The sequence below is a fragment of the Rhopalosiphum maidis genome, chromosome 3, assembly GCF_003676215.2.
Source record: "Rhopalosiphum maidis isolate BTI-1 chromosome 3, ASM367621v3, whole genome shotgun sequence".
NCBI classification, from domain to species: domain Eukaryota; kingdom Metazoa; phylum Arthropoda; class Insecta; order Hemiptera; family Aphididae; genus Rhopalosiphum; species Rhopalosiphum maidis.
This window is the reverse complement of record NC_040879.1, coordinates 21448943-21517018: the sequence shown is the minus strand read 5'-3', so window position 1 is coordinate 21517018 and position 68076 is coordinate 21448943. Positions and strand designations below refer to the sequence as shown.

The 68076-nt window shown below is 28.4% G+C and overlaps 1 long non-coding RNA gene across 1 annotated transcript; it reads right to left on the bottom strand.

Annotated features, from left to right (window-relative positions):
* Nucleotides 1–8288: 8288 nt before the first annotated feature.
* On the bottom strand, nucleotides 8289–50408 carry LOC113557278. Its single transcript, XR_003405582.1, has 3 exons — nucleotides 50227–50408; nucleotides 34666–34793; nucleotides 8289–8420 (listed from the first exon to the last, which is right to left on the bottom strand). It is a non-coding gene; the product is annotated as an uncharacterized LOC113557278 (long non-coding RNA).
* Between the last annotated feature and the right edge of the window lie 17668 nt (nucleotides 50409–68076).

Below are 68076 nucleotides of genomic sequence, written 5' to 3'. Positions count from 1 at the left end.
AATATTTCAATAATCTTACTCAAATAACTTACAAGGTTAGTTATTTATTACAATTTCGTTGCATTGAAGCTGGCGACGGTATTATCGAGGAGGCATGTGTACACTGTACGTAGATATCCTAATATAATATTGTGCTTTCTGCGTTTACACTGGCGGCTAGCCTCGCGTATTGCTATATAGATTATTCCTGGCGTGTCGTTTACATTTGTTACATTCATATAATACCGGACACGAATAGTTTTGGTTTATTTAACATTAACTGTACATACACACTGTGTAATGGATATTAATATATTATTGAATAACATTTTCTACAGATGTTTCGATAGTCGGCATGTGAACGTTATTGCAACGGTTAGCCTAACTTGGACAAGTGGAGCAAAGTTTATAATAATCATCATAACGATGAACAATATGATGGTAACTATTGTGATGTAAAAATGAATGAGATCGTTCCGCCAAACGGATTTGTTCAATATGATTGTGGTCAAGTAAACATGAATGACACTGAATGTGTGAACTATTGGCTCTATATATACATTCGATTATAGCTTATAATTAAGATAATTTTTATACTTGACATTGAAGTGATTTGGGTTCTATTTACCTATTGCTCTAATCGAGTAAAAAGTTAAAACATATTGAAAGCCACACCCAGTATTTTGAAAATACGTTGCCTGTAATAAACTGTGCAAAAAGTTATCGAAAGGATTATTTTGATTTTAATTACTTACTACTTTTTCTCCTAGCAATTTTAGAAAATCAAGTATATGATTAATCGTTATTTATCATATATATATATATATATATATAGTAGGTACCTAAAAGAGTTCTATTTATTTCGATTAATTGCAGAGTAATTTCAAAATCTATTAAATATAAAATGTAAGTATTACCTACGTATAGAATTTTTTTATTTGTAATTTAAATTTTGGATCATTTAGGTACAGAAAATTTATTTTAAATTTTATAATATTCATTTTTCACGTATTTCTTGTGAAGACGTCAAATCAACTTATCCACTGTTTCTTTTTCCAGTATTAATAACAGTACCTACTGTGTAGTATTATTTTTCAGATTTGTATTTTAATAGGTTAAAATAATAAAAATATATATTCCCAAAAACTTTTGTGAATTTCCCGCTTCTCCTACAACACACACGTGCGCATTTACTCCAATACTTCCCCGTGTCATAATAAGTCATAGCTTTTTGATTACAATAAATAATTTTAGATAAAGATATTTTACATGTAATTAAAATGTTAGTCAGTTGACACCGTTTATAATTCTTCTTAAAATTAGTATATTATATTATATGTAAACAGGCGCGTATACAGAGGGAGTCAACTCCCCCTCCTCCCCGAAATTTTTTTTGTGTTCACGCCTGTATGTAAGTCACTATTATTTTAGTCGTTTATCGTCGTCGTGGTCGAGGTATAATTATTTATCTGCTTATGCCTGTGGGTTAATTTTATATTTCCGTAGCAAATAATGTAATTGGTATTAACCGTGAAAATGACTTTGGATAATGCTTATAGATCCTATTATGAAACTTGAATTTAATTTAATTATATATTATTAGACGAAGAATTTCTTAATACATATTTTTATAGAAATTTGATTTTTTAGGAGTTAATATCACCGATATTCTGGTAATATTTTGTAAAGGATATATTTTTTACCAGAGTAATGTAATTGTATTATACATGATTTTTACCAAATATGTATCCAAATAGGTATACCCAACTATTTATTCGAAGACGGTTAAACCGGTAGTTGAAATAATAGTGTTGATTCAAGACGCAATCATAATATATATCAACACATAATAAATCAAACATAATATAATACCTATATAAATTAAAATAAAATCGATTGGTAACCATTAAACTTATAGAGCATAATCATTATATACGTACTCATTGGTTAGGTGTAACTTTATGGGTTGCGTCTTTGGCTGTGCGCGGTTTGCTAAATATATACTGTATTTATGTGAACGACAATCATCCGACAATTAACCTTTAAAAACTGTCCGGAAAAGTGTTGAAATCGTGGCCTCGTATCGACACTCGTCGCCAGAGGCCACGCGAAACACGATATTTTACATGAAATGCAAAACGATAATAGAACGCGTTGTATAATTAAGTTGTTACAGTTGTTTATATCGCCTCGGTAGTATAATTATTGCAGCAGTCGTCGGGTCGATCAGTCAATTGAGTTTTATATTCACCGTTATTTCCCCGGTGTCATTTTTACTTTTTTCACAAAATGTGTTTAATTAATAGCGTATTTGTATAACATTATTTTACAAACGAAATAATATTTAATCTATCATACTGAGAATAATAAATTGCATCTGTCAACGCAAATCGTTTTAAAATGTAAACGTATAGTCAAAATTAAAAAATTGTTTATATCTATAATTGTGGTAATGTGGTGTATCCATAAAATGTGAAATAATACTTATATTATAAGATATTAAATCTACGCGGGTCTTTATGAGCGTTTTACAATAATATTCGATAAGCTTAAAGCTCCAGGGCCGTATTTAAAATGGAAAGGTGGTATACCGGGTGACAACCTCCCAAGTTTCCGACCAGAAATCGCTATTAACAATGTGTGAAAATTGTATATATATTTTTATTTTTTAATTTAATATTGTCGTAAAAACTCGTATATTATTGAGTAACGTGCAATGGCGTAGGTGCATATACCATAATCCGTGCTGCAACTACCCGGGGTACTAGGGGTGCACAAAACCCCCGGGCCCTAAATTAATTCATAACAATAGGCCTATGGCTGAACTATTTGGAACTTTTTTTTCCAAATATTATTATGGTCACAATTTATTATATATCCGATCAGAATGAAAATTTTTTAGACTATATAGGAGCATTATTATTCAATAATGCTAACAATAATAATTATGTGTATTTAGAAATTAAATTATTTTTTTATTATCTAAAAATAGAAGGATTTTGTATAAAATTAATGTATGTCAAATAGTTTCAACACGTATCATATAAGTATACTATATATATAAGGTAATTTTTTAAGCATACTCACCCCATTTTTATGCTTAAATTATGTACACATTCAAATTCTGATTTTTTATTTATTTAAGTAAAATAAATAACATCAAAAGTTTTCATTCAAATTTCGATTAAAATACGTCAAAATTTTCAGAAAAATTACCTGATTTACATTTTGCTTTAAAACATGAAACATATATGTTTTCATTTAAAAAAATAAAGTCGGTATCGCCACAGGAATACAGGATACTCCTTAAATGTCGTGAAAAATATAAGTACTCAAAAATATCGTTTATAATTACATTTAAAAATTAAAAAAAAAAAAATTTGAATTTGAATACATGCATAATTTAAGCATAAAAATGGAATGAGCATGTTTATAAAATCGTCTTACGTAGTGACATTTATAACAACAATACAATAAGAAGAAAAAAAAATGATATAAGAAACATATTTTCATATTATTGGTTTTATATAAAACATTATTGATTTTTCCCAATATCCCATTTTCCAAATTTTATCCTCATGAAATTATAATACCAATAGACTGTTTTAAGAGCTACTGGTCATTTTGCTCTTCATCTATCTATGTAAAATAATGTATATAGCTACAAACAGAAAGTTATATTTTCAAGAATCTATTAGGCATTTAGGTTCTTGGCTAAATGGGCCCTATAATATATTTTACTTGCACACCCACCAATATATATCAAGTTGCGACGCTGACCACAATATTCATATTTTATCGTATATTTATATTATAAGAATATATATGTGATTTGTGAGTACTTATAGTTTATTTAACACTATTTATGTAAATATAAATATATACTCCTGTTGAATTAAAGCAAATTATTTTGTAGTGGGTATTATTGAGTTTTTACCGAAGTTACTCAATGTTTAATAATAATATTAAGAATATTTGCTAAGAATATATTTTGTGAATAAAATATTATGATTTTGTAGAACGTTAAACGACGAAGAAATTAATTCTTTTAAAATTCTAAATAAAAAATTAGATACATATAACTGGGTCACTAAAACTGACCAACAATTTTCAAGTTTTGTTGATGTTAGATTATTATGTAAGATAATTTAATATTTTATGTTGACACACTTATTTTCGTCGATAAACATACATGTATTAAGTCACAAACGCACGTTATTTACAATAACAATAACTATAAAAACTCATGTTTCATATTTTATTTTTTGTACTTTAGTAGAATAACGTGAACAGAAATCATAACACATACGGGTGTATGGAAAAACTTCTATACATATTTAAGTAAACTAAACATTAGTCGACGCATGCACAAAGCGTTTACGTAGTGGTCTTAAAGCAGATTGTTATATAGTGGTTGGTAGCGGATATATCAAATTTTTATTAGAAAAGCAAACACGTTTAAATCATTATCAGTTCTTATGTGGTTTACAAAACATCTAAACAAATCATAAACATTTAAATGAAAACATTAAAACATATAAGTATTATAGTATCTTTCTTATATAACATTTGTGTTAATCGCAAAGTAAAGGAAATCGATATTAAAATACTATTAGTGTACTCAAATCGCGTAGCTTTTAAACAGTTTAACATTTAACTTTTTTATTCAATAAATCTTTGAAAAATTGACTAACGTTATATCTATATAAATTACGTTCGAGTGTGTACACGGCAATGAAAAAATACTATTTTCGAAGCAAATTTGTGATCGCTGCAGATTTATTCTATATAGATATTGTAACATAAATTTATAAAAAAATTGGCAATTTTTACGAAGTTACAAAAAAAAAAAATGTTCAACAATTTCAACGACATTAGTTTGATCTGTTTGCTATTGATCCCAAACACAAACTAATACTTATTATGAATACAGTATCAGTTGCGTACTCGATTATATAATAAATATATGACGAAAAAAAAAATTAATTTTCACGAATGTGCTAGGTAAAAAAAATTATTAATTAAAAATTTATACATTCAGTTGCAGGAATGACAAAACCAATATTATTGTTGGTCTTAGCTATTTATTGACGAATGGCGTAGAAAATAATTATTTTATAAATGCAGGTATACAATAACGTCAAGTTGTATGCAAGAGTCACCACTCGCCATATCTCCATACAGTATATGTATATATATAGAGCTTATACCTATTTATATTATACCATTATCAATATACATTTAGAATTAAGCCCGTTGTGTCATGGTCGTGGCGTCAGTCTTTATAACTGTTATTTTATTTATAGGTATTTTGTACGAATTTCAGTGGTGCAAATTGAAAATTTTCTGATGGGGAACTTAAGACTGTTCGTTTTATAAAATAAATACTTATATTAACATCTCCCACGTTTGATATAATAATATAAGTATTATCATAAGTACCTCTTAATTTTTAATAAAACTGAGCATCACACACTATATATACAGTTGCGTTTATTCACGAAGGCGTGAACGCAGGGCCGGCGCAAGGGCAGTGCAACCGGTGCACCTGCACAGGGCCCCCGCACAAATTTGGGGCCCCGCGGAAAACAAATCATTACTGAATAAATATTATAATTTAGAAAATATTACATTATTAATGAAAATATTATATTTTAAACTACAGTTAAATAATAATTTGGTGATATCTTAGAGAACAGTACTTGTGTGCTATATTTTTATTAATACTGTACTGGTGATTGACATAATAACTTATTAATATACTTGTGATAATATTATTATTATTGTATTTATAGTTATAGCTATTATTGTTGATAAAAAATAATCATGGGTATTTTCGTGGTGTCGGCTGTACATGCATTGATTAACTGAAGAGTATAAATAGATTATGTTGAATGTTGTCATGTTGATAATATTATTTTGATCTCATTAGTTACTTGTGTCTACTGATATTATTGTTTCATTTATGAATTTATGATTTATCTGTTATTTGCGCACACGCATTACAAGTGTAGAGACACGCGAATAATATTATAATATATTAATATTTTTAATATTCATACAACTGGCAGTCACTATAGGTAAATAACTTTTAGATTATTAATATTATGATTTCATTTATTTAGTTTATACAACAGTAAATAAAAATATTGCATTTCAAATTATTTAAAAAGTAAACATTCTTATTATATTTTCATATGTAATCTGGAGTGTATTTATGTGTTTATGACACTTATTAATATATAATATTGATGGGAGAGTGGTCACCTTCGTTTTATGTCAGAATGTTTTAAAAGAATAAAACAATTAAATTAAATTAAAATAATAATAGTATATTTATAATCATTCTGTACGCCCGGCCCAACTCGGCAAGAGGGCGCAGCAGACTACTAGACCACTGATAGACATAAGACATACTAAAAAACATAATTATTATAATCGATCTCTATTGTCATTTGTCGTCGTGGTCGGTCCGAATCGTCGGCCGACGCACTCCGACAACGTACACAAAATAATATAATAAAAATAGATCGAATTATATAAAAAGTCGCCGTTCGTCGTGTAGACCACGAAATTAATTAAGAACTATCTAAGAAGCACTATGTCACAAACAAGACTAACTGGACTTTCAACAATATCCATTGAAAAAGATATAGCTGAAACTATCAATTATGACACACTTATAAATGATTTTGCAAACGAAAAGTCAAGAAAAAAATCGTTCTAAAATATAAAATCAATAATAAATAATATAATATATTATTTTATTGCATACATTTATTTTATATATATATAACTAAAAATAAAGAGTAAATATTAAAAATTAATCGTTGTGTATTATTTTATTTCAACTATTTTGCACGGGGCCCCGCAATTTGTAGCGCCGGCCCTGCGTGGACGTATATGGTATAGCTCGTGACAGGGTTTATAACTAACAAAAAACGCTTAGAAAACTGAGTAGTTTGATTTTCGCTACAAGCTCAGGGTTCAAAATATATTATATTATTGTACGAACATTATATCATTGTTTTCTTATTGATTTTTTACGATATAACACCAATAATTTCTCTTCTGGAGTTAAACTTTTTCTGAAATTAGTATCAGGTTTTCGAATTTCATCGTTAAGTATTTCTAGAATATAATCAAATGCGTCGGTACTCATTCGTGTAAAATTTTTAAATTTACATTCGTTATTTCGAAGTTCATGAACGAAACTTTTAATTGTATTATTTTCAGTTCGTTTTAAGTTCAAAGGATGAACCCAAAGTTTTTTTTTATTTTCTTCCTGTTCAATTTCTCTTAAAAGAAACCATAAAATAGGAATAGCAACGTCCTCCTCGTCGGACGACATTTTGATGACTGGTTTTGCTTTGATTTGACTAACTATGTTTTATCTAGTGTTCGATCATAATGCTTTATTATGACTCAAAGCAAAATGCCTAAATATGACTTAAATTCTTTCAGTCAATTTTACTTTACTAGTGTGCGGTCACCCTAAGCTTAATAATAGGTAAATTTAGTCTATTATCGAATCTTAATTAATAAGTACTATATAAAATTGGAACCGTTGAACACTGATTTATTATGTTGTACGGTACTACATTTATAAGACAGACACATCCGCTTGTAGTGTGGTGCATTTTTAGATAAATATAAAGTTATTCTTTATTCTCTTTTTGAGAAAAAGATTCTAGGCTAAACATAATTATCTAGATATCTAATATATATATAACAATTATTGTTTGATTTATGCATAAGAGATAGCGACAAATTTACAATTTTCATAAATTTAATATGATCATACATCTAAGTATTAAGTATTCGTATGTTTATATAGTTTAATAGTTTAAGTTAACTTGAAACTTATATACTAGAGTTTCTAGATTGCAAGCGTATTCATGAATTGAAAACTAAAATTAAGTTACAGTATTAAGTCAATATTATGAATAAATAAAATTACACATTATTTAATAAAACAATTATACAAATTTTAACTTGACGGATTAAACGCCAACATACTGTTTAACTTATTCAGCTTTTTACATATACGTATATGATAGGTATTTAAATAATATATATTTAGTGCGTTAAACTATCGTAATATATAATTATATTCAACAATCGTAGTGTTATCGATCCGCAATAGTTGACACCAGGAGACTCACGATCTTCAATAATTAGTCTGTGAATTCTTCCAGTGCCAAGTTTCGCAGATCGTTTTTCATTACAGGTTATCATGACGTTCACCGCGGGTATCGAAGAAAAAGAAATTACAATAATAATAAAAATAACAATACACCTAATACTATCATATTTTTAATATCTATAAATCTGTCGGTCGCCGTGAAGCCGCGCGCTTACACGTTATGCACGGTTTTGTCGGTTGTCGTGGTTTTATGAGACCGTGTAGAACCGTTTTTAGACCGGTGGAATCGGACAGACTGAAAAACCAAAAATCATAAGCAATTAAATAAACATCATAGTATATAAATATTGTGCATACAAATACAATATAATATTAGGTATTATACCAATTTTAAAACTAAATGGTAAAACTGATTAGATAAAATGTACGATAATAATATAATATAAAATTATAAATAAGGATCTCTATTTCGCGTGTAATTAAGGCACCGCGCGAGAGGAGTTTGTGAATTTATTTCACGTGAAGCCATGCATTTATTCTACTTAGATTTTTTTACGAATAACGCGATTATTGGACGTTAAATTGTATTTTAAATGCATTTAGTGCATTCCAATAGTTTCTAGTAGAACTATTGGATTTGAACATGCATTTTTATTCACATTCAAATCCGAGAGTTCTACATTTATAAAGGATTCGACGCTTATAACAGAGCAAATGATCGGCATAATAGTCCTTGTGCAAAGTGTACATTTCGCGTGGCATACCGTTTATCTAAGAGCCAACCACCAACGAGATTATATTCGGCCAGAGGGGTATAAATACATGTACACTAGTACACTCTTGCACACTTGACTCGCTTGATCTTCAACTTTCAAACCATCAACATCAACTATATATAAACAAAAGAAACCGAAGACACCGAAATTCTCGACGAAGAAAGATTTACCCAAGAACTATAAAACTGCCTTTTTGGGGTATCATTTGATTCAGACCATGCGACTATGCCACTCTGCCGGGAAACACGTGTTCCCGTTGCGTTAAAACGAGTGAGGCGGATAAGGTGTTGCGAAGGGCTAACTCACACACTACCGACGGCATCTCTTTCCGTGACCACCTCTCGCTGAAGGTCGTTTGTCAAAAAGTGTCTTATGACTCTTTGACTGACACTCTGGACGTGCCATCGAAAGTGTCGCATAGTGCGAAAAGTATATTCGCTTTACGGCATTCGTGGATATAAACATAAGCGGAAAATTTTGCTGTACAGAAAGAATGCTACAACCGGCGACACTTTCCTGTTTAACATCGACGAAAATAATAAAATTTGACTTTTTCAGGGTTTCTAACTTCGATCCCCTGAGCGCGCTTAGGTCTCGTTATCCGGACGAGAGCTGTGAACAGACGCCACTTATTTGAGCGGGCCTGTTACAATTAATGATCCCCTCCCAAAATTGTATAGATTGTTAGTGTAGCACAGCATAGTCTCATGTTTAATATTGTAATTTTGTAATTTTTTTATGACTGATTCTCTCTTTTTTTGCCCCATAGTTTTTAAAATATTGCAAAACGTAGAAATAAAACATACATAATGTAAGTCGGAAATTGCATATTATTTTTAAAGGCGGTTCACATTCACGGCTTGTCCCGTTTCACGCAAGTATGACCAAACCATTTGGAAAAAATTACATCCCTCACGCCGTTTATACACTTACAAATAGTAATGTGCAGAATTCTTACTTAAGTTTTTAGTTTATGTATATAATAAATATACATTATTACTGCAATAGTGTAATGCATATAATTATACGCGTCGAATGAATCAAGGACCTTTGGCCAATAATGAGAACGTGGCGTATACAGCGTGACACAGGTTCCTTTAAATGTTTTTATTATAGAATAGACACAATAGTTCAAATAAACTATTATAGTTATAATAGTATATCCGCATCAATAAATATTACTTTTTTTCCTAAATACCTAGATAAACTGTACTGTAATATCCATTGTTTAAAATGCATACATTTTAATAAACATAATAAGTATTCGTCAATTTTGCCAACACCGATGTGGGTAATATAATTTTATTATTACATGTATATTATATTTATAAATTGATAAAATTACGTAGGTATTCCACTCAGACGACAGTGAAAGCTTTTGTTATGAAGACGAGTAATAATTTTGCAAAAAATTGTATTCATTATTAGCTATAAAATATACAAACTTTATCTACAATTTTTATTACATTGTTAGTTTATATATTATTATATCCATTAAAAAACAGACATTGTGTACTCGAAATGAATTATACTTGTATCGAATGACATATTTTATTACGTATAATATTATTTTGAATCATAAACAGTAGAGTTTGTATAAATTGTACAATATTTACAATTATCTAACTCGTAAATGCATGCAATATTATATTATGTTTGATACATTTTAAATAAATAAGATAACAGTAACTGAACAAAATAATCCGTCAACAATGATTGAATAAAAGGAGTATATAATAATTAACTATTTTATTTTATATCGTCATATTTCGTAAACCGCAATCATTTTAACATCAATAATACACATTAATAGATAATTCCGTATACTCTGAATCCTACCCAGCGTTGACCGATTGTGACGATTGTGTATTTTTTAAATTTGTCGATGTTAAATCACGCAGATAACATTTAATCTTTTATCTTTATTGACTTTAATAACCGTCGGTATATTAATCATATTTCTATAGCCCAAAGCTGGTGCACACGGGAAAGCCATCGTATTATAAGCCCACGTAAACATACACATTGATTAAATTTATTACATGTACCTATAGTACAAGTAGCGCCGAAAAATATAATTATATTATAATCGTACACGACAAAACGGCGGCGCGTCGCGTGCGTGTTTTAAATTTGGGTCGTTGACATTTAAATTCTAATAAATATATTATTATATCCAACTATTATATACACATCGTGGCAGTGTAATAATATATATATACCTATATAGACACGCAATAAACTCCTCCGCGCGCGTCTGATGATTTATTATGGCCGCGTATGCATTATAAAACGTACGTACGTAATGCGTACCTACATTACCCGCGTTATTTATGCGTTTATTCGCGGCTTAACTGCTGCAGTAGTAGGTAGGTAGCATAAAATATATATAATAGCACAGTCGTTATACGTCGGTGCAGTGTAGTTTGCGCGCACACATTACATAATATACTGCAGAAGTATATTATATCCGGAGAATAAGAGTCCGACGACGTGTGAAATTCGCATCCATGAATATTCATTTTATCGAGTTTGGAAAAAAAAAATATGTATATATAATAAAAACCGATCGTTAAGTGACTTCGGACAATACATTATATATGTATTATAAATATATACACCCACATATATATATAGATGCGCAGATAAATTATTATATTACAACGGTCGAACGACGTTGTATACCTATATGACTATTATTGTTAAGATTTTTTTTTTTTTTTGGTAGGTACCCATCATCATAATAAATAATAGTCGGCGGATTTGACTGCCAGTGAGTAAAGTGAAACTTTTATTTATTTATTTTTACCGCGAAGTATTTCGGACGATTATAATACTTTCAAATAATGTGCGAGGTTTTTTGTGGGGAGGAGGGGGCGTGACTATATAAAGCGGACAAAACGTAGTTATTGTGAGTCATCCGAATGCGGCGTGATTTTTTTGCCAATTACGGAATTTAAAAAAACATCAAGATGCATCGTCGAATTCGGACGAAAATTTTCTGACTGGTTTTCGAAAATAAGTTTATTAAATTAAATCATGTACAAATTTAACGGCAATTGGATTGGACTGGTTAAAAACGGTCAACTATTGGGAGAGGTATACAGAATACGAAATAGTTTTATTAATTCTTAGAAAAAAACACTATATACGATATACAACCTATATCCTATAGTTGAAAATAAACTTTGTTGAGAATGTTTTGTTTTAAAAATATATGGAATATTAATATTCAACTTTAATGAATAAGTAGTAGGTATAGTAACGTATAGTAAAATATTTCTATCCATAGAACTTTTTCAATTTCTTAGAAATTAGTACTCAAGTTATCGATATAATTTTAAGGCTTACATTCAAGTATACAATTGTAACCACAGTTCAAGATTGGGTAACAAGTTACAGATACCTAGTTAATTTATTTTTATTATTACATAATTATGAAAAAAAAAAAACATGTTGAAAATAATTTTTTTTAATCTGTTTTTGGTGACAATAATGTGTGTTAATCCTACCTATGCCGGTGAGGACGTTCAAAAAGACATTTGAGTATACTTTCGTACATTTTTGAATGTATAATTTTCACATAATTTGACGCAATTGCATAAAAACAAGTTTACGGTAAAGCTAAATTTCTAATAAAGAATACATTTTAGATTAAAATTTTTTTCATAAAAAAAAAAGCAATTGTATATAGTATTAGATCAGAATGTACATCGTTATCCATTGTTTAAATATGTAACTTTATCCAAATCTAAAATTATACTAAAAATACAAAATGTTAAAGTCTGGCTTAACAACTTTTGACACAGTATATTATATTTATTTAAATAGTGAATTTTAAATTTCTCATATACCTAATCTTTAAAAACTTAACATACTAATAATTTTCTATCGTGTATAAGTAACCATAGTAACCACTAATAATAATGATACGAGTATTTAGATTAGAGAAATATTAAAATATTTAATTAAAACTGCGTGAAGAGTATATTATTTATTTTAATAGAATAGTTTCTCATTTGTAGAGTTTTGGACACCTGCAGACTTAACACTTTTTTCTCATTTAAGTTGAGATTTATCTTCACTGTATGTAGTTGGTAAATACTGTTTAAATTCATAAAATGTCCATTCGAAAAGTTGAAAAATATAAAAACCTATATATTATGTATATATATAGATCCCGTATATTATTAAACATGCAGCAAATACCAGGTACAAATGAATCACTAAGGACCATGTGGACAAAATGTAGAATTGTAGGTTATATAAATACGGTAAGTAGAAAAACTAATTACAGTAGGTTAAAAATTTGAAATCCCAGTACTTTTAAACTATAAAGAAAAATTGATAAAATATAAAAGTAAAACGAGAATACCAACGCAACACGAATAATTATTACTAAACGGATTTTCTTATTCGACTATAAATAAACATACATAATGACTCAAATTTTACAATATAAATGTACATTATTATTTTCTAGACATACACATAATTATATATATTTTCAAAATATTTAAACTATTTTATTAATCAATTAATACCATTTGTATATGTATAGATATGTCAGTTATTGACTTAGGCGATATGGCTTATGTTTTTCGCAATAATTAGTTCAACAACCAACTACCGAATAAATAAAATAGTCAAAATACTAACGCAAAACAATATTTAAATATGATACATAGTTACCTAAAATATTAAAATAATAACTAATTACTATATATCCATAGAAATTTGTGTTTATCCACCCCCATTTCTTCATTCAGAACCGTTTCTACGTAAATAATAAGTCGTTGAGTTTTTGACTGTTGGGGGTGAGAGGTCCGTTTATAATTACTAATATGCTTTTTCGTTACATCATCTAATAATGTTTTTGTGCAGTGCAATGTTAATATAATTTTCTATGAATGTTATGAATTATGATGAACGCGTAAATAATATACGAGTACAACGCTAAGTAAAATTAATTTTTGAATTACAAAGAATTCAAAAGACATGTTGAATATCCAATTTCCTTCTCAACTAGGAAAAAATTGTTTTCATTTGTTTCGTACACAGTGATGATTTATTTTTGAATAAAAACATAACATGTCCATTAAAGTATAAACTATAAAGTGACCAACTAACAGAGAAGGTACAGCTAAACTTAGGTACTCAGTAGGACTTGTATCCCGATTTTTTTACTGTTACTATTATTTAAGTACGTTATAATAACTTTTTTTCAGATATATTTTACGATTAAAACATTGTTGTTGATGGTGACAATGATATATTGTGGAATTAGTATGTATGAATAATTTATTTTAATAACGATTACCCATAAAAAATATATTATGTTTCGAGTTCGTTTTCACGCTGTAGTCATATATATTGTAAAATCAAATGTTTACACAATTATGTAGGACAATATCGTCCCGCAGGACTCCTTTATAATAAATCATGTAAGCACATAAAAAGCTAAGATGCTTTATTACAGTTTATATTATATATTATTATTTTATGCAATCCTACATTCTGTACTACATATTAAAAGATGTTTAAAAAAGACCCCGATTCAAATGGAGATTGTCTTTATATTTCATTAAATATGGTTTCTTAATCATGATCACAATTACTTAATTTTTATTTTTATTTATTTTTTTAATTTAAGTTATTTTTTCTACAAGTAATTTATTTCATTTTTCAAAAAATGGAATTATCATGAAAATTGTTTGATTAACGTAAGTTATAAATTAATTTTAATTATTACTGTTAAATTGTAAAATTAAAAATTTACTACTCGTGTTTTCTTTTTCCAAAATAATTAATAATATTTGATTTTATTTTATTTTAATAATGTGATTTTGTTTTTAAAGTGTTATTTAAAACAAAAACGACAGAAGGTAAAGATAATAAGGACAATAAGGTAGTTGTGGCTGTTTGGAGTACTATTGTACTGATATATCTCATAATACAAATCATATTTTTGCGTATTAACTACAAACTCACACCCGGAAACATGGTAAATAATTACTTTTTGAGTATTAAAAACTGTATTGGATACTTATATCACAATTATAAAATTAATGCATATTCACAATAGATTTTTAAATGTCTTAAAAAATACTTTTTGTATTGATGTATACAATTTGAATTACTCATATTTCTTTCGAATCTAATTATTTCAAAAGAATTTTTTCGAAACTATATAAACATTATCATTATTTGGATTTTGTTTCTTATGCATACTTTAATTATTTATTTGTATATACCTACACATCCTACAAATACACTTGTATAGTATATACTTGCACCGCATAGTATATAACCTAATATATAATAAATCTTTTTTCAATACTATTAAAACATTTAAAATACTATAGTATTAAAGTATTTATCCGATAACACTATTAGGTAAAAAATAGTTGATTAGTAAATTTATATTTACATATTAGATTAATATTATAATGGCAAAGCATTTATATAAAATTGTTCTTTTTTAGCCTAGTGATGGAAATTTGACTAAAACATGGCTCAGTTATCATAAATGCTTATTTTGTATAAATTATATAATTGTAATCATCGCGATAATTACTCGAAATTATCATTATATTATCTTTGAAATTCCCTTACTTATAAGTATACATTATTTCAATTTAAAATATTATAAGATTAAATTAATGTGAAGTAAAAAATATTTGATTTCTATTAATAGTATTATGGATAGAGATATTGACTGTCAAAAATGTCCACCAAATAATCATTCAGGATGAACATTATGCAATAGCTGCAATATAAAATATTTTCAAAATAAGATTTCGGATAAACGCAGTTATTTACAAGTCCAAATCAGTAAATTATGATTTTAAAAAATCACAGTGACAAATTATCTGGATATGCTAAGCATACGTAACATGCTTAATAATTAAAAAAGTAGTAAAAATACAAAAATTATTTTATAATCAATAAAAAAAAAATTATAATGTATGTTAAAATGTCATCTATTACAGTTATACTTGTATCTGCTTACTGTTAATTTATCTTACTCGTAACTTTATCTAACTTTTACTGACAAATGACAATAGCTATATGTGTGCATATCTTATTTATAATAAATTAAATAGTTTTTTTTTTTAATTTTAAATAATTATATTGTATTTCTATAATTTATCGGCTATCAATTTATTATAAATATTCTATATAGAATGATAAATTCAACGTTAGACCGTGATCATTTAAAGAACTGAAAGATACAAACGACTTTAAAATAGTATTTTACATTATAATATTTTAATGTCATTATATTATTATTTTCCTTTATAATTAATTATTTTTTGAATTTTATTTATTTATCGAGTGTTAACGCCGAAAGGATTTTCGACATAAATAACATATTATAGGTAATAGAAATATTATAGTGTAATAAACATAAAATAAAAAAAGTATCGAGTAATTTTAATTTTTTTGATTAAAATTTGAAAAAATAATTTTTAAATTTTGACAGTTTTATCGTAAAGCGAGCTCAGTAAATTAAACTTAAATTATTTACTATATATAATATATAGTCTATTGGTATAAAAACCATCATTATAGAAATTCTGATGTTATTATTCATTTTAATATTCTCAATACATTAGTTATTCCTTAAAGTATGACCATAATTATATGCATAATTAAATTTTAAAAATTTGGATTTTTTTTTTAAATTTAGTTATTTCAAAAAATGTATAAAAAAAAACTTTTCGAGACAATGATGAGCAAGTTTATTTACTGTTAACGGAATCACTCAGTAAATTATATAATTTATATAATATAGGTACACGCGTGTATATCTACATGGCAGTGCATATTATAGGCCTATGGTTTTTCAAAAGTGAAACTCCGCGCGTGTAGTCTTAGCGTTCTTTTTCCCAATGCCAACCATATAATTACGTCTGTGTTCTGTTTGTTCGTGTGCTGTAATTCTTGAAAAACACTATGGTTAATATTCACGTAGAGTATATAATAATAATCGTATAGGTTAACCTGCTTACTTACTATATAATATACTCAACTGTCGACGTGTACACTGTACATACAGTAGCCGCGCGCGATGTGACGCAAACCGACAAGTATATAAGCACATATTATGTTTATATACGGGGTGATCTATTTAATGTAAAGCACTAATCGTTTCAGAAAAAACACTAACTTTTTTTTAAATATTACTTCCTAACTTAAGCTTTTTACTCCTTTAAATGACAACAAACAATTTTAATCTCATGCTCTGTCGTGGAATATTATTTAGAGTTTTTCGTTTTATGAAATTTCGTATAAGAGTATACATAACTATAGTTGTATAACTATAATAATAAGTATTTAAAGATTAAGTGAGCGGAGTACATACTCCTGTACTACTAAACTTTCCTCATCAAAGCTGATTGCTCGTTTAAAATTAAATTTTCATTGATTGAAGAACTTAAAAAAATATTCTATTTTGGGATCAAGAATTAAAATTTAAAAATGCATGTTTTCATTAAAAAAGTTAAAAAATATATTTTGTAGAAAACTGTTGGTTAAACATATTTATAGTTTTTGAAATAAATAGTGTCTTGCGATAAATGGATCACCCAGTATATACATATATTATGTGGCATTTCAAATAAAAATTAACGTGTGAGTGTTCTTGTATGCGTATGGAGAAGGTTGTGTTTAAGTCTTTAATAATTCAATTTCTTTTTTTCTTTTTACCACGCGTAAAAACAAAGTTCTTCGTCGTGTACCTATGTAGTATGTACCATTATGTATGTTGTATATTAGTTAGTCAAAATACTGAAATTAACAGAAATGTAGTCAATTGCAGCTTGTATAGTTTTTTCTTACTTTGATTAAATTGAATGTGTATTTATTTAGGATTTCGTGGTTTGTACTAAACAACTAAACACTGATATTTATTATTTAGAATATTTTCCTTGTTAGTACTTATCTAAGTAAGCGACTCGTATTACATTTACGTCATTTTTCGATTGGTTCAGTCAGCAAATACGAATTTAAGTTCTGAAGGTCAAGACGCTGATTATATCATTATGTCCCGGTCTATAGATATTGCGGGGAAACCGTACTCGGCGTACCCATTACTTTTCCGGGAACGTGCAACGGTATACACCAGATACCATCGTAAGTTTGTTACCATTACAATTATTTTTAAAATATCAGATAGTCTAAAAAGAATAGTATAGTATCAGTCGCATTGTTTAACTTTAGCCTAACACAAATATAGAACGACTACAATATGCAAATGTGCTTGATATCTGTACTTAATTTTTTTAAGTTTTGCGTATCACGATGGAATAAAGTATTTTGAATCTCAGATGGCAACAATTAATAATATTACTATTTTAGTTATAACTAGTATTCTTTTCGTTTTCTAGTTATGTGTTAGTAATCAGTAATTGTTGCTGTTATAATGTTATGTTTATGTTTACACTTATAATCGGAGATATTATACACATAAATCTAATTTAGTCACAACTTGCAATATAACAAAGGCACTAAAAAGTAAAAACAGTATAAAATAACTAGTTAGTTTAAATAAGCAGGACACCTACTATATTAACATTTAAATTGTAATGATAAAAAAGTATTGCAAATGTTTGTGAGTATATATAACTAATAATTTTTAATATTTTTTTTTTATCACATTTGATTAAACACAACTTTTTAATCATTTTTCGAAATGAGTAAATTGTACATTAGTATTTTATACTGTTCTGTCTGTTCTTATACTATTTATAAAATACAAATTATTATATTTTTCACTTTGAATATTCCAATAAAAATTAGTGATCATGTTAATGGTAAAAACTAAAAGCATTTTATAGATTTTATTTATAGGTTGTCGTCGTTACATAATTGATTATCGTTTAATAAACTACATAAACCTATATCTACATAGACAGTAGAAAAATATTATTAACTTACAGTATACAGTTTTTTCAAAACTAAAATATAATTACTACTAAAAGTTCACCTCCGTCTTAAAGGATTAAATGTATGGTCTATAATATAGAATGTTGATGATTTTAATTGATCGGATAACAAAATAACCTATACATAATACAAAGTTTAATAACATAATATATTTTTAAGAATATAGGTAAATCGATTTGAAATAACATTGATTATTGTTTTTGCCTACTGGTGCCGGATAGTGGCTATACATATTTTTATATATTAAGTAGGTAGTTAACTTAAAGTTATAGACAACTATAGTCTATAGACACAGCGTATGATTGTATGAATGAATGATTAAAAAAAATATATTAACTTTTAGTGCGCCAAGGAGATTTGTATATTGTATAGAATATAATAATGCATAATACGATAATATAATAACAGTTACCTACTGCGGTGATATAAGTGAAATAACAAGTAGGACAGCTCAAACGGTAAAGTAGAATGGAAACTTAATTGCTTTATAATGGCATCTTCCAAAAATCGATAATGATCTTTTCCAAGAAGATTTTTTTTTAACATCTAATTTTCGTCTACACTAAAATTAGTAATCAGTATTCAACAATCACCAGATAATCGCTGTAGTAGATATCAGCTACTTTTTCGTTTTCAATCGTCAATATAAAATTATTTTTGACGAGCAAATTAACGAATTAAATTGAAATAAATCGTGTATTTATGTGTACCAGTGTACCATAAAATATTTCGATAATACATATACATATACAGTGTATTAAATTTAGCGTACAAATTATATTTCCCATTCCTACATTCTGACGTTCATGAACTAGTATTATGAATATAATATATTAATATAATAGCTTATACAATATGTTGTATAAAATATAGTTATACAATAGGTATTCAAATAAATTTATAATAACTTTTAATAAAAATGAAAACTGTTTGTTGGAAATTCATAGAAAATTTGATTAAATATCGTATTTACATTTCAAATGTAATACATCTAAACCCATAATTTAAATTTAAAAACAATTAGGTAGGTTTTATAGTAACTTTTTTAAAGGCGTGTACCTCGAAGTTGATAAATTATATTTTTATATTCCGGATTATTTTATTTTGTTTATATTTACAGTATTATATTACTTTAAGTTGAAGATTTTTAATCATATATTAATATGAAATCAGTATTTAGTTACTAACTGATGTGTACGTAAATGCGAATAAAAAATATCGAGCTCTACATGTATCGTCTGTAAAAACAAAGTAACAAGAAAAGTCAAAACATCAAAATTATAGAAAGTAAATCGTGTGAATTTAAGAAACTCTACAAACTATATATTCATATCTACCTCATTTTATATTTACGTTTATTACTTACCATTTAATCGATTCGATTTACTATTGATTATACGATCTGTTGTACCGTAAAAGAAAAGATCGATCTGACAATCAAACTATGCGGCACAACAAAAATATTTTCGGCTATTATATAGTTACAACTATCGATAGGAGGTCATCATCTTATTTTTAATTTTCCGAAATATAATAATATTGTTAACACTGACGACAACCGAACATGACTATATAGGTTTTTTAGGTATTATAGGTATATAATATTATAAAAAGGGGTAAAATTATATTATTTGAACGTTTCTCCGATGAAAAAAAAAAGTATTAAAACAGACGAACACACGAGACGCCAAAACCTTATCTAACTGTACTATTATATAGAGACAGAGTGAACTGCATTGTTCGAACGAGACTGCCTGGTGGCCGGAAGCCCGGAAACATATAGAAGGGGTATAATATAAATAATAATGTAAAATTATATGGTTTACGTTAGGTCTGCGTTTTGCACCCTTACCATTGGTTGTTGCGAGGGTGGATATATAGTTAGGTATCTATGTATATGTAATATGCATTATACACCTAGCATACGAAACAATGCTCGTAATAAAAAAAATAAAATAAAAGACTGCACGAAAACACAATTGAAATTAAATGTTTCCCGTGAAGAATATGTTTAAACACGAACGTTATCAACGATTTTTACCCGTTAGGAACGCACGATGTGCCCATTCCCCGTGATACCTATTGTGCGTTAAAAGTAAACAATATATTAATATATACAGAGCATTTCACCAAACATACTCACTTCACTTTTTCCCATAAATAATGAATTTGTTTATATCTTAATTTTTTTAATTTTAAAGTAGGTTGCTATAATACTCAAGGCCTAGGGTTTCAAATGTACATATTTTATTTATACTATTTACAAAATGTCCTGTTATTGGCAATACCTACTACTCTTTTTTCGCAAATAATTGTGAAATAATTAACTTTTTTGAAAATTATGATTTATAGAAATAAAACCGAAATACGAATTAGTAGATTTTGAGTTATTTTACTTTGTGTACTAAGGGCCATGATAATAAGTATGGTATATGATTGATTATAATAATTTTAATATTATAGTAATTATTATTAAAATTATCAAAAATGTATATAATTTGTAAAAATTGTCAGAGTATGATAAATACTAGATTCAAATTTACACTTAATTTACATTTTTTTACATTACTCAGGATACTCCTCTAATATATTTAAAAGTTCCGATAATCAGAATCTGGATTAATTCATTATCAAAAAACATAAATGTGAATGAGCATAATCGGCGAATCACTCTGTATATTGATAATTGTTTTGTATATAATTTATACACACATTTTGTAATAGATTATAGTAGTTAGTGAATTATTTCTAAGCCGTCGTGACTGATGAGTGGTGACTATTATTACACCAATCGTACGTGTTTTTTATTAGATTTAATACAACTTGTGAGTTGTGTTTATTACAAAATCGAAAGAAAAAAACACTTAGTTTTAACAAAATAATAAGTAATTATATTAATAATATTTTTATCTATACTAAAATTGTACATAGGAATAATGCGTATACCTATACTCATTCATATTTTGATTTCAACAATAATTTTTACAGATTCTCGATAGCCGAAATAGGGTAGAGACTAGAGAACAATATTTGACCGTGGATAATCTATTATAATATTATATTTTTTACGTAAAAACTAATTACTTCAGTCGATTTTTATATAAAACGAATTTTGACGTTTTATTTGTCATTATTATTTTTCTAATACAGCTGCGAGCTCGATTAAAAATGTAGACAATAACACTATTAATAAAATATTGTTTTTGTACATAAACAAACGAGCCGGACACATGCCCGTTTGTCTATCTTTTATTTCCCAACGTCGAGTTGGAACACCGAATTCTAAAACAATAAATATTTATTATAATCAATTTTGACGGTAAGGTAATATTATATAATATTATACTATACTACTGTTTGTTTATGATTAGGTATAATGATATAGAACTAATTTTATTTCAATACAATAACCATTCGTTTTGTGTACATTATTTTAATTATTATTAAAACAGTTATTATTATATACACTGATCATAATAATGTACACTGTACAGTGTATATTGAACAATTAAACCAATAATATAGCATGATATGTTATTCGCACCCAGCGGTGTACTTAAACCTTAATTTGGGGAGGAGGGGGAGTGTTAATTATAGAAATTGGATAAACTGACCATAAAACAAATCATTTCAGAATAATTGTTACAATCAAAACATTTCCGGTGACCTTTATTGTCGCAATTTTATGATTAATTAATTTTATTTTTCTATGGATAAAACTCCGATGATTAGAATCACTGAATTTAAATATAACTTGTCCTCAATATTGAATTTCGACATTTTTTTTATTTAGTATGATTCCCTAACCTATACTTAACCTAACCTATTAGTTATTACAAAATTACTCGTAGTATTCAAGTACAATATCTAATGAAGAATTCTTAATTGAATTTCAGATTTGTAGATTTAAGCTATCATACAAAAAAAAGTCTACACTGATACATCAATATACATTAACATATTATAGTACAATATAAATTGAATAAATAAATTAATAAATTAATACATGTATATCAAATTAAACAAAGCACTCTTTCCTTTTATGGGCTATAGTAAAATATACGAAACAGTCAAACATAACTAAGTTAGAACAAATAAAACAATCGGTTATAAGATATAACAGAAACCCAAATACCTAATAGCATCACAAATTAAAGAAAAAATTTAATTGGGTTAGAATTAGTAGAATTGGTTATATCAGACTAACACATCATCGATTTTCAATTGAAAAAGCGACTCTAATTATTCAGGATCATGAATATAAATCGCGCGTCTCACACTACAATCAAAATTTAAACTATAATGGCTATATAACTAATGCTGACAATTTAAAGAACATAGAGAGTAACTTAAAAAGTCATATTGTTACTAAAAGCTCAGGTCCAGATACAAATAATGAAAGAAAGTCCTATAATCTGTAGATACAAACATTGAATAAATAATAAATATCAATAAATTATTATTTTATAAATATATAATTATATCCCAAATTTGTTATATATATTGTTTAATTTCGTATTATGTACTTAAATACTAAATCCTAAATATTAATTTTAAAAAAATATTACATAATATATGTAGTGCTAATAACCCAGTTGCCGAAGCCGAATTTATTTATGATCATTAAATTAATATAATATAACTAATGTTTTTATCACCTATCTACTATACCTATCTACTTCAAAAAACATATTAACTATTTTGTTGTGTAATCAGTAACCACTTATGATTACATAGATTAAACTCTTGAGAAGTGGCTACTACTTTGAATAAAAACAATTGGTGACAAAAACGAGAAATATGCCTAAAATCTACATGTTGATTCAAGTATTAATATGGGGGGACTTCATTTAGAGATTATAGAATAGACCTAATGAACACAAGGGCCCTACTCCCACCATGGATTTTGACAAGACGTCAACACAATACAATTTATAACATTTCAAGAAATAAGAATTACCTATATATAAGTTTATCGTGTTAACTCACTGAAAATATAATAATATAGAGATAACATTTAAACCCTGGCTGCAAACATAATACTTATAACTGTAAGTCGATATAATTAAGAAAATCCAGGTGAAACGTTGAGCTCAGACACGACGTGCGCCGCAGTAACTAACATAATAATATAATATAACATCAAATAGAAATACTCGCGGTTTTGGGGCCAGTGTGTCACCGGCGAAAAAAGAAGTAGGGCCTCGGCCGGTGTGACTGGTGCGCGGCAGCGTTATTATTATATTTATGTATGACGTGCGTGTATATTATATATATATGTGTGTGTGTATGTATATATTATACGGGTGTGTGTATTTGCATTTTACTGCTACCGTAGATCGTAGGTACATATAATATTTTGCACCGTCATCGGAACAGTTTTCTAAATTGCGGCTCAGCCACCCGAAACATGATAAAATAGTATTTTACAGCCCACTGACCACTCCACTAAAATATAATATAGAAAGCAGAACTTATAAAGTACCTACTTGTCAATCACGACGGAAAAATAGAACAAAAATAGTGCGTTTTTTTTTAGCTAGTTTTATTGATTTGTAGGAAAAGTATAAAAACTTTTTTTAATGATATATGTACATCGAAATAAAGAGATTTTGACATTTTGCATCCAAGATATTGATATATTATACATATATATATATATATTTATATATTGTATTGACATAGTATAGTTATAAGTTTAAATTAAAATTATTTTTATATTTATATTCATTATAATATTATATTATATTTAGACTATTTGAAAAATATTCAAGTATAAAGGTGAAGATGCGTTAATTTTTTTTCAAATTTTATCATAGCCCATAGGTAATTATATTAAACGATTAATTATTATTATATATTATATATTTATGGTACTATACTAATTTATTTAGGTAATTAATTACAAAAAGTTATGTCTTCCAAAAACTCAATTTTGGAAAAAAAAATTATTCAAAACGTTTTATAATTTTTATAGGTACATTGCATTAGAAAAATAGTGATGAGGTTAGGACAACATAAGATATAATATATATTACAAGATATTTTACCCATAGCTTAAGCTGTTTAAACTTATAATCATCTGCACGCACCTATATATAAGGATTAAAATAGTTATAATATTGTATTACCTATATTATAAATTTTATACTTACTGAACAAACAAATAATATTGTAAAAAACATGAAACGCGTGTACCTACCTATAATATTATAAATTATAATACCTATTCAAAATTTCAAATCGTCCGTACTTTCATCGTGAAGAATAAACAAAATTGAAAATATTATAATATTATATAATTGTGTTTCAGTCACGGCATAATATTGTACCTATTACCTATGTACCTAAATTTTTTTTATGATGTATTAAAGTATGTGTACTCTGCACCACACTTGCCAAATCCGGAATACTTTGTGTGTGTGTGTGTGAATTTCGATCCTCGTATACCGAAGTCGTATAAGTCTTCGGCGATAGGGTCGTGTCGTCTCGTAAAACCTTTTAATGTTCGACACAAAATACAAAACGGTTGGTATAATTTCATCGACTTCCTACGACGTAATGTAATAGGCATTACTACAATAGTAGTGTATAATAATAGTATATAATTATTATTAACATAATGTCGCCTAAGAATTATTTTGATCAATATAGCCGAATGTGCAGGTGTTAATAATAATAATAACAAATTATTATACTCAATCGATAATGAACGCGTTTCAAATTAAAATGCCAATATCATCGCATTTCCGAGTATTTTTATTTGTTATAACCAATGTCAAATAAAATAATATCATATTATGTTTAAACATTAAACATAAATATGTACATTTATTACAATGCAATACATCCGTTCGTGTCCGATTATCGTACCGGCCGCATCGAGCATGTAGACGACAGCAAAATAATAATTATTATTATTATGATGATAGTACACGCACGTTATTATAATGCTGTAAAAAACAAAAAAAAATCGTACATACAATATTATTATATGGTCTCATCGAATAGCCACAAAAAAAAAACGATAATATGATATTATCATACAACGTGATATATTGTGTATTGTTATCATTTGAAAAAAATATGACGTACTTTAAACGGCGCAGTGTGTGTTTTTGTGTACTATGATAAATACCTATAACCGCACATTAAATTATAATAAATCATTATTTCCCAAAGAGAATTGTTGCACACTACGACTGTGATGGGTTCACCGCATAATATTATTATTATTATCTGCTCGTTTATTTTGCCCCTCGTCCCGAAATTTTATCCAACGAGATAATGAAATGGCATGTTAATATATTATAATATTACATACCCATTACAACGCAGCAGTGTCCATCGGAATAATAATATTATACTGTACGGCTGTTGTACAATCGCGTACACAGCTGCCGCAGTCGAAAAAGTGAAAACGAGCAACGACGAAAAAACGTAGACGTGTGTTGTACGATGGTACCCATATTAATACTATACCGTTCCGAATATTATGCGCGCACCAAGATTTTGGCAAAGTCTGCCCAGTTAGACAAAATATCCATGAATCGCGAAAATTCCCTAACAAAATCGTTAGCCATCACACCCCCTTCTCCGTTTATTCGGAATCACATAATATTATAAGATACCACAGAATAAGTCTTTAAAAGGTAACAGAACCTGCGTAGTACATATTGCATGATATAATATTATTTTAATGTGCCGCCTATGCGGCTCGAAGTTGGTGGGAAGAGTGAATACCGTTAAATTTTGTCGTGAAAATAATAAAATGTACAATTTTTTATTGCCGCAAAATATGATACTATAACTGCGGTGTTGCGACGAGAGAATAATAGGAAAAACAATATATAATAATAACTGAATTGCAGTTGTCGAACGTCAAACGCGGTTAAGACCAGACAATGTGTGTGATACAAACGAGACGCGAAACTATTAATAATAGTAATAACAATAATTGCACATTATACAGAGCCGTCTATACTGTATATTGTTATTATGCAGACTACAGTAGTATATAAAAATAATATGTAAAACGTATATTGGTAATAATTGTTAGATAAAATATGTTTATATTATAACGATATTTAATAAATATATAATAGTCGTTGGCAAACGAAAATAATATGTAAAGCAATATATTATATTATATTATATTATATGAACCAAGCGTTCTTTTACAAACATTTCAACATACGCTTGTTACAAACACACATTTGAAAATATGGGAGGCGACAAACAAAAAAAAAAAAAATTGTTCAAAAACGTAGTTACTATAATGATATTATACAATATAATGATTATTTATGTGCACACGAGACTTGTCGACAACACACGCGCGTACATAATATTATATTATTGTAATATATATAGGTAAATAACAGTCGAGTAAAGTGCAATCCTAGTATAGGTATATTAATTATAATGATCGTGTGTTCGTGGTATAAAATAGGAACGTTGTAAGACGTACAGTATTAATTATACAAAGATAAAAATATTAGGTAAACGTTCGAGTGCGTGATAACATTAAATTTATGTTTATTTATATATACCTACGTACTATTTGCGGTACCTATATCGCGTACCAGTGAGAATACTATTTATATAATATTATAATATAGTATATTATTATATTGTCGTCGTCGTCGTTGTTGTCGTTGTTGTTGTTGTCGAGTTCCGGCGATTAAAAAAAAATAAATAAATAAATAATATTAAGGCAACTTGTAAAAAAAAAAAAAAAACAAAATATTAACGGACACATGACGTATAACAGTGTACTAACTAATAAGACATGTAAACAAAACAGAACACAAAAATACCGATTGCGCCGGCCATAACATAATTATTAATAATATATAGGACAGTGCTCCGACGTGACAATAATAATAAAATACATTTTACAGGGCCTGTAAATGCGACGTCGGGAGACGCGTGTCGGTCCGAATGACCACCGAACACGGCACAGAAGAACTACGGGTGATGTGTAAATATGTACCCCGTGAATTCTTTCAGTGCCATTTTCGGTGAGACATCACAGTTTTATATACCATCGACGATGTGCGCGGTGCAATGCGTCCGAACGGCAGAGGAGCGTACACGCCATTGCGACAATAATGTCGTTTTACGCGTTTTCGCTGCAGCGGCGGCGGCGGTGGCGGTGGCGGTGGCGGCAACAGCAAGCGGCGGATCAGTCCTTCCGCGGTCGCGACGTCGACGCCCCGAGGCGGCGCGCGCAAAAGTGGCAGACGAGAAACGAAAGTGCGAAGAGAAGTAACAACCGATCTCGCGGTCCGTAACAACAGCAGCAGCAGCAGCAGCAGCAGTGGCGGCGGTGGCGATATATTAATGCAATAACGATCGTGACGGCATAATATTATTATTATAATCGTGGACACGGACGATCGAAAACCGCGGCATCTTAGACAGATGCAGAGGATGAGAAACCGTACAAGGGCTGCGGGCGACGTGTGTTCGCGAGGACGGCGCGACTTGAAGTAACGACATCGAGTACCCGAGACGAATAGGCGGACGACGATGTCGGCGACGCGTGACCTCCTCCGGACGAGCGACTCCCCCGTGTGTATCATCATCAAAGGGGGGATGGCGATCAGGAGTGGGGAGCGGTGCCGGCGGCAGTTATTCGGCGTGCGGACGGTGGTGTGACACTACTCGGTGAGTCGGAAGAGAGCGGCGCGTCTGCCGGTCTCTTCTTCGTGCGGCCGAGACCGGACGAATACTGACTGCGACGACCGCCTAGACGTCCGACTTTGGTGCGCGCCGGATGGCCCGGCGGCAAATTTCTCCGGGGGGCCCCTACGCGCGCGACGCGGACGCGCCCAGTGGCGGCTGCGGCTTTGACGAGGCAGAGGGGGGTGAGTGGGCGGCACAGGAACGGGTTGTAACATCGGCGGCGGCGGCTGCGACGGTCAGGTGGCAATGCGGAAGGAGCGGTGACCGCGTCGGTGGTAGGGGGGTGACGGAGAACGGAAAGATACGGCCGCGTCGACGATGACGGTGACGCTGCTGACTGCTCAGTACTACTGCCTGCTGTTGCTCAGTACTACTACTATATGGCCTGGTAAATGAGGTCTGTTCCGCCACCACCACCGTCGCCGCGATGGAGCCTAACCGTCTCTGGTGGGTCGCGGGCCGTGTTGTTATTATCAAACATCGGCGGAACTTCCATATTATAACGAAGTTTCATGGGCGAAAAAAGATTCCGTTAAATATAGAATTACATAAATTTGGTTATGATGGTTCTCTAAAATACAGAAAATTTCGTTAGATGGAAGTTTCACGTTATACCACTTATACCTATATGGCTATATATATACACGATATAATATATATATATATATAAATAAAGCGTTATTATTATTATTATTATTTACATTGTGTCGTCTGCTTTGTCAGAATGCTTGAGTTTGAAAGAGAGGGAAAATAACGTGAGCGTATAAATAATATTATCGTGTATACGGGGTGTGTATACCTATATTATGTTCTGCGTGCATACGCGTCCGCATAGATATCTGCTAGAAAATAATGGCATATTATTTTTATTATTTTATTTTTTATATATTTTTTTCGTTTTGGAGGGAGTGTGGTCTGATTCTTTGATGAACTCTGGTGGCTTTTCAGTCGTTGTTCACGTTACCGGGGCCGGAGTTATGCTTGGTCGCGCATGACTCACATTTTGTTGCACGACGCAATTGGACGACAAAAAAAAAAATAATAATAATAATGATAAAAATAAAAAAATAAAATAATATAAAGTAAAAAAAAAACAACATATAATAATACGCACAAATTGCTGGTCACCGTTGTTGTACTTGTTGTAGTGTATAATATAGTTGCTGTTTTTGTTATCGCGGCGGCAGCGGCGGCAATCGTTCGACATTATTGCGTCGAGGAAAAATGATTAAAGTTAAACTATAATAATATAATAGTATATATAATAAGGCGCCAACACTTGAAACAAGTGAAATACGGAGTAGGTATTGGTATTACCTATACGGAAATCGAAAAGCGGAATCGAGGGCTGTGAAAGGGGTAGAAAGGCTTCTCGGTTTCATGTACGTAAACAACACACTAGACGCTTATGATATTATAATACATATTATTACGTGATAAGACTCTACACAAATATTTCTCAAAGAGTGTACCGTGAAAACTTAAGGCTTTTTATTTTAACTCATCATAATGAAAAAATAAATTTTGATACAAATATAAATATTATTCGAGAAAAATTATTAATTAGGTGTAATATTGTATTTAAATATATTATCGAGAATATTTAAGTGTTTGTTACTAGTCTATGAGGTTTCGTTTTGTTGAACTAGTTACTACTATAGTTTTTATCGAGAAGTAAGTAAAAAATGTTTGAGGAAAGTGTGCCGCAACTTTTAGTAGTTAAAATGTATCGTAAGAAAAATGAGTTTGTGAACCACTGTTCTATGTATGAGTATACAAGGCATTGTAAGTTTACGCACTTGCAGGATGTGGGTTGGCTGGACTCCAGCACGAGCACACGATGTTTTCATAAACGCCATTCAGCAGCGGTATTCGGACGAGGAACGAAAAATTGAAAAAACCGACGGTCATTCATCGACTTAAGAAGCAGAAAAATCCGTTTACTAATATCTGACGTCTAACACGTTTTCGTTTTAGTACACGGTATATGATGCGCTTAGCTGTACTTGTGCACTAACTATATATAATGCGAGATGCAGCCGACAATACGGTCATATCATAATATAATATACTATGTACAAAGTATACAAAATAATATATATATTATACAGTGCCAGTGTCAATGTCACGTACGTCAGCGCGTCGAGGATGGACTTTTCAGCGCCCGAAAAATATTCGCGTCAGTAATCGCACTGCACTTTTATTAGACATTTAAACAGTAAGTATTTTAATTTTTCATATATAGTGTATGATATTATTACGGTATTCCGACTAGAAAACCGTACCTATTATACGTTTACAATACCGATGTATCTATAAGCGACTAATCATATAACATTAGATCGTAGATATCGCATGTGTGCTACGCGGATGCAATATAGGCGTATATCGCGGTTCGACCACTGACAAACATAATATTATATCGTACACGTGTGTTGTTTTGATAGATACTGCATGGTGATGGTCATCAACTATATATAGGTAGGTAGGTAGGTTGCACATTAGATCTCCACCACTACCGTTTCGCTTTTTTTCCTATGTGTATAATATATGCTAGGAACGATGTATGTATTATATATATATAGCAACATATATAGGTATATGTGCATACGCAATTATGTACAAAAAACACAAGTCGTGTGAAATTAATGATATTAGATTTATGTGTACTATACGGTTTACTAATTGCGATATAAATTGCAATTTTTTTCCGCCAAAAAATTATATAGAAATAGTGTTTCAAATCGAATTCATCAACGAGCAACGATTATTATACAGGGAAGTTCACCAATCACCAAGCCTGCTCACTCATTTTTTTCTGAAATTTTTGTCACATCAAAATCAAAATTCAAACGAGTATTTTTTGAATTATTGAACTTTGTATGCTAGGATAATAGTTCAATAATAATAAGTTAAGAAAATATGGAAGCTTTCATGATTTGAAAATGTTGATAATTATTATTAATCCATCAACTTTTATGATTTGTAAAAATAGTTGAAGTATAATAAATACTAAATTACTTCTAATAATTTATATATTTATAAAACCATTTTTAAGGACTATTATATTCGTAGTATTATCCACATTACACACCTTTTAATAATTGAGAAACTACTCATTTAAATTTTGAACTAGGTGTAACAAAATTTTAAGAAATATTATCCTCCTATATACTAAACGATTTACGATAAAAAATGTATTTAAAAAACAGAAATTGTTATCACTACAGAACACTTCTTAAGTAGTAAAGAACTCTCAATAATTTAAAAATATGGTCTTAAAGTATACTAAGAATTTAAAAAGTCAGAATTTGATTAAATTCATTATTAAAGGGAAAAATTAATGTGAGCATACTTAATGAATCACTCTGTATATTATATTTATTTTATTAAACATTCTCTTTTACTGAACAAATCGTCCATCGTATACGTCATTGTCATATTTAGGTATTAATGTATTATATAGGTACCCTGCACCCTACAATACTCATACATAATATATAACTATTTTCTACATTATAATAATAATCACATCATCGGTCGTGCCATCGCATACCCATAATAGACCATCGTAAAATATTTATATAGTCCACATTCGAATACTAAATGTGTTTGATTTGTCAGTCGGAATCTTTTCGTCCACGTATTTACATTTAATTATATACAGGCAATACAGCGATACAACGCATGCATCACATAATATTATGTTATTATAAACCTATCATACCTACCCGCACGATTCATGTCAATATAAAGTATAGACGATGAATAACAAATAATATTATTCGGTTGCTTACTTACTGATAAAGCAAAAATCTATAATTCAAAAAATGAAGAATTTTTTATTTCATTTTGGAAACATTTCATTGATCGTCAAAGAATATGCACAAAAAATCAAAAATGGATAACTATAAGAATAAATACATTTTATACAAAATGTAAATGGGGTGTTTTAAAAAAAAATTCTAGATAGTTCAAATTTAAATTTTAGATATCTCGTTAATCATGGGAATACAATTTAGACTTTTAACAATTAAGCAAAATATAATTACTATGCTCAACTGGTTCAAAGTCGATAACGTGAACACTAAGTAATTACATCTTCCACTTCTACGTCCTATGTAGGGAAAATGATTGACAGTGTAGCTAGTTATGATTTTGTTTATCCAATATTATACATTTTATTAAAAACAATAAATTAGATAAGTGATACCACCCCAATAATAATTCTATTAATGAAGTTCAAAGGTTCTAAATTAATTGATTGGTAATTAAAATAAATTATTCAAAATAATTTTAAACTATCATGAGTATTTTTATTTCTAGGAACAGTATGAATACAATTTAATAATTTCTCTAATTAATTATTATCTTTAGTATACTTTGTATTAACTATAAAATTGTATTAATTAATGACTGATTACTATTTAATTGTCGGATATGATTTTTATTTATTATTATTGTAAGATAAATAAGATTTTTATTCTATCTATTAAATTAAAAAACACTGGTCACTAGTAACCGTTTTTATCTTAATATTTTTGTCACGAATGGCATAATTAATTTTTTTTCATAAGTAAGACTTTATCAAAAAAAAAAAATCATATTTAAAATTCATTTCCAGTTTTTTTTTAATAATAGTTCGTATTTGGTTTTGAATATATAGGTTGACAAAATTTGTCACACAAGTCTTATAACAAGTTTTGTCAATAGTGACTAATTTAGCTATGATTAAAATAAACTCGTTTAATATGCACAATTCACTCACGATTATGATTTTGTGTAATAATAATTGAAGTAATAAATAATATATATATATATATATATATATATATAAAAATATTAACATTGATGAACAGGTTATTATTATAAATGATCACAGTACAAACACATGAAAAAATATAAGTTAAAAAAAAAATACCTTAATATACCTTCTGCAGTAATTCAGTATCAGGTTAAACAAGTTGCAATAAAATTAGATTCAAACGGTATCAAAGTCATTATCAAAGTACCTATTAAAATAATTTAAAAAAAAAAATACTTAAACGTTGAAATAAACATGTTTTTATTTTACTTTACATTATAAAACAATAATGTGTAGACTGCATGTGTATATATTGAAGAAAATATTTTTGTAATAAATATCAAATTATAGGGATAAAGCTGCTGAGCATTAATAGTTTAAAAGTTTAAAGTTCTGTAAATAGTTGATTGAGGAACACAATACTTATTAAATAGCCAAATGTGTATTTCAACTTAATCAATGATTTTTCATAAAAATGGTATTATGAAAAATTAATTTTACTATTATGCTTACGATATATGCATTCTTTCTACGTAATAAGCTTTAAAAGACAAGTCAATGATTTTAGAAAAAGCCTAAAATATAAAGCTAACAAAATAAAAACCAAAATATACTTTAAAATTCATATTTTGTAGTCATAAATTGTTTTATAATGATATCAATACAATTATTTTTATGATAAAAAAATATTGTACCAATATGATTTTCTTAAAAATATTAATCAATAAATAAACTGTGACCACTTGAGTAAAATGTATAGCATAATTAAGGCATAATTAAAAAAAAACATTGCAGCCTGCAGGTATTTTAAAATATAGTCATTTAATATAATTTAAAATAGTTATTAATACCTATGTATTTATATATATGACGAAAATCTTATTTGTATTATTTTATTCATTGTGAAAATATTACAAAATGATTAATTGTATTATGACTGCCGATAGTAAATATAATTTATTTTATATGAAAGTAATTAAATCACAACATATAATATTTGTCTACCCGCTAAAATAAATTATGGATTATAACTAAGTTCAAGTTATAATTACCAAAAAATAACATACAAATGATATTATTATGTATATAATATTTTAAATGTTTTCTTTTAAAATCTGTGCATTTTATTAATTTTGGCAATATATTAATATGGATAAAAACTGAAAACATCGTGGAGTGAAGAAATATCATGCTGCGATGATTAGATTATATGTGTTAAAGGTGTATTATTAATTATTATAATATTATACCCGACAGGTTATAGGTTTATTATATTGCATATTTAAAATGTATAATTCAATAATCTTATTTTAGCTTACCTGACGGTCACCATTCCGATAGACTTATTTTGAAAAGCAGCAAAGCAGCAGTAATCAGATATTGTCTATATATCCACTGACGATAAATTCGCATTCAAATAAATTTTCGATTTTGTTTTCTCAGGTTTCTGAAATAATAAAAAAAGTTTAAGGTATTTTGACTATTTCAAAAGAAACTCATTTTATAAATAAAAATATATGGATAAGAGTAAGACATTACAACACTAAACTCGTATTTAATAAATGTATTACATACTATTTCTTATATTATTTGAAAGACCAAAATAATTAATATTATTTATTCGTTGACATTTTAGACGACAAATAACAAAATTAATTTAATTATTTGAGATATTCATGAATAATACGCATGTTCGGGATTTAATCATCAATATGTCTATGTATTATTTGAACAAATATTAATAAATGTTAATCATTTTTAACAGATAAAATTATGTTTTATTTAAAAAAATTGGTATTGGTCATTAAACGAAAAAACGAATAACCATCATAAGTTCATACGTTACACGCTAAAGTGAAACTGAATGAGGGTGGCCGCTGCAGACTATATTAACCGCAGCGATTGCGCCACTACTGACATTTAGGGCGAAATGACGTCACCAAACTATACTTTTAACCATAAAAATAGTAGAATGCGCAAGACAGTATTCATATATTGATCAATCAAAATGTTACTTATAGTTTTTGTTTTGTTCAAAACACTAACTTATATATGATTTTTGCGTGTTTGACTCAAAAATAACGTGACAAGACCATTTAACCGTATAATTTATTATTATTTTTTTGTTATAGTATAAAAACTGAAGATATATGTATAATATTTAATATACCTTAATATATGAAAAAATATTACTGTAGAAGACTTCTGTGAAAATTTATGATATACTTAGAACAGTTAGAAATTTAAGCATGTTTGGTTTTCATTAAAATAAAAAATATATATTGTATAAATACCTACCTCATATAATATATATATATATGTATATACTAATAATATGTTATTATGTATCAAAAATTGTTATTACATTTATGTATAGAAATATCAAATATAGTTAATAAAGTTCATAGATATTAAATATGTTGATACCTGCACATGCATATATTTTGGTATCAATATGATGAGATATAAATAAAATAGTTATCTCATGGTAATTTTATATGCACAAAAAATATAATGTACTTACTTGTATTTGCAGTAAATACAATAAAATATAATATAAGATAATTGAAAGAAATACAAGCGATCAAAACTAATAAATAAACATCAAAACCTCATAATTTATGTCAATATAAATTTTATATTATTATATTATACCTATTGAATATTCCGGTGTTAAATGTTAATTTAATAGTTAACTAAAGTTTTTTAGTTTTCTAAAGCATTTTATTCTTTTTAATACATCAAATGATAACTTTTAATAAAAAATTATTAATTAAATTATTCTATTTATATTGGATTTATCAATATCAGTATTTAGAGTTTATAATACAATATTATTGTTTTTTTTTATTATTATTATTATTGATTTAAACTTTAAAATATTTACTATTTGTCATCTTAGCTACAAAGCTAAGTATTTCTGATATGTTATGTTATTTTATATAAATTAAAATATTTAATGTAAAATAAGTTCAAAAATTATTTTTAATAAATGGCACATACAGTTTTTACAGAGATGATGTTTACAATATCACATAGGGTAAAAGGATATTGAATTTTGTTTCACTAAGTTATATTATATATATTATGAATATATGATTATCATTTAATAATATTATTCATTTGATGTATTTTTGAAAAAAATAAATCATTGAATAACAAAATACATTGATTCAGATGATGCAAATCTCCTTATAAGGATACTTTCCATTTGAATTGAACAATGACAATATAAAAATATACACTAAACAAATGTCCCGTATATTTTAAATTTTAATGTTATACAAAATATATTAGTATCAATTTTCAATTGACTGTTACACTGAATCACAAAATAGCTAGGTATATAGTTCTTATAAAAATAAATTTTAATAAAACCTATTTGAGGCTGAAAGGAGAATTATATTTGATTACCTATACCTACTATGCATAAACCTATACGTCTTGACATATATTATCGCCAGTCGCCACAGTTAATAAATACTATACAAATTACAAATATAGCATAATAATACTAAAACACTGTAACATATGAATATATGATTGAGTATACAATATATTTGACGCCTCACGATAAACCATAAAAATCAATAGTGATCGAATAGAATTGCATTATCATACGGAAAAGGTAAGACTATTTAAGACTATCATATAGAATCACAAAAACTTATATTATACACTCATAGAAGAATGACCGTATTTACTATCCGTTAACGACACAACTAAATCATTAATATTTACTAATAGCCAAACATCAAAATAACAAATTATATCATGTATTTATGTTACATATGGCCTTATGCGTTGTGGGTTGGTATGGTGTACGGTGAGGGAACGGGAAATAGTTTCGCATCAAATGTCCCATGGTATTACATATGTTACGATAGCTTACAGATGATAAGAGTAAACAACTGGTTAATGCGTTTTGATTGATTAGGACCGTATTGTAGGCCTTTAGGATAACTTTTAATGACGACGAATTGAACAAATTATTTGGTCGTGGCCCGTGGGTAAAAATAAGGGCTCTACGTCAAAGGTTATGTCAAGCGATTGAATTGCTGCAGCTAGGGATACATATAGTCTACGCTTGAGACTAATATGTATAGACGTTTATGTACGCACAGAGATACGAAAAATAGATTGGATTCTAATAGCGGAATACGAGTCGACTAAGCTCGTGTACTAAGTTAAACCTATATTATATTGAGTTGACTACAAATAATTCAACTAGAGGCCAGTTGTACCCGCGGTAATGGTTCAATACATATAAGATTATCTATAAGCGTATATAATTTCTATTTAAAACTAAGATTAAAAATACTAGTCGGTATTATTTATTTATTAGCGCTTAAATCGACAGCACGTGAATACCAGCGATAGTTAAATTATTATTATGTATACAGAATGTAAAAATATGTGCTTATAGTGAAACGAGAAAGGGCCAAAGATAGTCAGCTAGATATAGGTAATCATTATAATCGAAATTGCAGGTTACTAAGTTGTAGAATAAGTTCATAAAATTATGAAAATTAGTATTGAATAAATGAATTTTTAAATGTTAAAATGCGTGGGTTAGCATTGTGCATTCTTTGTGAATAAATCTGTGTCTAATATGTTATCATATAGCTATACACATTTTTTACCGCGTTATCTCCGGCACTATAAAGGTGTTTCTAAATTCTAATATAACTAGAAATGGTATTTATAATTTACGTACATTACAATATATAATAGCTTTAGTTCATCTGATCACGTTATTATGACGCGTAGATACGCGCATGTGTATACAAACGATTCCAGTCACGTTTAGCTTATAGTCCGCGATTATAGCACGACTATACGTCACATAAATATAGGTGCATGGATGTGTAAACAAATGGGCGACTGCACTTTTAAAGCGATAATAAATACACACGTTGTACACCAAGCCGGCTAACCACGAATCAGAGAAATCGCTGTACGAGAGACGCTTGCGACAACGTGCGAGAATCGGCCGGAACACGTCGTTCGTTAATACACTGCCCTCCGAACTGCACTATCGCCGAATGGACAGACTACGCGATACAAAGACGCTCGACCTATTGTCGGAAAAATTACATATGTAAACTGTACATTGCATTGGGCCCCGTCGAAAATACATTGAAATAACATAATTGTAGGGAATATAGGAGCCCGCTCGATAGCCGATATCATATGGATATCAAAGTAGGTATATCGTATATCATAAATGATATGCACATAATAATATTGTACTACATGCAGACGATTACTAAATAATATATCTATAATAATAAAAGAAGATGTTTAAACACAATTGTGTGTATATACTGTGTGTGTGTGTGTGTGTGTGTGTGTGTGTGTGTGTGTGTATGTGGAGGCTTCATAATATATAATGTGTAAAAACAATAACATCTAAAAATGATATCCTGAAATATTATCGCAGTCAAGTTTATCGTTTGTTTTGAAATTTAGTAAGTACACAGATTTAAGTCCTACACTTAAAAATGTTCACTTCAAACTAATTTTTAAATTTCACGGGAATACCGTACCGAATAAGCAAATTATAACTTAAATATTATACATATATAGATGATTTTCATAGCTAAGGATTTATTTAAGCTTTTATATAATGTAGATTATTAATAACAAACTTATTTACAATAAAAATAAGACAAGATGTAAATATTATATGAACCTTATTGGTATTTTTTTTTAAGAGTCTTTACAAATATATTTTGCACCGGGGCCTCCAGCGTTTAAGATCTAACACTGCGTGAGTACCTAATAATATTATAATTGCATTCCATCCTCGTCTGCCCTAAGTCCTGCACAGTGGTGTAGTCGTAAATATTTTTTTGGGTATACACCTAAATTGATAAATGTATAATACGTGGGGGGCTCTGCCCCCACACCCCCCATATACTAATTAACTTACATTTATTTATTATTATAAATATATTTAAATATATAATAATATATAATTCCGTTAAAGCAAATGTATTTATTTATTATTTATAATTTATAAAATTTTCCACTTAGTTTTTTCTAATAGCTCCACTTTCCTTGAACGGTTATCATCGGCCGATCTGTGCTACAACAGCCAACTTCCAACATATTTGGTTTGGTTCCCAATACTAAGAGGTGACCCATTTATATTAATAAACATAAGATTTGTTATATTTTTTATTGTCAATTTAGATCTTAGATCTGAACATATTATGTTCATTAAACATTAAACTAAATCCCCGTTCACATTAGTATATTTAATTCCTGTATTTCTTCATTCATTGTATTATTATGAATAAAGTTTCTCATTCTTTGTACTAGTACAGATGTATTTAATAAAAATCTACATCCCAATTGTTGTATTTCATTTTCCCTGTGTCTTATATATACCATATTGCCGTCGTCATAATTCATAATATTAATTTAATTTTAAATATTTGTTTTATTAAATTAAATGTAATAAATGACAATTGACAAGCATGTATTATCACTTATAAATATCCATTACCTAGTGTCTACTACCTGCCTAATTTATAATGTTTATGTAGTATTCAATGTTTATAGCTTATTAATGATTTCTGATGATAAATAAATAAAACACGAGTAATTTGAAAAATTACGACGTTTGGACAATTTTAAATTTTTCTATTTCTTATAGTTTTATAATTAATCAAAATTAATTATTCTGATACACCAATAATTCTCTTGGAGTTATGAGAATAAAAAAAAATCAGAAATGTTCAAATTATATGTATATTATCATCCAAAAGGTTACGACCGTATACCCGCGTATTTGTTTTATTTTCATTCCTTTATGCATTTAAGAACTTTAGCGTTTTGGGTATACGCCGTAAACCCGCGTATACCCTCCACTACACCACTGGGTCCTGCATAGGTTTTTCGTCTAGTTAATAGTCTATGCGTTACAGTTACAAAGTGTACATTTTAATGTAGCGCTGCATTGAGTGTGAAAAATGACACCACGTTTTGTCTAATACGTGATTACGTCAAACCGTGATGGCCGATTACAATAGTAAGCGGACAAATAAGTCCAAGAACGAAAGAAAAAAAACAACGGAAAAAAGTACAGGTAAAAAGGATAAAAAAAAATTAATAATGTATTTTTGGAATAATGTATAAAAAAAAATATAGGTACTATAATATGTACATGAAAACGTATAGTATAGTAGGTATAGGTACCTATATAGAGACATCAAACAATTTGAATTTTAAATTTAAAAAAAAATATATGGTTAGTTTTGAGAGAAAAAAAATTATTTAAATCATGAATTTTGTAAATATGAAATATTTCAAAATAATATATTGTTTTACTGCGGGACGTACCTATACATATCATAAATATGACGTATATACCAACAGTATTTTACACGAGTACTATGAACATGCACCTACACTTTTACTTCTTACCTAATCCAGTTTCATTTTAGTAATTCTGTTTTATTCTCGTTGTCTGCATAATATTCTATAATTTTTTTGTGCAAATTTATAGTTAAATCATTAATAATAAAAAACACTTTTTTTTTAAATTATTGTAGAAGTTGAATGGAATGAAGCAAGTAATGAGTGGGTAACAAATTAAATGTTCTTTATTTATCTTATTGTGTTTTGAGTACCTTTATTTTTTTTTTTTGTCAGTAAGATGATTGCCCCGAAATCTTTATATCTCTAGATATCGATTTTAAATCAAATCGGAGGAGTTTAAGCAAATTTGAATTTCAATATTGAAATATAATATTTTGCTAAAAAAAGTTTTTTGATTATAATATTCTATATTTCTTCATTAGCTTTCAAACTTTATGTTAGTTTTTTAGTAACTTTTTTTCATTTTCACTTTTTTGGGATGTAAAAACAATGCTTGATTTTAAATTTTATATTAAAAAGATGAAAACACAGAAAATGATCTCAATAATCCACAAGATCACCTATATTAAAGAGCTTCACAGTAGAATTTTTACACCATCAACTAAAAAATGTCCAAGAAATAAAAAATAAATTGATATAAAACCATTACGTTCTTGTTTACCATCCTTTATTGTTATTATATTTTAATTTAGTTTTTTTTAATTATCATGATTAATACTACCCTATTATTAGGATTGAATATTTCATTTCTGGACCAAACTTTATTTAATAATAAACCAATTCGGACTATTTTTAGTCGTTAACATCTTAACGTTGATACATAACACAATAATATTCCATACCATATATGTTTGCACAAATATAATTATCCCTATTATATTTTACTAAGGAGGAAATTCTCCTTGTGACTTCCAAATATTCACTCCGAATTGTATATAAAAATTACATATATTACAATGAATAGCGATTGGTTTTTTTTTCGTTTGAACCAATTTCGAGGTATAGTATTAAAAATTTAAATTTCCCATTTAAGATCAGTACTACTGATATAAAAAATATTGTAGATCGACACAGATAGCTGCTAGACTCGAAGAACGAACGCAATAATTTATTTAAAAACACCAACATGGACTGCAATTCTATTAAAACATTAGAACATTAGGTAAACATTAGTAATACATTAGAATAAATAAAAATTCAAATATTTATACGCAACTACTTTTTTACGATTTCATTTTGAATTATACGATATGTGTAATAACTAACAGCATTGTATTATAGGTACCTACATAATACATTACCAACATCATATTGAGTGATGTTAAAGTAAGGTAAAGTAATTTCAGTATTTTATAAAAAACGGCAAAATATAAGATTTAAATCACGTCGTATAATATACTTATATCGCGATGAGTAGTAGTAAGTAGGTACTGCCTATGTATACCCAAATTTGTTTCCTTACACTTAATTTTACAATGACAGAACAATTTAAAAATTTGTTCAACCATGATAGTATTAAATAATATGTACTATATAAATTATATAATAAAAACATATATGCCATTAAACTATGGCCAATTCTATTGAAGTTTTTTTTCATCAGACCGATTCAAAATGTTATCATCATTATTTCGTCAGTGAGCACACAAGTAGGTACGAAACAACATCGATTACGATTTTCAAGAGGCCACGGGTATGTGTCGTAATTGAATACTAATTTTCAGATTTTAGTTATGGAAAGTTTAATCGTAAAAGGATTCATGAGCATACTTAGACTTTAGTAATTGGTACTTGGATAACTACATTAAACGAAATATTTTGGTATATAATAATAAAAATAATATAATTTGTTCGATAGGTATGTTTATGGATCTAGTATAAAATATTATTTGTATAATATGCAGCGGCTATTTTAATAAAATTAATTTAAAAAAAAAAAACATTAATTCTAATTAGAATTAGTCCTATGTGACGATACCCCGCTAGATTGTTTAGTGAGTTAGGTTTGACCGTCTACATGTTTTCCCGGAATAAAGACTTTTATATAATAATAATAAACGTGATTTTTTTATAGTTGTATGGTCTATAATCGTTGAGTTTGGCGTCAAAGAATTTATAATACATTTTAAAAACTGTAAAGGTTTAATTCTCTCAAATAATATTACATAATATGTCATAACGAACCTGCATTGATTTAAATTGTATAAAATAATAATCGCAAAACAAAAAATATTATTAATCCAAACAGATGAAATAATATCATTTAAAATTTATAAATACCATTGACAAACATCATTATCTCCTCTGATAGATAAAATGTGTCATCGTACGTGACAAATAAGAGAAAACAGCGTTATAATAGCACATAGTATTATTATTATATTTATTCTTTCCAAATCGTCTATAGTGGATCGCTGGAGTTTGAAAAATATCGATAGGCATAATATTATTATTTATTATGATCACGATACACGCGCCTATAATTTTGCCAATATATATAGCAATGGAAATTATTTGCTTACGAATGTGTAATATTTTTAATAATAATAAAAAAATAACAAACACTGTCACTGTATACATATGCACAAAAAATGTTTAGATAGTGCAGTCATGTTATATATACATATTATGATGTGCATATATAGCAGACAGCGAATTAATTTGATTGTAAGTATACAGAGTGCTCAGCCTAATTTTACGTTTCAATGTTAAATTTAAGTATTCAAATTTTTTAAGTAGGTACCTATTAAAATTAAGAGCCTATATTTAGATATTTTATACTATAGTAAAACCACCTATTCTATTTCCAATGATAGTCATATATTTTTTTTTTTTTGTAACTCGTTATAAGCTGATGACGTTTTTGAAAATGTTTATGAACATAAATCGAAATTCAAACCATTTGATTTTAAGTTATTTAACTTTATACTCTAAGTATAATTACATGATCATAATTATAGGTATGAATTTAATGATTAATAATTTTAAAATTATAAATAAAAGAGGTAATTAATATTAATTCATCAATATTTTATGATTTGTAAACATTTTCTGAGCATGATATATGAGTATTTGTTTCAATACAAAATATTTTTTATAATATTATAAAACCATTTCCATTATCCTTAGTATATACATTATAATAACTTAGAAACTACTCGTTTAAATTTTGCTTTAAATAGGGCAAAATTTATAAAAAAAAAAAAATAAATACATTTTGCAACCACAGAACACTTATTAAATACTATAAAACCTTAAAAAAAAAGTTAAATTTTAGTCATTATTTGTTATATTTAAAAATTACAATACTCAGAATGTGAATTAATTAATTCAATATTAAATAATAAAAAAGGGCAGCTGAACATGCTCGGTGAATCACCTTGCAATTTTGCAATTACCTATATATGTATAAAGCTTCACATATAATATACTCGTAACGCTTAGTCAGAAAGAACATATTACTGTATCTATGTTTTATTTCTGTGTGAAAATTTTTTTTATTATATGTTATGTTACTAATTAAATTATACGAGTTGTAAATTACCATTTATTTTTTTCAAACCAATTTTTGAAAAATATTTTTCTACGCATAATATAAGTATATAATTATTATGATCAAAAATTACATGGGTAATAGATTTTATGTCGTATTTATAATTTAATGAGGACTAAACAAAATTTAACGATATTATAATATGATAATATTATGAATATGATATATGAGTATACCTACACATACCTATGCATAAATTGATTATCTTAAGTTTTTTTTGCAACCTTAGCAGTAACTTAAAATACATAATATTATGTAAGTATATAATATATTATATTCGTTCAAAAATTGAAGTGTATAAACGAGGATATCATTATGATAATTTTTTTTCATGAACGCGTTAAATTGAAAAATTCGTTAATTTTTAATTGGTTAATTAGCTTGAATACATTAGATATGTATAAGAATATATATTTTTATTAAATGTTATTCTACATTTCTGTCTAATTAGATATTTTATTTATTTAAAACACTATACACATTAATAATCAGCCGCAAAAACCGAAAATTTTCGAATTACTATACCGTGAAACGCATACGCGGAGCCCGTTTTTTCCGATCTAGAAAGTAAGTGTATTTTTCCTTAAAGTTTTTTTTTTACTATTATTATTATTATTATTTTACATTTGTAACTAGACAGATTCGTCGATTTGAACACCGGAGCATAACATTATCGGGTTGATGTCACGGTGACACGATGTTTTTTTTTTTAGGATGAATGAATTGAACAAATCATTGAAATGACTTTAGTGGACCGTGTACCGAGAAAACTGGCGGAACCGATCATAAGAGACCGGTTTATAGCATTTGTTCACGTAGTAGGTATGGCGATCCACGATGGAAGAAGAGATGCAGTGGGGGACATCATCGAGGAAAACTCGACCGTGAGACGGAATTTTGTGAATTGTATACTTCCTGCCGCCCGGGTGGGTAAACAGAAAACTGCATCGAGTGTAAAATTCGAGTTGGGAAAACGAAGAAGAAAGAACGGGAAAAATATAAAAAAAATAATACACATCCATCCATATAATATGCCTTATATATAGGTATGGAAAACTGACGGCTCTCTAGTTATTTTTCTCTAATAAACCATAGTGTCGTTACATTATTTTCCGTACAGGTTGACGACCCCAGGGTATTCATACATATATATTATATACATAATACATATTATATATAAAGTCGGTAAATTCATATTCTATATATATACACAGACACATTTTTTTTAACTTAACGGTCCATTTAAGACCTTCGCCGCTTTATCCAACCTCTTCCACCTTTCTCTTTCATATACACACCGCATCCTCAATACTTGTATTGTTCATTAATGTGTTCCTTGCATTCGCTACATGACCACAACAGCACAAAACGTATTGCTGTTATTGTAAAAGTATATCATCACGTTATTATTCGTAATTTAAATAACGAATAAACTGTATGATACTTATATTATAGTTTTTGCATATATTGTATAATAAATATACTTTTATGGTTTTCAATTTTTTGTTTTCCGAAAAAAAAATTGACTCAAATTAAATTAAACGTATCCCTACATATTATTGTAATAAAATAAAAATAAAACGGATAGAATGGGTCGGTAATAATAATGTTTTATTATTTCACAAAAATCATGACTCTGTAGTCTGTTGTTACAGGACGTGCATTACTCAGTTGAACCATGAAACCACAAAAACGTACCAAGAAAAGAGGAAGAGAAAAATAGAAAACGTCATTATATATTATGTTATAGAGCTTCCCGTACATATAGATGTATTGGTTATTCTGTATTCACTTTTACATTGTGCTACATGCATGCGTATGTAATATAATAATTTATAAAATATATATTATAATACACAGGATAATTTACCAAGCATGCTCACCCCTAATTTTTGTTTAATAATGCATTTATTTTATTTTATTCCAAATATTCCAATTATCGGAATTTGTATTGAAATACCATATTTTTACATTACTTAGATTTTTATACTATTCAATAAGTGTTCTGTAGTAAAAACTTTTAATTTTCAAATGAGGACCATCCTTTTTTACTATAAATTATTTAAAAGATAATAGGTATTTTTTGAAAATTTCAATGTATCTAAATATTAAGCCAGTGATTTCTGAATTATAGAACATTTTGAAATATGTTCTTTAATGGAAAGGGAGAATTATGGTAATTAATATTAATATAGTAATAAATTAACATTTTATAATTAGTATTATTATATTTTCTTAACAAATAATAATTTAAAGTAAAAATGAAGATTTTAATTTGAAAAAACAGAAGTTTGTATCGACACAGAATATTCCTTAAAATAGTATAAAAATCAAATTATTCGAAAATATGAACTGAGAGTACCTACTTGTGTACTTGAAAATTCTTAAAGTCAGAATATAAATAAATTCATCATAAAAGGATAAAAGAGAGTTGAACAAGCTTAGTCAATCACATTATATATATATAATATATTAAAGTATCTTTAATAGTTATATCTGTATAATTCGAGAACATTTTATATTCTATTACCTACTGATGCGAGACATCTATCATTCTCGGTTGTTTCTTTATTTATTATTTTTATTTATCCAAATACTTATATTCATTAATTTATTTTTCGTGTGCATAATAATTTGTGATAGCTGAACAATACCAATATATCAAAAAAAAAAATTGATTTAAAACTACCTCTTAAAATGTTTAACAAAAAAATATTGATTTCACCAATCACTAATCAGTAATCACAATAAGTAACTACGTATTAAACATAAATAAAAATATAGGTACTCTCTATATAAACATGCTAGGTATTATATTTATCAACTAAAAAGTTCAATCAGTGTAGTTGTAACTTGTAAGTATATATGATAAACAGAATATTTATTGTATAAGTGTTTATACCAAATAAAATCAAATTCCATATACCACATTCGTATTTTATTAGATAGTTTTAATAAGAGGAGTTAGCTACAGAACGAATATTAATAATTTCTGTCAGTCAAACCCATTGGCCATTACTATAGGGCATAGGCATAATGCACAACATACCGTATATATCAAACATCAAGATTCTTCTTTTAGGTGTGAACTATCGGTTATTACTTATTACTAAAAAAAGTAGTACATTTTAAATATATTTAAACAACATTTTTGCCTACCACCAACTGATTATTTCGATACCCGAACAATACAATTCATACAGATTTCAAATAATCAACATTTTAAATAATGTGGTGGTCAATTAAATTTCTATTTTTAAATTTTAAATTGATGTGCGATATAAGTCTATATGAGTATATGACTGTTTTAAATATTAGTAGTACGTATAGAAAATGCATCATGTACCTATTATCTACATTTTAATATTTAATATATAATAAAAGAATACAATTATACGGAAGTGAGTTAATGCTAGTTCAATATTGTTTTTAAGTGCAACTCTCAATGAAAGACGATGTGAAATATGATATAATGTAAATTATAATAGTCAATATTAAACTTAACGAAAATTTATAAATTATTAATTAATGTGATATTAAGTTAGAGTAATTTATAAATTACAATGATGGGTTAGTACCAATTGTCTACCAATTGTATAATAAATGTAGGTATATGAAATTTAGTTATATTTTAATCAGGTCTTAAGAGTTAGAAGCTTATTATTTAAGATAATTTTAAGATATAAATCAATGCACGTACCTATACTACAACAAATATTGTTTTCCATTTAATCGATAATTTAATCACCATCGTAAACAAACCATATTATCTCATCAAATGTAGTTAAGGCAAAAAACACAAAACGAACCAACAAAATAAATGGTAATGCAGCTCCTCTGAGTCATGACACTTATATTTAAGTCGACGTTGTGGATTATATTTTCAAAAAAACAATTAAATGTGTTTATTTTAGACAATATGTACAAACCTGGCAGTTTAAATTATAGATATTTAGTCTTAACCTATTCGTTTGTATATTATAATCATATATACGGAATATACCTATAGACGCCTATTACTCATATACTATAGTAATTGAAATGTGTGCCTGCACAAAACTTATTTTGTAGTTTTGTTTAAAGTGTGATACAATCCAAACAAATATAAAACGCTATATACCTACAGTACTCACTAAACTATCCACAGAGTGAGTAAAAGATGGAGAATCCTCAGTTGAATAAAAAAATATTTGTTATAAGTACCTAACCAGCACTCCGCTCTAATTTAATCAATTTGTAACGTATTTGGAGATAATAGGTATAACTATAAATTAAGAAAAAGCAATACATAATATATATATATAACTGCTTAATAAATAGTTATTTTGCGTGAACTACCTTGGATATTATTGAATAGGTATAAAATTAATTGTGAATTGTGGTTGCAATAATGTTTAAGTATAGATTTGTTTAGCAACTTAGTACGATAGAATAGCACTGACCTTGGTTTCACGATTAAGTCGGATTTGGTTTATTTATAAGGTTTTGGTATTATTGTTATAGCCCAAATCATTTAATTAAAATGTTTTGAACCATTAAAATATAGCTAGTTGTTCTCATACGTCGAAATGAAAAATACTCGCAATGAACACTTATAACAGACATTATATAGACACTATCAATCAAAAAGCAATATTTTCAAATGCAAAAGATAACACCGCATCGTTTGTATGATATCTATACAATTCAGTATAAAACAAAATTAAATACAATTACTTGAAACGGTGTTTTTGCCTGCGGGTACAAACGTTTTACACCCATGTGTGGCTGATACATGTTTTTTTTTAGATGCAATTACAAAATATAATGTAGTAGGTATATTTACATCATTTAAAAACACGTATTATAAATAATTATAATGATTCTAAATCGACGTACCATCGCAAATTCAAATTCCAACTTGAAATAACTTATCCTTAACAATTAAATACGGATAAAAAAAACAATAGCTTGATTAATATCCATCATGATTTTAAAATATTTAAAATATTATTTATTTTTTTAAATATTACAGCAGTAATCACAAGTCAAAATCACGGGGATAAGTTTGATAATTTGAATTTTTTTATTTATATAGATTTCAGCTTTCTTTTTTTATATTTTCTTCTGCTGCAAAGTGCAATAGTTTATTTTTAAGACTTTATTAATTCAATATCTTTCACTGAGTTTAAAATCAAATGTCTAATGATATTATAAATTCTAATACAATAATATTATGTAGTATCTATCCACCCCCGTCACTTATTCGACTACTGTTCATTTATGAAATGTAGGTGTATGTAAAATACTAAAATACATTAAATGTTCCGTCTGTAAAATATTTTATATACCTACCTTACATGATTTTTTTTTAATAATATAATTAAATACTATAGAAATGTAAAATGTTGATACTTAGTTGCATGCTCTCTAATACACTAATTTTCTTCATGCATGAGAAATCACTTTGGCGTAAAATGATTACATTTTTTTCGTAATTTGACAGAACCATCTGATTATCATTTATCATAGAACAATCAGTAGTCAGTACAACAAATAACATAATTACCACCAGAGGATATTTTTGTTTCTATACCAGCACGGTATATCTATAATACATACTATGATAAATTATATTATTGCTTATTATGTTGGACTTGCATATTATATACGTTGTACACATTCAAATATTGCATATAAAATGCTTATGATATAATTTATTATAAGTACAAAAAAATTACGCTTAAAATAATATATATGTAGCGAAAAGTGGTTTTAGAGTGCAAATAATGCATTTATTTATTCGTACTAAATTCAACCGTTAGCAAATAAATAAAACGTACCTACCGCTATGATATACAATAACGTATAGGTACGAGCATTATTTTTATTACTTATAATCATCATTTACTATACTGTATATTATTATAATATTGATATAAATAATAATAAAACGTACCAATAATGTAGTTAGACCGGAAGTAGGTTCAAATTTTGAAAGCACAGCTTATTGACATCGCACAAACTTCAACAGGAAGCGATGCCGTCGTCGCATATAATATACAAACTACAAACACGTATAGGTACACCACGGACGGATATCATTATATACGTCATGTATATTATGCACGCATTAGCGAGTGTGTGCGTATCGCGAACTAAAATGAAATGAAAAGAAAAAAAAACGGTTACTCTGTTGTTATGGCACTATTTTTTTTATTTTAATTTTTTTTTACGGGACTGCAGTTTTCGTAAAGACTACTGCAACTGAGTAGCAGCGGGTTTATGGGTGCTGGTACCTTGCGAACTCGAAAATTACACCGACAGACGGGTCTCAGGTGGCCAATGGCGTTTACCAATAAACAAAGCGAACAGAAAAAAAATTCAAAAAAAAAACTTTGTTCACCGGCAGGTGTGTGTGCCGTGCGGTACGACGAGAGCTACACACGGCTTGTCCGTCATATTTTGAGAAACCCTGCAGCAGTACCTACATATGCACTGCACACCACCTGTCAACACTAACCACCCGTAACTGTACCTTTTTTTATACGTTATTTCTACGGACGTGTGTACACACATTATTATTATGGTGTGTGTGCACGATATACGCAACGGTGTAAAAAGAAAAAAAATAATTATGTAGGTATTAAAAGAATAATATATATGTGTGTACAGAGTGACATAATTCTTAGCGGTATCCCTGTATACATAAATGTTGCAGTATACATGATATTATTATTTATTGTACGTAGTTCATGTTGTTTCTGACAGAACAAAATAATATTATGAAAAATTGATTTACATATCCTAGGGTTAACGTAATATGGATTGTATGACGGGGAGGAGGTAAAGGGGTCATGATGAATGATGACCCTTCACTCGTCAAAACACATATTTTTTCTGCCGTTGGTCCATTGGCACTCGCATATTAAGAACCAATAAGAAAAATTACCTATTCTAAAATTGAATATGAAAACGACAGTGAAATAAAATTGCAGGTAATAATAACGTTTAGGTACATTAAATTTCGCCATACACACATTTTTCTTTATAAAAATGGTAATTAATACGCAACTATTATAGTTATATTTGAATCTACGATAATATAATGATTCTTGATAATCGGATTGTATTATTTTTTTCAATTATGAAATATAATATGTTATGAAAGAATAATGAAGCTAAAATATTTTATTAAAATATATATATTATTATATACATACATTATGCACTTGCATTTGGCAGTTGATATAAATCTTAAACTTGATCTTGAATCACGGTAAAATGAAGCATTTTCTAAAAAAAAAAAATCTCATTAATATAAACTTATTATTAGTCTGTTATCTTACTTTAAATAATGTATGACCTAAATTAATCCTTCAAATTATTATTAGATTACACATATAATGTATTGCAATTTGCAATACTTAATCATATTCCATTTTAATATTGATGTATTTAATTATTTTAATGTAGGTAGCCATTTAAAACGATTAAACGATTTAATTATTTTCATCTTTATTTTATATACACTATCTAATATAGTAATATTAATAGGTATACCGGTAGAGTGTATGTGAAATATGAATATATGAATTAAGTGAAATAGTACGTCGAACAGTTTGACGAAAGAAGCCATTGAAAACACTACATATTTTTTTTATTTATCTTAATGAATGACGGGATTTTTTGCAATTGCGTCTTAAAGGATTATCAAAAATTTCTTTAATCGATAAGCTTTGGATCAAAGGGTTAGAATATTTAGAGTAAGAGCGGTCGTATGGAACCTGACCTTAATCCTTAAAGACAATTTTTGTTTTTTTCTAAACAGCTCAATTTAGATAAAATTAAAATCAAAGCATATGATAAATATAGTGATTTAATACATATTTTGTTTATCCAACTAGGTATCCCAATATAAGTACCTATCATACTAATGTACCTAACTATTAATAAACCGTAATGTAATTTAGTATTATTAGGTATCGTTGAAATTTTATACATAATATTATTATATATAATTTATTATACATATAAGGTAAAGACGATGGATAGAGAGTAATACTATATACTGTGATAGTTTTCGCGAAGGTTTAGACAAGATAAATTATTATTCTGGAATCGACGTACTTCACGTACTTATATCTAAGTATAATAATTAGTCTGAGCACTCTGAGCGTTGAATACGTGATTGGTACACATTTATGAACGAATAAACTCGTAATATAAAATAATAATATTATAATATTATTATATTATTTATTGTCATCATGATATTATACTCCACTTTGAACAAAGACATTATAAGTTTTTTTTAATAACCTGTTACTACTTGTTAGATATCTTTTTTAGGTGTTTCTTCACTAAGAACATGTACATAACAAATAACAATCAACATTTCATACTATATACTGGCAACGCGATATTATGTTTGTACAGCTATGTATTTATTACTTATCGCAGTTATCGGATATAGTAAAAGTACTATATAGTACCTAGTGTTACCAGAGTTCTCACCTTATAAGTTATAACTATAGAATTCAGAAATTATTGCACCAATAATGTTCAAAGTATGCATGCGGATATGCAATTAAAATAAATAAATAAATATTTTAAGATACGGAGCTAATTTTTTTTTCAATAATTATTAACAAAAGTACTTCTGATTTATATACTATTTTCTATTAATAAGACTAGGGATTTATTTTTCCCTAAAAAAGTACCAAATATCAATCATTCATGCAACATACTATTCGTAGTTAAAATTACTAAAATAGAGCAGTTGAAACTATAATATGAAAAACGAATAAAAATGGTTTATATATATTATATAATATGTGTAGGTTTATGAAAAAATGTACTTATATGATATCAATAATTATAAAAGGATGTTTAAATTTATTAAATATACATTTCTTGTATAAAACATTTGAAACAAAATATTCAAAAATTAAAATTCAAACTTTGTATTTAATTTCACAATATACTTTTTTTTTCTTACCTATTGAATATATATTATACTCTACAATCACAATAATATAAAAACATGCAAAGGTTAGAATCTCCAAAACCTACTTTTTATATAATGCTATAGACACAGAATGATTCTTTAATCATGCTCGACCATATTTTTCCTTTAATAATAAATGTATTAAAATTACGATTTAGAGATTTTGAAATATACTCAGACCATTTTTCCAAATTCTTGAAATTTTTTTATGCTACTTAAAAAGTATTCTTTGGAGAAATATACTTCTATTTTTCAAATGAATCCCCACCATTTTTGTATTGTAAATTATATAGTGAATCATTTTTTTTTTTTGAAAATGTTGGTGTAATGGCACCTACTTCAAAATTCAATTCTAACTAGTAGTTTAAAAAATATATTTAAATATATTTTTAATATTATTAAAAGTTTATAATAAGTTTAATAGTTTTTTAAAATGGTTTTACAAAAATATAAAAAAACTTGTAATATCAAATCTAATGTTTGTTAAACTTCGACCATTTTTAAATGGACAAATTAATATTAATTACTAAAATTTTCAAATCATCACAATAGCGTCCATTTACCCATGTTTTATTATCCTATTATTATAAAACTATTATCTTTAGTACACAATATAAAATAACCCAAACACTACTCGTCCAAATTTTTATTCTGATAACCGATAGGTATGACAAAGTTTTCAAAAAATGTATCAGCTAGATAATTAACAGTTGAAAAGGGGAATTTGTTATAAATGTTATAATCATAAAAAAAACAGAAACTTGTATCTCATCCACAGAACATACTTAATACAAGTACAAAAACTCATGAAAATATATAAAAAAATATGGTCTTTACGTAAAACTGAAAATTCAAAAATTCCGGTTTTGAATGCTACATTATTGAAAAAAGGCTATTAGGTCAGTAAATCATTCTGTATATGTATATTTAACACAATGGCAACAATAATATTAATAATAACTACTGCAATATTACGCATGGGCATCATACAATTATTATTCAGCATACCCTGATATATACCTACATAAACTTAAATTATTTTATGAACAATTTTATTTTATTTCGGGTGATGAACAAATTATATTTATATGCTAATCCAAGCAACTTGAACGCAGATAGTCGTACCTACCATGCTCCGCTGATTTTGTAAATTATATGTGTGTGCTTATTATATTGTTTTATAAAATAAGAAAAAGAAAACGGTATACAAGATACTGCTATATGACGTATTTGTACATGGCTATGATATTATAATATATTCTTAATCGAGACAATTTATTTTATTTTTTATTTTTCAGCAAAATTTATGACCGTTGGCTGTATATTGTTTTTGTGCGTGGCCGACGAAAATGTTAGCCGCGACGATGAATTAACGCGATACGGCTCGATATAATAAAAATACAATAATAATAATAAATTTCAATGGGTCAAAAACCTCCCGTAAATACGGCCTTGATCATTTATTTAGTTCGTGTTTCTTTTTTTCTCTACTTTAACTAGCGTAACGGGTACATTTTTCTCGTTCTTTGTCGGTAATAAATCGTTTTTATTATTTCCTATGGAACAATTTATAAAATTACATAAAAATAAAATAGTAAGTAGGCTTCTTCAAAAACGTGTGCAAAAAAATAAATAAAAATATAGACTACGATGTATTTTAAATTTATAACAGCGTCTCATATATTTTAGGCATAATACTCTGCTACATAAAAACGCCGACATCAGATTCGTGCATATCTATATTTTTCACATGCTTACAGTATTTTTTTCCTCCGATAAATGATTCGCAACATAGTATTATGCAGTATCGTACTAATGCATTTTTCTCGTCACACAGTGTTTCTAATTTTCCGAACATTACCCGAATAAAAGTAATTATAATAATAAAAATAATTAATTATCATAATACCCACTATATTTATAATGTTATAAGGTGATTCTTTTAAATGTGCACTCGTTTATACAGAAAAATTACTAATTACAAAAAAAAACATTTTTGAAAAATTATGTTTTTTACCAGTATTAACTATTTTCAATTATGTATTAATTTTTAATATTTCAAATCAAAAATCATTTTACGAAGTACCACTGTTCTCTATCAGTTATAGACTATAGTGAGTCTCAATATAAGCTCATCTAAATTTTAAATACCTACACTCATAAGTACCTAATATTAATTACAAGTTTGACATTTAACTTTAATAGAGCTGCGTCACACTAATCCAAAGGGAATCTGGGAAAGAGTCCGTTTTGGTTCGGATTACCAAATCGTTCAAATTACCTATGACTTTGTTAATAAAATTGTTTTGCAATTTAAACTTAACATTTTTTTTTATTAATTTTTGTATAATTCTATAAACTATTTGAGTACAGTAAATATAATAATTGATTACATTTTGGACGTATGGAATCTTAACGACGCACTCGTGTGATATTATACAGCCGTAATAATCGTATGATTATTATTTTATTGGGCTACATTAGTACAATAATAGAACAGTGGCGATGTACACTAGAAGTCTTTCGATTACCACGTTTTTCTGATTAGGTTATGTTCTGATTACCACGACGCTACTTCATATTGAAAATTATTGAAATTCTCAGAAAAATATTTTGCTAAGTTATGTAAAATTAAAAAAGTTTACTGTCATTCAATAAAGCAAAAAGCTTATAAAACTATAAAAGTATATATATAATATATATATTAATATTACATTACTATGTACACATTTTAACAGCCGATAGTTTACACGATGTTTTATACCAAAATTAATTCGGTTTGCATTTATATTATAGTCTTGCGAACGCACGGATATGCGCGTCACGTGAAGACTACAGAGTTATGTGCGTGCGTGGATATACGAAAATATTGATTGGTTAAAAAGGTTTTTTGATATGGTATTATAATGTATAATAACAACATATAATACTATAACGCCAAGTAATGCAATTCCTATTTCCCAGTTAAGTGTATACAAATATTGACTTAACGGAAATATAATGGCGAAGGGTGGGCATGCAAGAGTTGTGGTCCGCTTTATAAATATAACAACATATAATATATTATACGCCGCTCGTCTGGATTACTTTAAAGTTTATCACTATAAAGTTGATTGCAATTAAAAACTGTTTGTTCGGTATTATGGACCTTTATACTTTGATGTTCAACTTATTATACATTAAAAATATACCTAAGTGTTATAAGAATATCTTAGCCTTTTTATCTTGTATTTTAATAAATTGTTTTGTTTAAAATATTATCAATAACTTGTATATTATAATTAAAACAATATACTTATAAAATAATATTATTTTGTTCCCAGCGACCCAGCTATATATACGAGTATATATTATTGGCTATGCATCATCGAGTGACATTTAGATATATTAAAATTTATTTCCCATTTATGACATCATTTGACTACAAGTTTCAAGTTCGTTTTGAAGAATAACGATGCAATCTTATAACATGTATTATATCGAGTACAGCATATTCTATCGTCATAACGTACATACTATATTATAATGAAAAAGTATCGCGTTTCACGGCAATTTCTTTTGACGTTCTTATTTAATATAACGACGGAATATACGTTTGTATATAGCCAATACGACATAATTATAATAGTATTGTTGTGAATTTTGTACGCGCCACATTTATAATTTTATAATATATATATATATATTATTTTTAGGTATTCCAAAGTACCTCCAAATGCCGACCAATTAAATTATTATATTATATTGTACACTGTGTTCCGCGGTCGTTTATCGTATTACGAACGCGCGGCGGTCATTGTCGTCTCGATCGAAGCAACAGCAGCGAGTTTCCTTCCGGTCCAGTCCGCGGTTGTTAGCTTCTATCGGACATCAGCAATATATATTTGTGGGGCCCTAGGAGGGGAAGGAGAATAAAAATATATTTTACAAGTGTCATATTATAATATTATATGTAGCGGCTGGTGTAAGGTGCTCTCGAAACGCTCGGCGGTGGTTACTGCGGTCCGGTGAATTATGACCGGCGTGAAAATGCGACGGAAATGACCGCATAACAATTATATTATAATAATATTGTTCTCCCCGTGACGCAATGAAATCTGACACGCCCCGGCAGAGCACTTGGAACAGAGAAAAAACGCTGATGTTTATACTATTCGATGCGATGTGCTGCTGGCAACGTTTCTGGTCGAAATCTGTTTTTTATACCTAACAGTGTTATAGATGAACATTAACTAGTCCATTGTTGTAACTCGGTTTTTCCAGTTAATTTGATAAATAGGTATACGACAAATTATAATATATATGTATATAACTGTATAGTTAAAACTAAATAATCATTATTAACGCGCAGTGATTGTTTAAGCCACTAACCTATAGGTACTACATAGCAAGAATGAAATTATAAGGAATATAGTAGAATGAATTTTTAACAAAATATATTATTTACTAATTATTTAAAAAATTGGAAAGTTGCACTGCGCGATCGCTCTATGTATGGCCCAGGCGCAAATAATAATAAACTAAACTATATTAGAATTGAGTTAATATTTTTCTTTACATTGCATTTGTAAGTTTAATACACGTATTGTTGTTAGTTATATTAATAAAAATTTAAACTCACATAGGTTGTCTCCGTCTTTGCATAACACACTCGAATTAAAATATTGCGTTGTTAACAAAATTGATATTTCTTAAAATATATTAAGTGAAATAGTGAATTTACCAGTAAATTAATTATTAAAATTAAAAATATAAGAAAATTATATGACAATTGTGTTCTTTAGTTTGTTTTTTTTTTTACAGTATTTTATTTTAAGCGAGTTATGCGCATTTTTATACACTCATAAGTAGCTTGGAAAATAACTAATAAGTATCGTAAAAAATCAAAAACCACGAATACGTATAATTCCTTAACTATTTAAATTTTAATTTTCTCTGCTCTGCTACAGCAGTATATGTTACGTATAACTTATACTATATAAGTAGTAACTTAGTTTATTTTCGTCACCTTATATTGATCGTTTCCTGCTCGAAATACATAATCATCCACGTTACACATTAAGTGTATATGCGTACAGGACGAGAAGAAGGACGAAAAGGACGAGGAGGTACAGGTGTTGGTATTATATGTGCCTATAATCCACCATGGTGGAAACAATTTTCACGCGAGACCGAATATAACGTTAAATACGTATACAGGTGTATATAATATTATCATTGAGCATATATGAACTGCTATAATTCATATAGGCAAGTACTCAATATAGTCAATGGTATTTATCGTGCATTCGGCGATGGAAATGATGGAGTATTATATTGGTTCATATTATAATATTATATACAATATAGTAAGACCTGCGGACGCGCCAGCCACAAATATGAGTAATGTGAGTTTTATAAGTATTGGCGCGTGGTAAAGGCCATATTAAATAATTTAAACTATGTAATGTAACCAGTCGTGTATGAACACACCGATTTAGTCGAGATGTATTCTATTCTATTTTTCATTTAGTACTTACCACTCGACCAAAATATTGGCATATAATCTGACATATACTAGTTGTTTACGATTAAGATATAGAGTGAGAAAGAAAGATAAAAAAAAAATGAGAATGATGTAGAGTTTATATAACAATTAACAAAGTACATATATATATATATATATATATATTATATATAAAGTATCCTTCCTATCGATTATAAAATATTATATCGAATTTGAATGTGTATAATACATAGAAAGAGAGATAGATAGAAAAGACGGAGAGTTAGGATAGTTTGAGAGAGACAGAGGTGGTAGGAGAGATTTCTTTGTTTGTGGATTTGATACACAATTACTGCGACGAAAGTCCCGTAGGTCGACCGACGCCGCCGTTGTTGTAATAATGTCGAGTCGGGTGGAAAATAAAAAAAAACGCTCACGGTATGATTCAAGGTTACAATGTGCGACAACCCGGGACGGATCTTGGCCTTTCTACCATTAAAATAAAATAATCTTTTTTTCGTTCTGCTGTGAAAACACAGGACTCGAACAACAGTGAATGGATTTTATTTTTTTCATCTAGTTTTTGTATATATTTTTTTTAATAATAGGTATTATAATATATATATATATATCTAAAATTCAATTGGTTCAAAACCGTCGTCGTCGGCCGTGTACACATGTAATATATATATACAGACATCCGCAAGTCGTATGCGCTTCACGTCCCGGTCCCGCACACTCAACCACGTAAAAATATATAACTTATGTAAGTATATAATTCACAGCCCGTGCAAAACAGCATAGAATCTATGTTAAAAGGACTCCGTGTTATGTGTACGGGTACGTATATAACAAACTCTGTGTTGATTACAAATTAATTCTTTGAGCCCAAGTAAAACAAAAAATTTTGAAAAATATTTCGAGAGGTTTTTGAACTCCCAAACCCTCCCCCTGTGTCTGTGTTCATTCAGATGGTATAAATAATAATAAATAATCTTATAATTATTTTGCTTAATTATGCCCTGCATCGCACCAGTCCATATATAAAATTATTTTAAATTAAAAACCAAAAGCCTTGATCGGTATACGCCAAAATAATAATGATGTATAAGCCAGTTAACCTCCTTGTGTGTTGTACTCAATACTCTGCAGGGTAACTTAAATCAACTGATATATTTTGGAAACGTCAAAAATATGATATTTTTTCCTAGGGCGCACTATACGTGACATGATACAGCATATTCCTGAAAAGCTCGGTACATTTAAAACAAGTATCATTACGAGACCACAGATCACGGGAAAGCTGTGGATTAACACGCATTATACTCATATTAATTATCGGTATGATCTACGTATATACCGTAACGATAGCGACGATAATATTGTATATAATATACGTTTACGTGTATGCTGGCGAACGTCCTTCGTATGCGACAATAACACTAATATTGTACAACACGAATAATAAACATACTCGACGACGCTGTGTCGTGAACGGAGTACTCGGCGCAACCCTCTCCCATCATGATATTGGTCAATTGGAAACCGATTACCATCGGGTGTCCGTCCGCGGCTCCGCAAAAACCGTTGCCTCAGCGGCCGCCCGGCTGTTGTCTGAACGGCAGAGGCGCGTACGCGCACCGGGCGACGAGACCCAGGGCACTCACGCCACCGCCGATCACGTCGCCCATCATGAAGCGCAAGCTCCGCGAGGCCCGTCTCCGGTTGCGGCGCAAAATGAAGTTGGCCGCCGGTGACATGGGCCGGATCCACGTCAGTGTGCAGTGTGCGCGCGGCCCGTCGGAACCGCAGACGCTGTCGCGGGGTGTACAGGCGGCCGCGCAGACGGACCTGACACCGGTCGATCTCGTCAAGCCGCTGGAAGTGATCGTCAAATGCAAGACGGGCTTGGACGCGTGCACGCAGGTGACCTACGGCGACCTGCTCGACTTCGAGGCCGAGGTGTCCCTGCTGGCCGAGGCACTGAACGAAGTCGTTCTAGAACAGGCCGTCGGTACCGTGCTGTACGAGGACGACGCGACAGCGCTCCGGCGCGAACAGGCCGTCTACGTGGCCAAGCGCCGGGCAGAGCGCATGGAACTGGACCGGCTGAACCGCATCGAAGCCGGTCGGCGGCGCTGTGGACTGCGCGCGTTGGCCTTGGCTGAGCGAGCCGCGCCCGGGCCGACATTCCAGGCCATCCACGCGCGGGCCATGGCCGACCACTACATGGCCGGTCTGCGGGCTGACGCCCTGGACCAACTGCAGGCGGCCGGCTATCTGACCGCCGACGACCAGCTGGCCGCTTGGATGCAAGATCGATTCCGCGACTACAGTGTGCGCCGCGGTCGCAACGATGTCCGCCTGGACGAGATTATCGGCGACGTGATCGCCAATCGACCGCAGACGTACCGACGGCTCGAAAAACGTCACCCACGGTTCAAGGAAGATCCGCCAGAAGTCATAGTACCGGACGTTACGTTCTCGGACGCCATACTTTCGGAAGAGATCATTGTTGAACGCATAGCCAACGACCATGATGACGACGACGACGACGACGACGACAACAACAACAACAACAATAACAACAACAACTTTTAATAAGTGTATATAGTACGTATTATAAGTATAATAACGCGTCGCTGGCGATCGATTAAAATTAAAAATAAAAACACTTAAAATATATTAACTTCCGTCATTTTTTTCCAAACGAATCAATTGATTCACCTTAAATAGTTAAATGCGTTCAGATTCTGAGTGTTTACATTAGGTACAAAAAGATATAAAATGTGTACCTATGATGCTTTAGTGTTTAAGCTGTTTAAAGTGTATTTATAAAAAAAATTATTTATTGTTTGGACAACTTTTCGAGGTAGTGACAATTCGAAAAGTTTCGTACATCCGCTACTAAAATATTTAAAATATATTATTATATTTTATAGATATAGATTATAGAGCAATAAATGAACATAGCAATCATACACTTGAGTTTGGTGGTTTTCGAATAAATCTGTTATTGCTTTTGTATATTAATAAATTATTTTTATGATATGCATATAACCATATAAATATGATATTATAAACCATATGTATATAATGTATAAATATTATGTATATCCGCTATTCGTAGGTAACTAAAAGCGTGTTTTCTTTAATTATAATTTAATGATATTATGCAGTTCTATTTGACGTTTGTGGCATGTGTTCACTATGAAAAAATACAACATAACATAATATACAATAATGCAATAATAAATGTAAGTTCTGTAAGACCCATATACTTGAATTTTGTTTGAGAATAAAGGGGTTAACAACAACTATAGTCCGTAGACTGAGAAAATGCGTTGAACCATTATAATTACTATACGATATCAAAACACACCTGCATGCAGCAGTTAAACAACATGAAACCACCCGTTTATTTTATTCGTTGTAAATTATATCCATGAATATAGCAGATGCTAAATATAACCGTTTTTTCTATGATAATTTAGGATTAATTTCGTGATTTTTGCTAAAAACATTTCCGCAACTAGTTTTGAATATACCTACATATTCGAGTAAAATATTATTGGCAGAAAATATCAAAACAGTTTAATTTATAAATATTAAATTAGTAAATCACTTGCTCTTTTAATAACTACGAAAATATACAGTTATCATAATTAATTTAACAAAATATGACTATATGAGAGTGAATAATAAACACGATTTCACCAACCGAAATATATTAAACGAGTATTATCATTCTTATAATGATCACTCTTGGACACAGTAGTCCATAATTTATACCATTAAAAATACTCATACGAACGGCTAAATACTATATATCAATACGTAAGTATATAAATCATAATTTAAGTTACCTAAATGTCATTAACTATTATTTAGTAATTGTGTAAATATTTAATATTTATTCATTCATTTAGTTATGAATTATAATAAATGTTAATTAATTAATCACCAGTAATTTTATTAAAATACGTTATTTACTTGCGACACAGGTTTATTTTTTAAAACACAATTGTTAACAGTTTAAAAGAGCACATCATAATAATTTTTATAAGGAGTCTGGTACTTATTTATTTTCTCACTAAGACAATATAAGAATGAACCACGCACAAAACAGCAGATTTTTGTTCAGCATAATACTGCAATGTTCATGCAAGTTATAAATTAGTATTTAAAATATTAAAATTTACAATTTTAAGATGCTCATAAATCGCTAAACAATTTTAATATAATAAAAAAATAAACGTATTAACGTAAAACACAAATAATGTTCTTGATTTAAATTTTGATTATAACTTATAAGTCAATTAATTCACTCCAATATTAAATCTAATGATCCAAGATTGATTCTGCTGGACGTAAATTCTGTCTAAGAGAGAAAACAAGTAGTGCGCTGCACCCTCTTAACATTTTAACTTGTATTATAACATTAACATGTTCTTTATATTATATAACTGAGCCTAAATGTTTTTCGACTCATTTATATTTAATTTATTACTTATTTTATGATTGCTCCGTACTCGTAACGCCTATAATATTAATTGGTGGTACATTAAAGAAAGTATTATAGTACAAGTTACTAGTTAGGTTACGTACTAATATTCTTCGATAATATTGTCTTCATTTTAATGTTTGGAGTTATCTACCATAATACTTAAATTATAACTTAAGAGTAGTGCGAGTACCAAATTATGTTTGTTTTTCCTAATGTACCTATATTAACGCCAATTACTATAACTAGTGTACAATATTATATTTACTATTCATTATATTATGCATACTAAAACGTCCATAATTATGTAGGATGTAATTTTAAAATAAATTATAAATATAGTAACTGTGCACAGTGCACACTAATAAACTATACACATAATTATATATCACTAATGAAAAGTGGAAAGAACGATTGATTATTATTTATCATTTAAAATGTGAGTTTAAACAATTTCATTTAAATATGGTGATATAATGAAAATATCACATAAATAACTAAGTCAATAAAGATTTTAACTATCGTTTGAAATAGGTAAGGTTTTGCTAACGTAAATGCCATTAATACAATAAAACACGACATTTTGATATTTTATTGCTAACTTAAACGCTATCCTCGTATATATTATACGTCGTTAGCTGTTGCTTTAACTATTTCAACTTTATTAAAACAGTAATCGACAATACATATAATACAATAATACAAACTATGAATTATTACCCTTATAAATTCAAATGTTTATACATTGAGTATATCCTAAATATATTGGCTTAGAAAAAAAAATGTTTAAAAAGAATTCTCAAATAAACTTGATGAATTTACTTGTATAAGTATTTCTATAATTGCCTTCAATAATATAATAGTAATCAGAAAGATAAATGACTTTTTCAAGAAATCTTTACAATAAAAAAATTTTTAAAAAAAACCACAATAATATATTGTAGTAGATACCTACGACGTCATACACGTCATAACGAATTCAGTATAGATAATTTACAATATATGTGAATATGCGATGAAACGAATGATCAGTTAAATAAATAAATCTGGTAGCCGGTAGGTATAAATATGTATTACAGTAATAAATAATTCTTAATAACTCTTAGTTAACTACATTGTTTCGATGTCGCCTAAATAAAAGGTTCCAACTCTAAGGAAAACCCATTTTCTTTAAGCGCATAGGATATCATCAAGGCTTATGCAAGTATCATATAGACAAATATTGTTTTTTTTTTAAATAATATTTATGACATTTCTTTCGTTGAATAATTTAAAAATAATTTAGTATTTACTTGTATTTACTTTCTAAATACTCAAGATTCTTTTTTATGGGTAATAATTAATAAATGTGCAGAAAAACACGTAAGTAAACCACAAGCATTATATGTAACATTATTGTGTATTCATAAACTTATAAATTTCATTATTTGATTGCACTAATATACATTATATATAAAGAATGAATGTCCATGAAAAAAATGGTGTCCGCGAACAACGAATTGGCAAACGCATCGTACACCCCCTTTTATAAAAGAGGCAGGGACCGAAGTTCCGATGAGATGGGTCCATCCCAAACGACTTGCGCACAGTACACAAACACCGCAGCATCACACAGCCGCACCCTATTCACCGGACTATAAAAACAAAAATGGCGTTCGGAATGCATTATAATATTAATTGTGTTTATGAACAGTACCCTACCTATATACACTAAGTGAACCAAAATATTAATAAAAACATTAAAAACGTTTATCTAAATATATCTTCTCCGCGATCAAAATGTCGCTATATTATGCTTATCGCTCACTAATTTATTATAAGTACGAGGTGATCCATTTAAAGGTAAACGATTATTTTCTCAAAAAATTATTGACGTTTTTTGGAAATTGTATTATGCAAAACCAGTTTTTGAAAAAATTGATATTTTGTATAATTTAAAAATAAATTAGCCATAAAGGTTTAAATGTTTAGCAAACATTCATATTAACAATCAACATTCAATAGATATGACATAATATTTTGTTTCTTGTTCTATTTATAGATAATTTAAATCGTTGACTTTTTTAGTTATGATTTTATTTTAAGTTTGATAAAATCTTTATTTTTTAGTAAAAAATTGTTTTCAGCAATTTTATTTTTAATCGCTTCAATTTTTGTAAAGAAAAAATTCGAATGGGTTTCGATAAAATTAGAATTTACCTTCAAAAAACACCGTGTGTAATCTGTATATAATATATTTATACGTGATATAACTCATAAGAATAACCATTCAACGAACCACGATGGCACCAATTGGAAATATTATGTAGAATTATGGTTATTTGAAACTTGATATTATTAGATCCAAGCAGTTTAATGTTCAATACAGCTCTTTATTTAAAAATATCGTAAATTTTTAAAAACATTTAAAAAAAATATTGGTGTTCAATGTTCAATTTAATTTAAAAATATACATAATAGGTACTCATGATTAATACTATTAAATCGTACAAGAAGTCAATTTGTCATAAAAACCTATTGAACGGAAAACAACAATGTAAACAACGCGTATTTATATATTATAATTTATAACTTGGGTACTTACCTAGAACAGAATCTATGACATTGCCTCACTACAGTGTACATAATATTATAATATGCATGGGCACATAATGTATATAATTAACTTATTCAAATAAAGTAAAATTCTCGCTGAAAACATCTTCATTTCTATACTTACAGCTGTCAAAGATGTTATTTGCGTTGCACCAACATAAGGTATAATATTATGTATAGGTACATTTGCATTTGCGCAATAAAAATCGTTAACTAGTAATTATAGTTATATAAATAAGTAATACCTAGGTACATGTAATTTGACCTTAACTGTGATCTTTTGTTTTGGCCCTCGACGGTGGAGCGACAATTCTCGATAATTTAATTTAATATGTTTTATTCATTTTTCTTTGTTATCACTTACATGCGTATCAATAATACCTTGGTATTAGTTACTTATGTATATATTAAATTATAATACGTTCTGTTTGACATTTTTTTAGTTGTCTACAATTTCCTATATAGAATACGCACTATTACATATTATAAAATTAACCAATATGAAATATTTATCACGCTCAACAATTTTCTACTCTGTCCAAAATATTATACAGAGTGATTCATCAAACATATCTAATCCCATTTTTTTTATATATATAAATACAATTGTACAATATCAAAGACCTAGTTTTTATAATTGTGTTTTCTAAATTTTTTAAATTATAAGTACTATATTACACTAAATTAACTATATATTTTTAAACTCTGCTTTTAGTTGTTTATATTTTTTAGTCCATTTAAGGAGAGTACTATGGCAATACTAATTTTTTTTTCAAATGAGTATTACTATTTCTTTCCCATAAATTGTTCAACAGCTTACTCTTTTGAAAATGTTAATTTTTATAAATCGAAATTCAAATCAATAAATTTTAAGTAATTTAACTTTTTGTACTAACTACTAAGTATAATAATAATATTAATAATGTTAATACTGTTACTTAATAGATATGATATAATCAAAGGAGGGCTATAATTATTTTATAATTGTCTTTTTTATTGAAAAATATAAGAAACCTCTAAAAATAGTGCTAAAAACCCTTCCCCGGATGACTATATAAATTATAATATAGTAATAATCCCGCTTTAATTATTTCAATGTTTATTTTCTCAGCTGAAATACGAGTATCTATATAATCGCAATAACAGAATTTCTTAAAAGTGTATTATAATATAAATGACATTTTGACAATAATAGTTTTTGTAATACTGAAAGCTGCTCAGGCACGTAATTTAGGGGAGCGATAGGAACTACCCCCCTCAAAAATTGTATTTTAGTAACTTATAATTAATAAAAAAATTATTTTTTAAGCCTCAACTATTCTGAAAAAGGTTAATAACTCCCCCCTCCAAAAAAAGCCCCTTTTTACGTGCCTTAAGTTGCTTCGATCTTAGTAAACTTAAACCAAATGAATCAAAATCAAAATCCATCTAACCTAAGTCTCTTTTATTTTTTCAGGTTACAATCATTATTTTATGTCATTTTGAGTGGCTTAGGAGCAGTGACCATAATAATTATCGACTTATGCCTGAGAGTAAAGATGTGCACCGATTATAAATAAACTAAAGATAATTTAGTTGTCACACACTGACAAGCCACCAAAATACTGTCAATTAAATTTGCTTGTTTATAGTGTATAAGGAGGTACTTTATGAATTTATTTTTCTCTTTAAAAAATTAAGAAACGGCTGAATTCATGTTCTTTAACAATACAAATTATTTAACCATAATTATATATTAATATGAGCTATATTATACTATCATTGGTTATAGATTGTACAATATAGTATATTATGGCTATTGATGTGTGAATATTGAATACCAATCTATTGGTTCTGAAAGGAATTCAAAAATGTATAAGTCTTACAATTTATTTTTATTTTTAATAGACTAGGAAAATTAATAAAAATAATACATTTAATTAAATACTTGTTAACCAATAAAAAAAAGAAATAATTTTAAAAACGCATTGGTTTTTAAATACCTTTTTAATCATAATTTATGACAGTTTCTATATGATAAGATATGCTAATTGTGGTAACATGAGAATTGTATAAAACTAGATAAGTCAAAAGTGGTAGGGAATATAATATATAGGTAATTAAGTGTTAGATCATGAATAAAAAAGTATCATTTAAAATAATTTAAGGTAAATTTGTGGTGTTACTAGGGTTAGATAAAAATAAAAAATAATGCATATGAGTTAGTTGGAAGTCG